The sequence below is a fragment of the Pleurodeles waltl genome, chromosome 11, assembly GCF_031143425.1.
Source record: "Pleurodeles waltl isolate 20211129_DDA chromosome 11, aPleWal1.hap1.20221129, whole genome shotgun sequence".
Taxonomy (NCBI): Eukaryota; Metazoa; Chordata; class Amphibia; order Caudata; family Salamandridae; genus Pleurodeles; species Pleurodeles waltl.
This window is the reverse complement of record NC_090450.1, coordinates 829,475,315-829,547,403: the sequence shown is the minus strand read 5'-3', so window position 1 is coordinate 829,547,403 and position 72,089 is coordinate 829,475,315.

The window sequence follows — 72,089 nt, the reverse complement described above, 5'->3', positions numbered from 1 at the left end:
AGGTGCCTGGGGCGAAGGAGATGCCTACCCTCCTGGGTGAGCGGGCACGGGACACACACTGAGGGGCTGCTGGGAGGGCTGTGCTGGTAGGGGGGTGGCGGAGAAGAAGCACAGAAGGGCCCGCCATCACAAGGGAGCTCCCATCAGAGGAGGAGTCGCTGTCGCTGCTGTCACCTCCTGTCCCCTCAGGGAGAGGGGGGCAACTCAGCCAGATGAACGCACAATGCTACTGCTGCACGAGGGGGCTCCATGCCCACTGCTTTATCCTGGGGAGTGGAAAGCCACAGTCTCTCAAGTCTCTCAAGTGGGTGGTTTGCCCACTGCTTTATCCTGGGGAGTGCAAAGCCACAGTCTCTCAAGTGGTTGGTTTGCCCACTGCTTTATCCTGGGGAGTGCAAAGCCACAGTCTCTCAAGTGGATGGTTTGCCCACTGCTTTATTCTGGGGAGTGCAAAGCCACAGTCTCTCAAGTGGATAACAGTCTCCACTGGTTCTGGAGGGGGCTTGGTGCCCAGAGTGCTTCATCCTGCCAAGGACTGAGGTAGTGGATGTCTTTCTCCACTGGTTCTGGAGGGGGCTTGGTGCCCAGAGTGCTTCATCCTGCCAAGGACTGAGGAAGTGGATGTGATACTCCACTGGTTCTGGAGGGGGCTTGGCACCCAGAGTGCTTCAACCTGCCAAAGACTGAGGTAGTGGATGCCTTTCTCCACTGGTTCTGGAGGGGTCTTGGTGCCCAGAGTGCTTCATCCTGCCAAGGACTGAGGTAGTGGATGTGATACTCCAATGGTTCTGGAGGGGGCTTGGTGCCCAGAGAGCTTCATCTTCCCAAGGATTAAGGTAGTGGATGCCTTTCTCCACTGGTTCTGGAGGGGGCTTGGTGCCCAGAGTGCTTCATCCTGCCAAGGACTGAGGAAGTGGATGTGATACTCCACTGTTTCTGAAGGGGGCTTGGTGCCCAGAGTGCTTCATTCTGCCAAGGACTGAGGTAGTGGATGCCTTTCTCCACTGGTTCTGGAGGGGGCTTGGTGCCCAGAGTGCTCACGTGCAGTGTGGCCGGTACAATTCCCTCACCTGGGTGTGTGTGCCACGAGATTGCCGAGGTACAGGTAGCATGATACGCCATGGAAGCTGCGACATACCCCACACTGCTGCGGCTTCGCATTCCACCTGCAGGTGACAACTGTGATAACAGTAATGCTTCATGGAAGCTGCCCAGGGTCCTGGAACTCAACACCAGCCTCGGACGACTGACCACTGGGGATGGTAGGCATGTCTGCGGTGGTGCCACTGTCCGAGGATGTCGCAGGGCTGCTGGCGGTGCATGCGGCGGTGTCAGTCGTGGAAGTGCTGGCTGTGGGGTCTGTGGCGGCGGTGCTGGCTGCGGGGTCTGTGGCTGCGGTGCTGGTTGCAGGGTCTGTGGCGGCGGGGTCTGTGGCGGCGGTGCTGGCTGCGGGGTCTGTGGTGGCGGTGCTGGCGGTGGGGTCTGTGGTGGCGTTGCTGGCTGCGGAGTCTGTAGCGGAGGTGCTGGCGGCGGGGTCTGTGGCGGCAGTGCATGTGTCAGCACCTGCTGAGGGAGAAAGCTGGATGTCTCCTGCAGCCTTGGATGGCTGCCCACCGGGGAAGAGGCTGGGGACTGTCACAGTGGCTGTAGATGTGCCGGAGGCCATGCAGGTGGTGGTGCAGGTGGTTGTGCAGGTGGCAGCGTTCGCTGGCGTACAGGTTGGCGTGGATGTGGACAGACGGTGTGACACTGGTCCCTCAGTCCGTGCCACCATACCCTCTCCTGACCTGCCCTTCTGTTTTTGGCCCTTCCCTACCTTTGATGGTGGCGCAGTTGTCTTGCCACTATCCCCTTTCGTTTTCGCTGACCCCTTGGTGGCAGGTGTTTTCGGCTTCTCCCTCCGGGATGTGGGCAACTTTGTAACTTTGGCAGGTGGCGGAATGTCCTTGACCTCGCTCCGTGGCACACTGGCAGCCCTGATGGTTGGCGCACTCCATGACCCCCCGGTTGCTGGCACCACTGTGCCTGGGGTTGTGGTGGCTGATGTGCTGGGCTGGGACCTGGAAAGCCTGGCCCTAGGGGAAGGACGGGAGGGTGTAGGAAAGAGGTCAATGTTAGCCAGAACAAGTTTTTTAGACACACTGGGGCGGGTAGATGGAGGAGGTTTGGGAGTGGAGTAAGAGGTAGTGGTTGTAGGAGGTGTACGTCTGCTGAATTTGGGTGAAGGTGCATGGGCTGGAGGCTGTTGTGAGGTGGATGGCTGTTGGGTGGGTGTGTGCCTGCGTTTGTGTACTTTGGGAGGAGGGCTCACTGACTCACTGGGAGAGGACACTGGGGATGTGTGAATGGTAGTGGGGGTGGTGAGTGCACGTGAGCGGTGTGTGGTGCTGGGCATGATGGTGATGGAGGTAGTGGCTGAGGATGTAGTGCATGCAGGTGTGAGTGGAGACGAGACTGGGAGGGAGGATGGAGACGTGGAGGAGGGGGACACAGTGGAGGAAGTGGATGTTGGTATGTGTGCATGGGTACGATGCTTGTGTGAGTGCTTGTGGGTTGTGTGGTGCTTATGTTTGCCTGATCCACTCTTGTGTGATGATGTGTGTGCATGCTGGTCTGATGTGTTTGGGATAGGATGAGGTACAGGGGATTGGGTCCGGGTGGAGGAGGTTGGAGGGGGAGGCTGGAAACAGGGACAATGGCTGCCATCAGTGCTGAGGCCAGAGCCTGAAATGCTCTCTGTTGGGCTGCCTGGCCAGAATGAATGTCCTCCAGGTATGCATTTGTTTGTTGCAAATGCCTCTCAACACCCTGGATGGCATTCAGAATGGTAGACTGCCCAACAGTGAGGGATCTCAGGAGGTCAATAGCCTCCTCACTGAGGGCAGCAGGGCTGACTGGGGCAGGGCCTGAGGTGCCTGGGGCAAAGGAGATGCCCACCCTCCTGGGTGAGTGGGCACGGGACAGACGCTGAGGAGCTGCTGGGAGGGCGGTGCTGGTGGGGGGTGGCGGCTGTACCTGTTGATGCGGTGGGCACAGAGGGGCCTGCCACCGCAAGGGAGCTCCCATCAGAGGAGGAGTCACTGTCGCTGGTCTCTCCTCCTGTCTCCGCCATGGAGCTCCTCTCGTCCTCCGTCCCACTGGTGGCTTCAGACTCCATTGCTTCACCCTCCAGGGCCAAGTGGGATGCAGCTCCCTCCTGCTCTGGTGCCAATGCTTCTCTGCCTGATGATGCTAGTGCACACAAGAACATGGAGACCACAAAGGGGGGGGTGGGGAAGACAAAAGAAAGACATGTTCAGTACATGCAACACCACTACCGTTGGCAGACACAACAGACAGTGAGCAGCCCTCTGCACTACGGCATGCACTTATAGTTCCTAGATTAATCACATGCCCATGGGGTACGAGGCCTAAGCCCAATTGTAGCACACCTGGAAGTCACAGGAGCCTGACTAGGTGTAGATTGCTCTAACCACTAATGGGGTTGGGGTGCCACATAGCCTGCCTCACAAGGGACCTTGCCTAAAAAGATTGCCCTGGCCTATGGGAACCCACTGCCCACCCCCCCAGACACCTTGTAATGCGTGCAAAGTCAGCTGAATGAGAGTGTACTCACCCCCTTGTGGCTGCTGTGATTCCCTCAAGCGCCCATCCAACTCTGGATACGTCACCTCCAGGATCTGGAACATCAGGGGGGTCATGGTGTGACGGGCACCCTCCCATGTTGGGAGGCCATCCCCAGCTGGGCCTCCACCGTCTTCTTGCTCCAGTGGCGCAGGTCCTCCCATCTTTTCTGGCAGTGGGTGCTCCGTCTGTGGTGGACCCCCAGGGTCAGGACATCCTTGGCGATGGCACGCCAAATACCCTTATTCTGGTGGGCGCTGACCTAGAGGTATGGTACAGGGGGAAAGGACATTACTTATCTGTCCGGACCATCATACTCATTGCCCCCTGTTCCCACCCTTGCCCTGATGCACATACACTCCCCATCCGCACATGCAGGCCTCAGCCCCCGCCCCATGTATCTTCCATCCACACCACTCAAAACAGGCATTGCCGATGCAGCATGCTCACAGTGTACTCACCTGTTTGTCTGGAGGACCATACAGTTGTGTGTACTGGGGGAGGACCCCATCCACTAGTCTCTCCAACTCCTCCGAGGTGCAGGCAGGGGCCCTTTTCCCAGACACATGAACCATTTTCGCTTCCAGACTGAGGTCACAGCAGCACTTGCAGTGTAGGTCCTCTCCTGTTGAAGGTCAGGTATCAAGTGAGTGAACAGACAGAAAATGACGGTCACGTCCATGGCGGTGTGTACCGTAACCGCCGGCGTACATCGTCATTGGCTCCTCGGACCCATAGGGCCCAATGTTAACCAATGCAGAATAGCGCAGCGGTCTTCGACCGCCCACCGCGATGGTGTAGAACGCCAGCGCAGTTACCTCATATCCCCTTGTCCCACCTTACAGGTCAGGCAGCCGCCATTTCAGGGGGCCACATGACATTAATAATAACTGCGTCACACCTATGTAGGCCTGGAATACTCACAGTTACAGGCACATTGCGGACTAATAAATCTGTGCAAATGACATTTTTGGATACCTCAGTGTTGGCTGACTCTCTGCTCGCTGTTCTCCTCCATGGGGCATGTCTGCTGGGGCAGGTGATGAGATGGCGGCATCCTCCGGTGTACAGACCCCTGGTGGACCTATCCAAAATGGAAGAGAGACACATAATTATCACATACAGACTTGATCGTGCAACAATCCATGAACTGTGTGTCCAGTTGGAGCCAGACCTGATGTCAGCTATCCGCCATCCCACAGGGATACCCCCTCTAGTGCAGGTCCTGTCAGTACTCCATTTCCTGGCAAGTGGTTCCTTTCAAACAACAGTGGCCATTGCATCAGTGATGTCCCAGCCAATGTTCTCTAACGGGTTGTCCAGAGTGTTGTCTGCCCTGCTGAAACACATGCGCAGCTACATCGTGTTCCCTCAGGTGGAGTATTTGCCTACAGTGAAATGTGACTTCTATTCCCTGGGACATATCCCCAACATCATTGGTGCCATTGATGGGACACATGTGGCATTGGTACCCCCCGCAGGAGTGAACAGGTGTACAGAAACCGGAAGAGCTACCATTCTATGAATGTGCAGATGGTTTGTTAGGCAGACCAGTACATCTCCCATGTGAATGCCAAGTTTCCTGGCTCAGTGCATGACACCTACATTTTGAGGAATAGCAGCATCCCTTATGTGATGAGGCAACTCCAGAGGCACCGGTTGTGGCTAATAGGTGAGGCCAAGGACCCAATACAGTGTGAATAGGTGTCTAGGTATGGGGTTGTCCCTAAGGGTTAGTGTGTGTCTAACAGTTGTCCTTTGATATTTGCAGGTGACTCTGGTTACCCCAACCTGTCATGGCTACTTACCCCAGTGAGGAATCCCAGGACAAGGGCAGAGGAATGCTACAATGAGGCACATGGGCGAACTAGGAGGGTAATCGAACGAACCTTCGGCCTCCTGAAGGCCAGATTCTGGTGCCTCCATATGCCAGGTGGTTCTCTCTACTACTCACCAAAGAAGGTGTGCCGGATCATCGTGGCCTGCTCTATGCTGCACAACCTGGCTTTGCAACGACAGGTGCCTTTTCTGCAGGCGGATGGTCCAGAAGGAGGTCTTGTGGCAGCTGTGGAGCCTGTGGATAGTGAAGAAGAGGAGGCAGAAGAAGAGGATATCGACAACCAAAACAACATAATCATGCAATACTTCCAGTGAGACACAGGTAAGAACATGTCACTGCCTCCCACATCTTATACAATTTCTGGAGCTAGGATAAGTCTGTCATTTTCACTCAGTGTATGGACCCTGACTTGTCACCTTACCTTTCCATTTCACATATGTGGGTCCCACTTTGTGCCCTCTGCTATATTTCTTCCAGGCCTACAGCTGTGTTACATCAGTATGTGCACAAGTAAATTGACATTGCTATATTCCATGGTTATTGCAATTACACGTTTGTGAAAGCACAGACTGACTCCAGATTGTTTTGTGATTGAAGTGTGTTTATTTCTGTGCTAATAAGTGGAGGGGGTTGTAAGATGGGCTGGGGGGATGGTGGAGGAATGTCCATGGCAGAGTCCAGTCTATTTGTTTCACAGGTGCATTGTCCAAAGGGGCATAGGAAGTGGAGCAATGGCAGTTGAAGGATGGACAGGGTGAAAAAGTGGGACATAAGGGTGACATTCAGGGGGGTCTCAATTCCTGGCAGGGGTCTTGGCAATGTTCTCTGTCTTGTTCCCGGATCTCAGGGACCGTTTGCATTGTGCTTCTCCATCTGCAGGGGGTGGGGTGCTGGTGTTGTGTTCCTGTGGTGGTGCCTCCTGTCCACTAGCGCCGGCGGAGGTGGAGGGCTGTTCATCGTCCAGGCTAGTGTCAGGGTTCCCTTGTTGTGCCACTGTGTCCCTCCTGGTGTTGACAAGGTCTTGCAGCACCCCTGCAATGGTGACCAGGGTGTTGTTAATGGACTTCAAGTCCTCCCTGATCCCAAGGTAGTGTTCCTCCTGCAGCCTCTGGGTCTCCTGAAACTTGGCCAGTACCGTTGCCATCGTCTCCTGGGAATGATGGTAAGCTCCCATGATGTTGGAGAGTGCCTCGTGGAGAGTGGGTTTCCTGGGCCTGTCCTCCCCCTGTCGCACAGCAGTCCTCCCAGCTTCCCTGTTTTCCTGTGCCTCTGTCCCCTGAACCGTGTGCCCACTGCCACTGCCCCCAGGTCCCTGATTGTCCTATGATAGTGGGGTTGCCTGGGTTCCCTGTAGTGGTGGATACACTGCTGATTGACGTGTCCTGGGGACAGAGGGATGGGCCCGCTGGGTGGGTGCTGTGCTGGTGTTTCCTGCGGGTGGAGGTTCAGTGGTGGTTTGTGACTGTGTCAGGGGAAACAACTGTCCCGAGGTCCCTAATGGGTTGGGCTGGTCATCTTGATCCAGGTATGCAGAGCTGCTGTCATCACTGTGGGTCTCTTCTGTGGGGGGACTAGCTATGTCTGGCATCTCCTGTCCGGTGACGTTGGGTAGGGGTCCTGTAAGGGTATAAAGGCATGATTATTGCATCTGTGTGTGCCATCGTGTGCAATGGCTGAGTGACCCTGTACTCCAGTGCTTGCATTCTTGGCTTGGTCCTTGTGTGATAGTTGGTTTGGGGTCTGTGTGGGTATCTGTAGTGGACATGCTTTGGTAATGGGTGTCCATGATTTGGTGTTGCATGCAGGGCTTGGTATTGGGATGGCTGGGCTGTGATCGTGGGGCATATGTGAGGTGTTGGAGTGATGGGGGTGAGGGTGAGGGTGGGGGTATGTGATGGCATGCAGGTGGGGTGGGGGATATGGTAATAAAGATATGTCTTACCAGAGTCCAGTCCTCCTGCTACTCCTGCGAGGCCCTCAGGATGCAGTATTGCCAAGACCTGCTCCTCCCATGTTGTTAGTTGTGGGGGAGGAGGTGAGGGTCCACCGCCAGTCCTCTGTAAAGCAATCTGGTGTCTGGAGACCACGGAACGCACCTTCCCCCGTAGGTCGTTCCACCTCTTCCTGCTGTCATCCCGTGTTCTTGGATGCGGTCCCACTGCATTGACCCTGTCGACAATTCTGCACCATAGCTCCATCCGAATTCCTCCCCCATGACCCTGAGCTCCTCCTCAGAGAACCTGGGGTGTCGTTGTGGTGCCATGATGTGGTGTGGGTGATGTGTGAGGTGTTGTGTGTTGTGATGTGTGAGGGGATGTGTTGGTGTGTGTTGTTTGAGGTGCATGGATGTTGTGTAAGTGATGGTGTTGTGTGTCTGTGGATGCTGGTGTTGTTTTAGGTAGTGTCTCTCTCTGGCCTGCTTTCAAATTTCTCGTAATATGGGATTGTGGGTAATGTGGGTGTGTGCTTTATAGTGTTGTGAGTGTGTGAGTGTGGTGTGTGTATGTGAATCAGGTTTGTGTATTTCAAATTGTCCAATATGGTTGTGTTTTGTATATGTGTGTGTATTTTGAGCGCAGCTGTGCGTACCGCCAATGGATTACCGCGGTTGAAAGACCGTCGCGTTGATTCGTGGGTCGTAATAGTGTGGGCGTATTCCTGTTTGCGTGACGGTGTCGGATTTGTAATCGCCAGTTTATCACTGACCTTTGGTGTGGCAGACTTGTGTGGGTGTCTCTATTATGGCGGATTCCGAGCTGTGGGTCGTAATAGCTGTAGCGAAATTCCGTGGCCGCAGCGGTATGTTGGCGGTCTTCTGCATGGCGGTAAGCGGCATTTACCGCCAGAGTTGTAATGAGGGCCTATGTGTTTTTCAAAAGGCTGTCTATCAAAGACAGCACAGGTCTACTTGGTGGTTTGTACTTATATGTAGATACCTTCAGTAAAAACATATCTATTGACTTCTTCTTTATGGTCCTTTCCTGTCTTGTATTACTATATTTTATCTTTGATCAAGGGTGATGAAAACTGTGTTGTTCTCTCTTGAAGTCTGGATAGCCTGCCACTGTTCATTGGTTATATTGTTCTCATATTTGTTAAACTTTTGTCTTCTAATTTTCTTATGTTCTCCTTCTAAAAATTCACTATAGATGTCAATATTGCCATGAGGAATAATCAGTTTTAATTTTGATTTTCTTTCGTACCACTATTGATGATTATGATGGTTGATAGCCAATATTTCCTATTGTTCCAATTTTGCCTATTGCTGTCAGATCTTCTATATTGTAAATATTCAAGTCACCACTCTTTCTTCATTTTTATATGCAAATTCCTATGTTTGAAATATTTCCTTAACTTCAATTTTTTTTTGTTGATATTTGAATTCTTCTTTCAGCATAATCAAAGTTTACAGCCAAACAAAATGCCTCAGAAGTCACAAACCCTTTTTTCAGTCTGCATTTGTGCTCTCATGACAGTTGTAAGTTTTCCTCTTCCCTTAGGTTTCCCTGGTTTGGACTTCTTTCAACCCCTCTCCTGCTAATGCCCTTAGTCCTTTACCTCTTAATGTATTTCTCTTAGCCTAGTTTCTCCTCCTTTTGGAAGATCCCTTTTGAAATATTGTAGTCTTCATTTTGATTCACAAGCCAGAACTCATCTAAAAATGTGCCGCATATTATTGATATGTTTGTCAGAACTCATCTCACTACTCCGATGCACTGTTACTTTCTTTCACATTTTCTCTACTCTTCATCTCTTCATTTTGCCTTCATAACATCTCAACCATCTTCTAGATCCTATAGATTCAACCAGTTTCATAATACTGGTTATCTCTGAAATGTCCTCGTTTTTTTCTTCCCTTTATTTCATTTTCATATTTATTGAGTCTCATCCTCATTCTATTTAAATATTGTTCTGCCATTTCCTGGTTTATTTCACTATTAATTTCATCCACAACTCCTACATTTCTTTCAGTATCTTTTCTCAATCTATTTTGCATACTTTTTCACCCTTTACATTCCCTGTACAAGTGGCCATGGCCCCTGATTCATATAAGGAGCCCAGTCTCTGGATTGATGGTAAAATGCTCCATATCTAGGATGTGGTTGTTCCCTCATACCCCTGGGCCCTAGTGCCAATCTACCTGCTGTTCTATGTAGAGCAATTTATAGCTACTACCCTGCCCTGAACTGCCCCTGTGACTGTCGCGTAGAGTGTGTGTGTGGGGGGGGAGGCTGGTCAGTCAGGTTATGTGGGAAACATCAGTTGTATGAGTTCATTGAGAGCAGTTGACTCTATCCCTCCCATGGTCCTAGGCCGTTCTAGACTTGGACATCTCCCCCTCTGCAGTTGGATATTTTTCATCCATTTCTTTACCAGAGGTGAGGGTCTAGGGGACCTCCCACTACCCTGGACTTCATCTAATGAGGAATGAGGGACATGTTCTCCTGCTGGGCTAGAGAGACTCAACACCTCTTTTCTCCATACAGCTGGAGAAGAATGGAGGCCCTGCAACCTCGAGTAGGCCTGCAATAGATTTGGCTGCCTATCTCCATGTTGCCATAGGTGTTACTCCCAGTCCTTGAATTTCATTTAAAAAGCTATTGCATTTTGGGTATTGCAGGTTTGGTGTGATTCCATTAGACTACTTAAATTAACACATTTGTCGGAAATGTCAAAGATAGGCATTTAAGGGAAAAAGAGGCTCTGTTTAGATTAATTCAGATCTCAAAGCATATATTGTCACTCGCCCTTCCACTGTCAGTTGAACTAATAAGAGAAGGATTTTGAGGTCATATGTTTTATGTAGTCATATGTAATTTTATATTAAATTAAAGATACAGAGTCTGTTGTCTAATTAAACCAAATTATGTATTTATTGTATGTTTCTTCTTGGACAGGGGCAACAGATTTCGGCCAACACATGTTTTGCAGCCATTAACATTGAGTTGTTTTTGTTTCAGGACCTGATCAGAGTATAAACACATTAAAAGTTTCGAAACTAGGATATAGATCAATTGGCCCATAATGTGTACAAGAAGTACTACACCAATCAACATTGAATAGAAGGGAACAGAAAGAATAATAAAAAGGGATGACAAAGGATAAAGGGAACAAAAGCATGTTTTCATTTATACAAATTAAAAATAAAAGATGTAAAACAACTCATGAGACACATAACACCAAAAACTTTCAAAGCTATGGATTTAGGCTTGGTCTGGGTACCATCGATCAATGTTTTATTCAGAAATACACGATGGACAAAAGGGGCACCTTCCTTTTAAAATTCATGGACCTCTCTTCAGCTTTTGATCAGGTGAATCACTCAAAGGTGTGTTCACTGTTGTTGTCCTTGGGTGTTGAGCAAGCCCTGGTCTCTTTCCTAGCAGATATCCATATGGATATGTCCATCTCTGTTAAATTCAGGGAGGATGGCACCTGCACCAAAAGATTCCTCATCACTAGATGAGTTAGACAGGGGTGTATTTTGGCCACCTTCCTAATTACAATCCAAAACAATCGCCTAGAGGCCACATTGTTGGAAGCCAAGGTGATCACTTCGGGTTAGTTATTGGGCATTATTAGTCATCTTATGTGTAGACAATGCTGTCATTATGTCAAGGACTTTACTAGGCCTTCAATGGCTTCTTGATTCTTACATTCAGTTTATGGAGGGACTGGACCTCTCCATGAACACTTCAAAATCCCTTGTGATGGGTACGGGGGCTAAGCCTGCCAAAACTAAAAGACATTTCTGCTTCAGTGCTAAGACCACTCAAGTCCGTTCCTTCACCTATCTGGGTATTTTGTTTGATGACAAGACCTCTTGGGGCCCTTCCATTCTATCAAAAAGGCTTACTTTAGACAAATTGTGCGGTGTGGTTTGGGGATTTAGTCTATGGGTGGGCAGGAAACTCATAAAAACACTGATTCATATTTATAAAGCCAAGTGTGGTTTTGCAACCTGTTATTTTAGTGACATGTACGGGTATTGTGACTGTGGCCCCTCCAGTTAGAGGAAAATACGTTTATTAGATAGGTGCTGGGGTGCCTCAAAGTTCGGCCAACATTTGCTGTGCACGAGGAGCGTGGCTTTAGATACATTTCTGACACTGTTAAACATAGACCCCTGCTACACTGGCTCTCGATTTGGTATAAGAGCAAGCAAACCCTTAATAGGCTGATAATCACGGACTGTCTTTCCCTGGGCAAAGCAATTCAATTCCCTAGGTGAGTTGTATCAAGTCTGAAGTAGCCGTTCTGGGCTGCCCCAACCTTTTTATGCATCCTAAGGAAATTATTAAGGCTGATTATTTGTTGGCAAAACAGAATTCCTTATTATGCCTCTCTGTTCTCAGGGAAGGGTACAAAATGCAGAAATCAGTTGTTTGGGCTTACTGTCTGAAAAAACAGTAAGTTCCGTCAAAACATACCTGACCTGGGTTACAAATTTATACAATTGTCAGCTTTTATGCAATTTCAGCCTGAATTCTTGTCTCCCACTAATCAGTTTTCCCAAAGGTTGGGCTGCTGACAGCACTTTAAGCCCATGCAAGTGTGACTAAACTTCAGCTCAGTCTATTACACGTCGTAATGTTTTGCACTTTATATACTTTTTCTAGAAAAAGGTTTTTGATTCCTATTCTAAACAGCTCAATTTCAGCAAGTAAGGCCAGCAATGTTATTCCTCCTTATGTTGGAGGAGATTTGTACTTGTGTAAACATGGCTCATTTTTAAGTGCCTTAACCTCTGGTATATTACTGTTCACATTAACATTATTTGCCCACTGGGTCTATTTTATAATTATATATGTAGCGATTCAACATGCTTTACTATCTATGACTCATGTATTGTGTATCATATATTTAAATTGTAATGTGAATGCATTTCCATGTTTTATGCATTTGTTTATGTGTTTTAAGCATCTTTTATGGTTATTTATTATAACTGAATAAAGAGATTATCGATCTATTTCAACGCTGACTTGTTTACCCGAAAGACAAGAGATACTAAAGTAATAAAAACTAATTTGCCAAGAATGCATTTCCGTAGGTAGACTAGGTAACTAAAATGTTCAAATTTAAATTAAATGACAGAGTGTCTCCTGATAATAGTTGACATCAGATTCTCTTCAAGCAACCACCAATTACCATTGTGTTAATTTATGTTAAAAACCATGACCTTCCTATTACTATTCATGATGCCTCCATTGCACTAGCTACAAATTTAATGTCACCTGTTCTGGAATCACAGTCTCAATCCTTGATAAGGATTGATATTGGATATTTGTCATTTGAGATTTTAAAAGTTCTTGGGCCAGATGTAGGAAACTGTTTGCGACTCGCAAACGGCAAAATTTGCCGTTTGCGAGTCGCAAAATGCAGTTTCCTATGCAGAAATGCATTTTGCGAGTCGGAACCGACTCGCAAAATCCATTTCCGACTCGCAAATAGGAAGGGGTGTTCCCTTCCTATTTGCGACTCGCAGTGGGATGCAATACCATTTGCGACCGCGTACGCGGTCGCAAATGGCATCGCAGTTACCATCCACTTCAAGTGGATGGTAACCCACTCGCAAATTGGAAGGGGAACTAAAGGTTTCGTTTTTTTTAAGTGCAGCTCGTTTTCCTGTAAGGAAAACGGGCTACACTTAAAAAAAAAAAAATGCTTTATTAGCAAGCAGTCACGAACATGGAGGTCTGCTGACGACAGCAGGCCTCCATGTTTGCGAGTGCCTCTACTCGCTATGGGGCCGCAATTTGCGACCCACCTCATGAATATTAATGAGGTGGGTCATTGCGACCCCATAGCGAGTCGCAGTCGGTGTCTGAGACACCGTACTGCATTGCAAATTGCGACTTGCAATTTGCGAGTCGGATGGACTCGCAAATTGCAAGTCGCAATTTGCAAACTTGCTACATCTTGCCCCTTATGTCTTCTTACTGTTTTTCCTTGAGAGGTCAACTTGTGGAACAAAAGAAACATCCCACTTCCAAAAATGGCTCCATAAAATGTAATCCCTCAAAATTATGTATAAAGAAAGGTGAAGTATAAAACATATTATCAGTAATACTATTATCACAAATTATTATTTTATTTACTTATATTGTTAAATATACTTATTACCATCATACATAATCATTTCATTAAACTATAGGACCTCACTGTCACACTCCGTAGTGAATATAGCCATCCAACATACCATTCAAACCTCTATCACACCAAACTCACTGAATAAAAACTCTAGATTGATACCAATCGGACAGTTGAACTCTGAATGACCCCCCCAAAACAAACTAATGTATTGCTTAATATTGATAACAATAATTCAAATGTTTTTCTTTTATCCAAATCACAACATTATTAAACTTTGGCTGGACACAATACTTCATCCTTTCCTCTCTCTATGGACCCCAGGTATTATGAACTGAGATGCTTTATTCTAAGGCTGATGGACTTTGAGGATGAATAACATAAGGTTGCACTAAGTAAACTGTAACCAATTTTTTGAAGTTGAATATTATTCAATCCTTTCTTTCTCTTTCTAAGTGACGAATATATTGTCAATAAACCATAACCAAAATAAGGTTTGGTGCTCAACTTGATGTAGGTCAGATGGGCACGGGTGGCTCCTTTGCAATGGCGAAGGACCATCGCCCCTCCTGGCTAAGACAGGTGCTGAAAGATAAAACGGAATTTAAACTGCGGGCTCAGCCAGCAGAGTGTCCAGGGTGGGGTGGGGCTGGGCAATGGGTGGTGCGAGGGGGGAGGAGGGGAGAGTACACTAAGTGCACATGTGCTTGACCAGCTGTCCGAGACAGGCCAAACAGACATGCACACTTCAGTTTCTCCAACCCGGCTGTATACAAAACCGGGCTGCAGAAACAGCACAGACCCCACGCTTGTGTCTGAGCAACACTCTAAGCTGCTCAAACCAATCCTGATGCTGCCTACATGTTATGTTTAGCATGTAAGCATCGCCAGGCTTGCTGGGGAGCATGTGCTGGTGTCCCATAGAAGACCAGAGGAGCAACGCGGCAGGAGGCGGTGGCAACGACGACGGGAAAAAGGTACGCTTTTTTTATAATTATATTTTTTTTATTTGTACTCTCCCTGTACCTCCCTCCACCCCTTCCCTTGAGATTTGCGGCGGCTGCTGCTGAGAATGGGTCCCTTTCAAATCAACCCATGTGAAAGGAGGTATTCGAAGGAGCCAATGAAGATCGAATTGCAGTCCCACAGATTTGATGAAATAACTGTCTCGTAATAGAAAAAAATATTTGTAAGTACAAATCCAGACAATTCTAAAAGTATATTACTATGCAACATTAAATTGGGTAATATACGATTAAGGAACTTCTCATGCTAACCAGACCATCATTATGTGATATGCTAGTGTACAAAGATTTTACATCTGTTGTTTCAAGAAACAGATCTTCCTCCCATGGCATGTTGTCTACAAATCTAAAAGGATCAGTTGTGTTTTTTATGTAGGAAGGCACATTTGTACTACAGGAGCTATATTTACCACACTCCAAAGTTCCTTTAGGCAGATTTATTGATAAGAATAGCAACCACCAACGTGTTTCAACTCCACTTGAGTCTTGCTCCGTGAAGTGGAGTTGCTCCGCGAGCAAGACTCAAGTGGAGTTGAAATGCTTTGGTGGTTGCTATTCTTATCAATAAATCTGCCTAAAGGAACTTTGGAGTGCGGTAAATTACTTTTTGGACACAAAATATCTTTCGAGGGTGGTCTCCTTTGTTACCAGCACTGGCAGCCGACTGAGCCTTTAAGAAAATGACTCTGACCATTTGGATAAGATATATATATTTATATTTATATATATATATGATCTCCAATGCTCTTTCCATGAGGGAGTCCTTCAGCGGCAGCTCCTCTGTTAGGGTGGAGGAGTGTTGCCCCCGCTAGCAGCTGCAAAACCTTTAAAAGAAAACAATAATACATTTTGTTTATTATCGATTTCTTTTAAAGGGGGTGGGGCCATGGGGGTGACAAGCAGTGAGGGGGAGTGCACAGCACTCCCCCCTCAGAGCTCATTTGTGTTTGGCCGGCGGTCTCGGGCTGGCCAAACACAGATGCGCAGTAGGTTCTCTCAAGCCCAGCAACACAATTGCCGGGCTGGAGAGAGCAATCACAGGCTCCCAGCTTGCCTGGGAGCGCCCTGGCTGGGCGCTCCCAGCTAATCCTGATACTGCTCTGAGCAGTGTCAGGATTGACCACAGGGCAGGCTGGGAGCCTGTGCTTGCCTCCAGCAGAGGAGCAGCATGGCGGCGAAGAAGGTAAGTGTATTTTTTTTATTCAATAAATTTAATGTTTATTTCCTCCCCTCCCCCCCGCACTGCCTGCCCCTTCTGCGCCCGTGAGCTGCTCTTGGAGTCCTTGCTATCTATATCCTAACTTTAAAAATGTTGAACTTGCATATACAATCCTCAGCTTCTAAAGAAGCGTCAGGCTAATGTTAAAGGTCACAAACCACGTGTCAGCTGATGTTTCTTGCCCATATCCAAAAAGAAACCCACAATCAATAAATAATTATTGTTTAATCAGACAACCGACCCGTAACTTGAATTTCAACTAAAAATACCTATGACCTCAAAATCCTTCTCTAATTTACTTGTTGAAAATAACTTATGGGTTAAAGGTTCAGAGCTGGAGCCCCATCTGGGAAGGCACGGGGAGTGGTGATCACTCTAAGCTTCACTATGGCAGTTCTGTACATCGATGGGCATATTTACAAGAAATTGGTACATCAGCTCTGATGCGCAACTTTTCTTGTTTCGCCCTGCACCCCCCTAACATCACCATGGTAGCACTGTATTTACTCTACAGCGCACCATGGCACACGTTTGCACAATAGCATAATGAATTAAGATGCTATTGTGGCGCTTTTCTGGATTAGCACCATAAAATATGGCACTAGTCCTGCAAAGAACAGCAGGCCTGTAGGTTATTATGGAAGTGTCACTTTAACACCTTCCTTGAGCAGGCGTTACAAATGACTGAAAAAATGGTGCATTTAAATCTTGTCAAGTTCACTGCTCCATTTCTTTTGGGCCTCCCTGCTTGGGAATGCCCCCCTTGCATACATTATACCTGGGTCAGGTATAATGTGGTGCAAGGGGTTACAAAGTGGCGCAATGCATGCATTGTACCACTTTGTAAATATGGCGCATGGTAGGAGCCTCCTTAATGCCTTCTTAGCTTAAAACAAATCACGCTAGGGTGGTGCAAGGAGGCACAAGGAGCTTGTAAATATGCCCCCCTTGTGTGCAGTGCCCAGTCTAATTTCCTTCCTCTGGTGGGCTTGGGATACAGTTGGCCCAGTGCTTTCTCAATGTCATCGAGCCATTTTCACTTTCTTTGATGGTTCAGTGTTATATCGAAATGCCATCCCAGATGCTCTCAGCCTGAAGATTGAGATGTCTCTTTAAAATGACCAGGTCCTGCAATTAATTTACAGACGTTGCTTATTTGGCTCTTTCATGAATTTGCACTGAGAGCTAGATGCCATTACAAGTAGCACAGGGGTTAAAGCCATGCATCAGCCTTACGTCTTGGAATATGGTTTTACAGACGTGGTTAGATCAGGTTTTCCATATTTGCTTGATCAACCGGTGTATATACCTGCAAAATGAATACTTATGCTGCATCTCTTTAGCTCTGCCTTGACTGCTTGTAAGATTGTATACTTGACTACTTAGCGAGGCAAGAACGCATGGGCTAAAAGCTTCTGTCATAGGACCGAAAGGCAACCAGTTCGAGACTCAGCACCCCAGACTACAAAATAATCCTCTAATTGATAGAACTGTGTTATGAAGCACTGCAATAGAAGTGAAGTGATAATAATTGATGATTTACATTTGCAGAAAAGTTTCTAGTACCATTGTAGCCATGCACCTGTCCCTGCATGACTGCTTAAACGATAATAAAGCATCCCAGTCTCAGATGTGTTGATTACAAGTATACATATGAATGACAAGATTTTCATATATTATGTTATCTTCCTATTGTTTTGCATACAAAAAACATATATAGAACTGCTCCAGTTACAGATTTTTGTGTAAATGGTCAGTCGTTCAGTTATACAACGTGTTACTTGTATCTACGTTCCCATTCAGGTAAGAGCATCCCTGCATGACTACTGTTAAGGTCAATGACTTTGTGCCTGCGGGTTGAGGACTGGTTCCCTCTGTGTCTATGGTCAAGTATCTCCTGGAAGATAGAATGAGACTCTACGCTGTGGTTTGCCTGGTTATACAAAGTTTTGCAGTTTGGACAGTGTCTGTCTCTTATACCTATGGTTCATGAGGTCAAGTTTCAGTATAGCCTCTTACAAAATGTGCACGTCCTCCTTTTGTGGCTTTAAATGAACAACAGCATTGCTTCTTATTTTGGCGGGACACAATAGAATTGTGTACTAGGTTTGCCCCGGAGGTCTCTCTGCCCGTTTTTTTGGGAGTCTTATTTTCCGCTTTGGTTTCATACAAGCAGTTCTGAGTTTACTCTCTGATAGAATGCCAATGGCAATGTTGTTTATTCACTTTGCTGCTGATTTTTTATGAATTGGTTTTGGAAATACTGATTTACAATGAGTTTTAATAAGTTTGATTTCTTTGTTCTTTCATTATTTGTGAATGAACCTATATGGATCACTGCGATATTCAATAGAGCCCTAAGATCAAACAACTTAATATAAAGGGACTGAGATTCTCTTATATATATGATACTGATGTAATTCAGCTTCTGAGAAGTGGATTATATGTTATGGAATCCCTGGAATTATGGCAGGGTTCAGTGGTGTACTCGGGACACCAGATGGGGAGTGGCCAGGTGGCACCCCTACGGACAAAGATTGACACCATTCTGGCTTGGGAGCCCCAAGACCCAGACTGAAGTGAGAGCCTTCTTAGGTCTCACAGGATACTACAGGAGGTTTGTCAAGGGGTATGGTACCATTGTTACCCCCTGGACTGAGATGACTTCTAAGAAGCAACCCAGGAAAGTGATCTGGACAGAGGCTTGCCAGAACGCTTTTGATGCCCTGAAGGCTGCCATGTGCACAGCACCTGTGCTGAAGGCACCTGACTACTCCAAGGAGTTTGTTGTGCAAACAGACGCCTCAGAGCATGGTATTGGAGCAGTACTCTCACAGCCTAATGAAGAGGGCCTAGATCAACCCATAGCCTTCATTAGCAGGAGGTTACTTCCCAGGGAACGTAGGTGGAGTGCCATAGAACGCGAAGATTTGCTGTGATCCGGGCACTGAAGACGCTAAGACCCTATATGTTTGGGTCTCACTTCCGAGTTCAGACTGACCACAGATCCCTCAGATGGTTAATGCAGATGAGGGGTGAGAATCGCAAACTGTTGAGGTGGTCCATTCCCTACAGGGGATGAACTTTACGGTGGAACACCGTCCTGGTACAGAACACGCCAATGCTGATGGTCTGTCCAGGTTCTTCTGCCCTAGTGATGAGAACTCCCATGAGGTTGGGTAGTTGCTCCCCACTGTCTTCTGGGGGGGGACACGTGTTTTCATCCTTAGCGTGGTCTCCCTTAACTTTTTGCCTCAGTTTCCCAAGTTGTTGATTTGTGCTGGAATCTGTTTTTGCTGTTTTTGTTACTCTGGACACTTTACCACTGCTAACCAGTGCTAAAGTGCAAGTGCTCCTTTATGGAATGTGTATGTAATTGGTTCATCCATGATTGGCATATTTGCTTTACTAGTAAGTCCCTAGTACAGTGCACTAGAGGTGCCAAGGGTCTGTAAACCAAATGCTGCTAGTAGGCCTGCATCACTGGTTGTGCCACCCACATAAGTAGCTCTGTAATCATGTCTCAGACCTGCCACTGCAGTGCCTATGTGTGTAGTTTTAAATGTAATTTCGACTTGGCAAGTGTACCCACTTGCCAGGCCTAAACCTTCCCTTTTCTTACATGTAAGGCACCCTTAAGTAAGGCCCTATGTAGCCCCAAGGGCAGGGTGCAGTGTATGGTTAAGGTAGGACCTATAGTAATGTGTATTATATGTCCTGACAGTGAAATATTGCTAAATTCGTTTTTCACTGTTGCAAGGCCTGCCCCTCTCATAGGTTACCATGGGGGCTACCTTTAAATCTGATTAAAGTGTGGATTCACTTTGAGAGCGGATGAACATGTGGAGTCTGGGGTCTCTGAGCTCACAATTTAAACATACATCTTTTAGTAAAGTTGATTTTAAGATTGTTTGTTTGAAAATGCCACTTTTAGAAAGTGAGCATTTTTGTGCTTAAACCATTTCTGTGACTCTGCCTGTTTGTGGATTCCCTGTCTGGGTCAGTTTGACAGCTGGGCTGGTAGACAGTGACACAAATGGAGCTGGGGTGTAGTCTGCATTTCCTGATGAGCCATCTGTGTGCTAGGAGGGAGGGAGGGGAGGAGTGGTCACTCACACCTGAAAGGGCTGTGCCTGCCCTCACACAATGCAGTCTCCTACCCCCTGGTGAGTGCTGGGACCTGGCCTGGGCAAGGCAGGATTTCACAATCAGGAGAGACTGCTTTGAAGTAGGCCTACTTCAGAGGAGAAAATGGGTATAAGAAGGGCACCCAAAACCACAGACTTTAGAATACTTCTGGAAACCAAGAGGAACCTCTGCCTGGAGAAGAGCTGAAGAGCTGAGGAAGAAGAGCTGCCCTGCTTGTGATTGTGCTTTGTGGTCCCCTCCTGCAGTTGCTGCTTCTGACTGTGCTAGAGGACAAAGACTGGACTTTGTGTTGCCTTCCTTCTTGTGAAGAACTCTCCAAGGGCTTGATTTAGAGCTTGTCTCCTGTTGTTTGAAGTCTCAAGGACAGCAAAGACTTCTCTCTGCCAGCACCTGGAGTCTCTGGAGAGACTCCTACTCTGCCAAGTGGTGCCCATCCAGTTTCTGGGGCCCTGAAAGGAGAAGCTGGTAGCCTAAGAGGGAGAAATCCAGGCACCGACCGCTGTGCGAGAAAAAGATCGATGTGACTCCGATCTGCGGCTGAAAATCGACACTCCACCAGCTTCGCGGCTGAAAATCGACACACACCTGCAACGCGACCGGAAGATCAACGATCGGAGCTGGGGAAACAATGCACAGCAGTTTGCAGATGTTGTAACAAATCCCCTGTGTCATGTAAATAAGAATTTAGATTATACAAATGGTGTCAGAAAATAATCTATGTAATTTGACATAGGTTCCATCAAAGATCCATTCGCTGATATTGTAGGTCTACCTGGGGGATTGGTTGCATGTTTATGAATTTTGGGCAAGAAATATAGAGTAGGAGTGGTTGGATGCTCCACCATTAGATATTTTGCTTCATCCAAGTCAATCAATCATTGTTCTTACCATTTCATAATGATGATGAATTCCCTCCCCCAATTGTCTTTTGGTTTATATTAAAAAAAAAAATAACAATTTGTATCAGAGAGTTGACGCATTGCTTCTTTCACATAAGCCTGTTTGTTTAATATTATTATATTTCCACCCTTATTGGCGGGTTTAATTTCAATATTCATATCTAACTGAAGTTCACGAAGAGCCTGTTGTTCCGCCAGTGATAGATTACTATTACGCCTGTTCCAACGTTTTTTATATAGATCATGAATTACTAATTCTGCAAACTCGTCTACTTTACTGCCAGAAGGTAATGCCATATAGTAATCAGTGTATGTGTTTAAATATAAAAATCATGAAAATCCACAAGTTATCATCACATAATTGAGAGGTTTTGTGCCCAAGAGAGAGCTACATAAATGTGATAGTTAGTGATAGTTTTCTAACAGAAAATATGTAAAGAAATATATTAATCGGAAGTAATGACCACAAAGACCACAATGCATGGGGAATGGTGTTGAATTATATACAAATGTGGTGAGGGAACTGAGATCGTAAAATCTTCTAAAAAGTATATAAATAATAGTCGTTCCCTTTTCATGTAATGCACATAAGTGAATCGGACAGAGACAATTGATTTTGAAACATCGAATGAGTATTCATATGATTGTTGAGTTTATTAGCACATGTATATTTTGCATTTTGTACATAAACACTGAAGAGGGGCTAAGAGGAAATGCTTGTGAACAAGGTCCGGGTGACTGAAACGCGTCAGGCATTTTCAATTAACTGAAAAACAGAGTTTTACAGTAAAGAATGAGACTGTGCAGCAACCTTTGAGTGTGGTTAATTTCCTTACAAAGACAAAGAAAAACTGAGTCATAGTAAATGCCAGCCCAGCCGAAAACCTGCACCATCAAAAACTCAACAAGTGCACCAAAGTACGCCAGAAAGGGGCAACTACAGTATATATATATATATATATATATATATATATATATACAATAACTTTGCCCATATGTATTGTGTTTTTGTACTTCTGTTTTTAGAATGGAGTGATGATGGGGTTCAATTGTCCTACCCTAAAGGGGATTGTTCTATATGTAAGTATTGAATAATCGAAATATGTATCGCCTCTGTTTGTGAATTGGCTAATATGAGATGCAGAATGAATTAATAGATGTATCTACTGTACTAGGGTCAACGTGAGAGGTTGCCTCCGATCGAGGAGAAACAGATTAGTTTCTCCTCGGTACGGGGGGAGGGGAGGTCAGGAGGCATGAAAAGGGGCGGAAAGGCTTTTCCTTCCCTTTTCATGTCTCTCTGAGCATTCCTGCAGCACGATCGCATAGCAATCGTGCTGCATGAATGCCACTAGACACCAGGGATTTGTTTTTGTTGTTTATTACATATAAGCGGAGCGACCCATTAGGCAAGGGTCGCTCCCCAGGGGGCAATTATGTAATTAGACCTTTTCTGCCCCCCGGGGGCAGAAGCCACTAGACACCAGGGTTTTTTTTTTTTTTTACACTCATAAGGGAAGCGACCCCTTAGTCAATGGTCTCTCCCTGGGTGCAATTATTTTATTAGGCCTTTTCTTCTCCCCTGGGGGCAGATTGGCCTATATTAATTAGGCCGATTTACCCCTGGGGGTCAGAAGCCACTAGACACCAGGGATTTTTTGTTGTTGTTTACATTGATAAGGGGAGCAACCCCTTAGGCAAGGGTCGCTCCCCTGGAGGGGGGATTGTTTTTAGGCCATTTCTGCCCACTTTGGGGGCAGATCTGCCTATTTTTCTTAGGCCAATCTGCCCCCAGGACAGAAACGACTAGACACCAGGTATTTTTTTCTGCGCCAATTTCACGCAAGGAGAGTAACCCCTTACGCAAGGGTCGCTCCCCTGGGTGGCAAATTTATTTTAGGCTATTTCTGCCCCCCTTGGGGGCAGATCAGCCTATTTTTGTTAGGTTCATCTGCCTGTCAGGGGGGCAGAAAGCCCACCAGACACCAGTGAAGAATTTTTTTTTTTTAAAAGAGGGTGGGGTATGGCAATACCCCCACCCCAAATAAATGGGGACAAAGTTGTTCTGCCCTCCGGTGGGAAGATGGGGCAATTAGCCTCAATCCACTCCCCAGGGGGCCAGAAAGCCTACTAGATGACAGGGAATAAAAAAAAAAAATTGTGGGGTGGTGGCTACCAACCAGTATGGGCATGGTTATGCCCCCACCCCAACTGAAGGGGGTAATAGTCTTTCAGCTCTCCCTCCGCACACTAAAACATCTTATCCCACGGCAAGCAAGAGGACATTTGATTATATGGGGTTTTAGTTTCACATTTGGGCCATGAGAGCTTGTCTAACTCTCAAAATCGTCCCACTTGGAATGGTGAGGGCTGCACTTTTTGGACTTTGGGACGCTGCCATGTAGAAACATCTATAATACCTAGACACATCTGAAAACTAAACATCTGGGTGAATCCAGGGTGGTGTGCTTCACATGCATCTCGCACCATTTTCTTATCCACAATGCCCTGCAAACCTCCAACTTTGCTGGAAATCACACATTTTTCCCACATTTTTGTGATGGAACCTTCCGGAATCTGCAGGAATTCCAAAATTCCTACCACCCAGCATTGTCACATCTATACCGATAAAAATTCTGCCCCACTTGTCAGCCTAAAAATGTTTTTTTTCAAACTGCCCTTTTGGACCTGCTTTGGTTCCCCCTCATTTTTGACATGTTTTTGGCTCTTCCCTGTCACAGACACTTGGCCCACCTACACAAGTGAAGTATCCTTTTTGCCGGGAGACTGAGGGGAACATTGGGTGGTAGGAAATGTGAACCGGTGCAGTGATTCCACACAAAAAAGTGGGAAAAATTAGATTTTTTTTTTAGCTAAATTTGAGGTTTGCTGAGGATTCTGGTTAGGAAAACACTGGGGGATCCACGCAAGTCACACCTTCCTGGACTCCCTCAGGTGTCTAGCTTTCAGAAATGTTGGGGTTTGGTAGGTTTCCCTATATGGCTGCTGAGCCGAGGACCAAAAATGCAGGTGCCCCTGCAAAAACAGTTAGTTTTGTATTTGATAATTTTGATGTGTCCACATAGTGTTTTGGAGCATTTCCTTTTGCGGGCACTAGGCCTACCCACACAAGTGAGGTACCATTTTTATTGGAAGCCTTGGGGGAATGCTGGGTGGAAGGACATTTGTGGCTCCTCTCAGATTCCGGAACTTTCTATCACTGAAATGTGAGGAAAAAGTGTTTTGTTGGCCAAAACTTGAGGTTTGCAAAGGATTCTGGGTAATAGAAACTGCTGAAAGCCCCACAAGTCACCCCATCTTGGATTCCCCTGGGTGTCTAGTTTTCACAAATGCACAAGTTTGGTAGTTTTTCCTAGGTGGCCACTGAGCTAGAGGCCAAACTCCACAGCTAGGCAGTTTAAAAAAACACATCAGATTTCAATGTAAAAATGTGATGTGTCCATGTTGTGTTTCCTGTTGTGGGCATTAGGTCTACCCACGCAAGTGAGGTGCCAGTTTTTATCAGGAAACTTGGTGGAACACAGAGTAGCAGAACAAATGTTATTGCCCCTTGTTTTTTCTTCATTTTGTCCTTCCAAATGTAAGACAGTGTGTAAAAAAGATGTCTATTTGAGAAATGCCCTGTAATTCACATGCCAGTATGGGCACCCCGGAATTCAGAGATGTGCAAATAACCAATGCTTCTCAACACTTTATATGCCCATTTTGGAAATACAAAGGTTTCCTTGATACCTATTTTTCACTCTTTATATTTCACCAAATGAATTGCTGTGTACCCGGTATACAATGAAAACCCATTGCAAGGAGCAGCTCCTCTACTGGTTCTGGGTACCTAGCGTTCTTAATGAACCTACAAGCCCAATTTACCACTGCAACCAGAAGAGTCCAGCAGACATAACAGTATATTACTTTTGAAAATCTGACATTGCAGGAAAACGTTACAGAGTAATACATTGAGAAAAACTGTTTTTTTTCACCTCAATTTCAATATGTAATTTCAGCTGTTAGTTTCTATAGGAAAACCTTGTAGGATCTACACAAATGACCCCTTGGTGAATTCAGAATTTTGTCTACTTTTCAGAAATGTTTACCTGACCAGGATCCAGCATTGGTTTTACCCCCATTTCTGTCACTAACTGGAAGGAGGCTGAAAGCACAAAAAATAGTCAAAATGGGGTATGTCCTAGTAAAATGCCAAAATTGTGTTGAAAAATGTGATTTTCTGATTCAGGTCTGCCTGTTCCTGAAAGCTGGAAATATGGTAACCACAGACCCTTTGTTGATACCATTTCAGAGACAAAATCACAAGCCTTCTTCTGCAGCCCTTTTTTCCCATTTTGTTCTTAAAAAACGAGATTTCTGCTGTATTTTGTCTAATTTCTTATCTCCTCCAGGGGAATCCACAAACTCTGGGTACCTCAAGAATCCCAAGGATGTTGGAAAAAAGGACACAAATTTGGCATGGGTAGCATATGTGAACAAAAAAGTTGCCCCAAGTTTCCAAAAAAAGGCCTGCCACCTGAGGGGGAAAAGGCCTGGCAGTGAAGGTGCTAAAAGCCTTAATAAGAGGAACCTCTCCCACATGATTGGGATTATACGTCTATAGGAATCCTGCCCTCATTCTGCTTCTTCTAAACATTAATCTAACTCCAGCACAGCAGAAAATAATCCTATTGCGAGTTTTTAAAGATGTTACACACCTGCATACTAGCTTGAACACTAAGGCCTATGTTTAGTGAAATAGTAAGGCCTGTAATTCTCATTTCACAGGGTCAGCTGCACAAATAAGTTAGCAAGACAAGCGAAGGTTAAGTGCCTCAAAAGTAGAATCATGATATAATTCTGCACAGCATATCCCTCCATTATCTAGCATGAAGCTTTCCTCTCTAACTCTTCTATATTTTTGCTTGCTTTTATGTCATTATTTAACTATTATAGAAATTCAGGCTTGTTGCTTTTCACTTATTTCCATTCTGGGGGACAGTGTTCTCAACCTCCTAGAAATGTGTCAGAAATCAATAATAAATAATGCAAGAGAGAACAGTCATCACTTAGAATAAATAGATTTAAATATGCTTAGATGAAATACTGTGACTATATTCAGGCAATGCTTGAAGAACATAATAAATTAAGCAAAATCTTCTTACTATTATTCATACATATTCACTTTTGATGGATTGACACATGTAACTCAAGCAGGGGAACACCTGGGGTAAGAAACAACATAATATCCGTCATATGCTTACAATGATAATAAAGGTTTATACAATTAATATATTTCTAAATAAATGTGAAGTTATATGTGCTCTCTGGGGCCGTTCTGCTGCTGAAGGTGAAGAGAGAGTCTCAGGAAAGGAGTCAGGCTAATATAATTTAATTTGACTTATAACATTGGTGCAGTAGGCTGGACTGTGGTGCTATGGGGGAGGATCGATTGAGGATGAACAAAGGCCCGAGGGTTTTGGGTCACAAGACCTGAAGGTGGATGAGTAAGGAGAGGACACCTATCGGAGTGGAAGTGAAGCCAGAGGGAATATGTGTAGGGTGTGCAAATTTGCTTAATTGTTTAACAAAATTCCTTAACAATACAGCCAAATTATGCAAAATTATGCAAGGGTGCAAGTTAACCTGTCTGCCCCACACAATTAGCTTGCTGCCCCTACCCACTTCCTATCTACCCTCTGTTGTCCGAGTCCATGCACCTAATCCTCCCTCCTGCCCTACATGGCGTGATGTGTTGCCACTGCCCTAAAGTTAGTTTGATGTCCCTGCTCACTCATCCTGCTTTCCGTTGATTGAGTCTATGCCCCTATCATTGCCCTCCTGCTTAGCCTCTGCGCTTAGCTTGTTGCCCCCTACCCTCCTTTCCCCTGCCCTCCGATGTCTATGTGCAGGTCTCTGTCTTCTCCCTTTTGCCCACCATGACGTATAGATCTTCCACTGCCCCTACTGTCTAATCTGAGTGTTCTGTTGAGCAGCCACTGCACCTCCTGCCTGCCCAGCATGATCACATGGCAGCCACTTTTTCCTTCCCCATTCACCCTGCCTTCCAGTGTCCAACCTTAATGCTTCTATCTCCTCCCTCCTGTGCTCCATGGTTCATTTTGCTGCCACTTCCCTCTACTCTCCATGCTCTGTTGTGCAGCAACTGCTCCTCCTGACCACTCTGCATGGCCTGTTGTGAAAGACCTGTCCTCAATCTATCAATCATAGCATTTGTAAAGTGCACTACTCACCCGTGAGGGTCTCTAGGCGCCGAGGGGTAGGGGGGTGGGGGGTTGCTGCTACTGCTCGAAAGCCAGGCCTTGAGGTGGCTCCTGAAGGTAAACAGGTCCTGTGTCTGTCGCAGGTGGATAGGAAGAGTGTTCCATGGTTGTCTGTGTCCAGCCGTACCTCTCCCTTCCGCTCCATGGACCTTTTGACATTGCCTTGCCCTCTCCATCTTACTCTCCACCGCGGTTGTACTGCCTCTAATCCTAGTAGGTAAAAAGATGAAAGCAATGTAATCATAAAGGAAAGGAAAGAGAGAGAAGAGGTAACTAGAGAAGGAACAGTAGAAACAGATAAGGTTGTAGGAAGCGGTAGAGAGGTGGATCAAGATAGAGACAGGGACTGTTACAAATGGGGTCTTTGGTTGGCAGTCAGGTTACCCCCTGTCCAAGCAAGGACCCTCACTCTAGTCAGGGTAAAAGAGAATCACCCTCTGCTAATCCCTGCTTACCCCCTTGGTAGCACGGCACGAGCAGTAGGCTTAACTTCAGAGTGCTAGGTGTAAAGTATTTGTACCAACACACACAGTAACCTAATGAAAACACTGCAAAATGACACAACACAGGTTTAGAAGAATAGGAAATATGAATCTAAACAAAACAAGACCAAAACAACAAAAATCCACAATACACAAGCCAAGAGTCTTCATGTAATTTTAAACACAACGCTAATGCTGTTAATGTGAAAATGCACCTTGGGTGCATCAAAAATAACCCAGCATGGGGAAGTGTGCGTCAAAAAGGGCTTGCGATGCACCAATTTCACTCATGAGCGAGACCTTGCGTTGTTTCTGCTTTCGTCGGGTCGGCGTCTGTTGTTTCTTCTCTGCGCAGGAGAGTGATGCATCGATCCGGTCAGCACTCTTGGGTCCGGGCAGGGCTTGCATAGTTTTTACACGCCCAGTGGTGTTTGGGTTGGAAATCCAGCCGCACGATGATCCGATCACCACGCAGCGCGGGTTGCGATCTCACCAGGCTCCCTCAGCAATGCTGCGTGTTGTTTCTCCAGCTGCGTGCATCAATCTTCCAGTCGCGCTGCAGGCGAGTGTTGATATTCAGCTGCAAAGCCGGTGGCGCGTCGCAAAAAACCTTTGGCAAGGGTCAATCCCCTGGGGGGCAATTTTTAATTAGGCCTTTTCTGGCCCCCTTGTGGCAGATCAGCCTATTTTAGTTGGGCTGATCAGCCCCCGGGGGGCAGAAGCCACTAGACATCATGGGTATTGTTTTTTTTTTGTTTTAGACGTGGTGAGCGACCTCTTTGGCAAGGGTCGCACCCCTGGTGGGCAAATTTATTTTAGGCCATTTCTGCCCCCCTTGGAGGCAGATTGGCTAATTTAATTGGGCCGATCTGACCCCCAAGGGTGGCAGAAATCACTAGGCATCATGGATTTTTATTATTTTTATTTTCTTACAGATGGGGAGTTCGCCTTTAGGAAAGGGGTCACTCGTCTGGGGCAATTTTATTCTAGGTCCTTTCACCCTACCTTGGGAGCAGATCGGCCTATTTTTCTTAGACCAGTCAGCCCCCAAGGGGGGTGGAAACCACTAGACACCAGGGATTTTTTTTGCGTCAATTTCATGCAAGGGGAGTGACCCCTTAGGCAAGGGTTGCTACCCTGGGAGGGCAAATTTATTTTAGGGGCAGATCAACCTATTTTTATTCAGCCGATTTTCTCCCAACGGGGGCAGAAACCACTAGGCACTGGGGATTTTGAATTTTTTCATTTTTTACAGATGGGGAGCGACCCCTTTGGCAATTTATTTTAGGCCATTTCTGGCCCCTTTGGGGGCAGAATGGCCTATTTCTATTAGACCGATCTTCCCGGGGGGGGGGGGGCAGAAACCACTTAAGCACCAGGTATTGGTGTATGTGTGTGTTTTGTTTGGGGGTGGGCACCCCTTGGGCAAGGGTCACTCCCCGTGGGGGCACATTACTGTTGGCCATTTCTGCTCCCCTTGGGGGAAGATCACTCTATTTTTGTAGGGCTCATCATTTTATTTTTGTAGGGACCATCTGCCCCCAAGGGGGTGGGGGGAACAGAAAGCCCACCAGACACCAGGATTTTTTTTTTTTCAAAAAAAGAGGGTGGGGGTATGACCATACCTCCACCCCAAATAAATAGGGACAAAGTTGTTCTTCCCACTGGTGGGCAGATGGGACAATTAGCCCAAATCCACTCCCGGCAGGGGTGGGGGGGGTGCAGAAAGCCTACTAGATAGGGGGGAATTAAAAAAAAAATAGTGGGGTGGTGCCTACCAACCAGTATGGGCATGGTTATGCCCCCACCCCAACTGAAGGGTGTAACTGCCTTTCAGCTCTCCCCCAACACTAAAACCAAGCCAACGGCAAGCAAGGGGATATTTGATTATTGTGGGTTTTCGTTTTACGTTTGGGCCATGAGAGCCTGGCTAACTCTCAAAATCATCCCACTTGGAATGGTGAGGCATGTAGAAAAATCTACGAGACCTAGACACATCTGAAAACCAAATATCTGGTGAGTCCAGGGTGGTGTGCTTCACATGCACCTGCACCATTTTCGTATACACAATGCCCTGCAAACCTCCAACTTATCTTGAAATCACATACTTTTCCCACATTTGCGTGATGGAATCTGCAGGAATCCACAAAATTCCTATCAATCAGCATTGTCCCATCTATACCGATAAAAATTCTGCCCCACTTGTCAGCCTAAAAATGTTTATTTTCAAACTGCCATTTTGGGCCTGCTTTGGTTACTCCCTCAATTTCGACATGTTTTCGGCTCTTTCTGTCACAGGCACTTGGCCCACCTACACAATTGAGGTATTATTATTATCGGGAGACTGCGGGGAACGTTGGGTGGTAGGAAATTTGTGCCGGTGCACTGAGTCCACACAGAAATGTGGGAAAATGTGATTTGTTTTTAGCTAAATTTGAGGTTTGCTGAGGATTCTGGGTAAGAAAACACTGGTGGATCCACACTAGTCACACCTCCCTGAACTCCCTTGGGTATCTAGTTTTTAGAAATGTCTGGGTTTGGTAGGTTTCCCTAGATGGCTGCTGAGCCCAGGAGCAGAAAAGCAAGTGCCCCCCGCAAAAACTGGTAGTTTTTTTATTTGATAATTTTGATGTGTGCACGTAGTGTTTTGGGGCATTTCCTGTCGCAGGCACTAGGCCTACCCACACAAGTGAGGTACCATTTTTATCGGGAGACCTCGGGAATGCTGGGTGGAAGGAAGTTTGTGGCTCTCCTCAGATTCCAGAACTTTGCAGCACCGAAATGTGAGGAAAAAGGTTTTTTTGCCAAAGTTTGAGGTTTGCTAAGGATTCTGGGTAAGAGAACCTGGTGAGAGCACCACAAATTACCCCATCCTGGTTTCCCCTAGGTGTCTAGTTTTCAGAAATGTCCAGGTTTGCTAGGTTTTCCTAGGTGCCGGATGAGCTAGAGGCCAGAATCCACAGCTAGGCACTTTGCAAAACACAGGACAGTTTTCTTTGGGGAAAATGTGATGTGTCCATGTTGTGTTTTGGGGCATTTCCTGTTGCGGGCACTAGGTGTACCCACACAAGTGAGGTGCCATTTTTATTGGGAGACTTGGGAAAATGCTGGGTGGAAGGAAATTTGTGGCTCCTCTCAGATTCCAGAACTTTCTGTCACCGAAATGTGAGGAAAAGGTGTTTTGTTTTTCCAAATTTTGAGGTTTGCAAGGATTCTGGGTAACAGAACCTGATGAGAGCCCCACAAGTCACCCCATCCTAGTTTTAAAAAATGCACAGGTTTGGTAGGTTTCCCTAGGTGCCGGCTGAGCTATTGGCCAAAATCGACAGCTAGGCACTGATAACGCGTCCAGCCCTTATGAAATACCTGTACCTGGACACGTTGGAGGTCGGTGAACCTTTTAGCCGAGTTGGGCTCTCCTCATCCTAGAATAGTCGGATCACTTAAATCAATAACCAATAGCTATTGTGATCGATACCCAATACTCAATTAATAGATCAAAATAACACATTTGGAATCAATAACAGTTGGTATTTTGACGCACCATGACCTTTCAGTCATGAATAACCAAACCGGTTTACTAAAAGTTAATGAGTTAATTTCCCTATATTAACAAAGCTAACACAATATTTATGAGTCTCAAAATCAAATGATATGGTATACTGTAAGGAAATGCCTCCTTGGCATGGTTACCCCCTGACTTTTTGCCTTTGCTGATGATATGTTTTAATTTGAAAGTGTGCTGAGGCTTGCTAACCAGGCCCCAGCACCAGTGTTCTTTTCCTAACCTGTACTTTTGTTTACACAATTGGCACACCCTGGCATCCAGATAAATCCCTTGTAACTGGTACCCCTGGTACCAAGGGCCCTGATGCCAGGGAAGGTCTCTAAGGGCTGCAGCATATCTTATGCCACCCTGGGGACCCCTCACTCAGCACAGACACACTGCTTGCCAGCTTGTGTGTGCTGGTGAGGACAAAACGAGTAAGTCGATATGGCACTCCCCTCAGGGCCCCATGCCAACCTCACACTGCCTATGCAGTATAGATAAGTCACCCCTCTAGCAGGCCTTACAGCCCTAAGGCAGGGTGCACTATACCATAGGTGAGGGCACCAGTGCATGAGCACTGTGCCCCTACAGTGTCTAAGCCAAACCTTAGACATTGTAAGTGCAGGGTAGCCATAAGAGTATATGGTCTGGGAGTCTGTCAAACACGAACTCCACAGCACCATAATGGCTACACTGAAAACTGGGAAGTTTGGTATCAAACTTCTCAGCACAATAAATGCACACTGATGCCAGTGTACATTTTATTGTCACATACACCCCAGAGGGCACCTTAGAGGTGCCCCCTGAAACCTTAACCAACTACCCATGTAGGCTGACTGGTTTTAGCAGCCTGCCACACTCGAGACATGTTGCTGGCCACATGGGGAGAGTGCCTTTGTCACTCTGTGGTTAGTAACAAAGCCTGCACTGGGTGGAGATGCTTATCACCTCCCCCTTGCAGGAGCTGTAACACCTGGCGGTGAGCCTCAAAGGCTCACCCCCTTTGTTACAGCACCACAGGGCATTCCAGCTAGTGGAGTTGCCCGCCCCCTCCGGCCACGGCCCCACTTTTGGCGGCAAGGCCGGAGGAGATAATGAGAAAAACAAGGAGGAGTCACTGGCCAGTCAGGACAGCCCCTAAGGCAACCTGAGCTGAAGTGACTCTGACTTTTAGGAATCCTCCATCTTGCAGATGGAGGATCCCCCCAATAGGGATAGGAATGTGACCCCCTCCCCTTGGGAGGAGGCACAAAGAGGGTGTAGCCACCCTCAGGGCTAGTAGCCATTGGCTACTGCCCTCCCTGACCTAAACACACCCCTAAATTCTGTATTTAGGGGCTCCCCTGAACCTAGGAACTCGGATTCCTGCAACCTAAGAAGAAGAGGACTGCTGAGCTGAAAAACCCTGCAGAGAAGACGGAGACACCAACTGCTTTGGCCCCAGCTCTACCGGCCTGTCTCCCCACTTCTAAAAGACACTGCTCCAACGACGCTTTCCCCAGGACCAGCGACCTCTGAATCCTCAGAGGACTGCCCTGCTCTAGAAGGACCAAGAAACTCCAGAGGACAGCGGCTCTGTTCATCCAAGACTGCAACTTTGTTTCCAAAGAAGCAACTTCAAGACAACTGCGTTTCCCGCCAGAAGCGTGAGACTTGCTACTCTGCACCCGACGCCCCCCGGCTCGACTTGTGGAGAACAAACACTTCAGGGAGGACTCCCCGGCGACTACGAGACCGTGAGTAGCCAGAGTCACCCCCCTCAGAGCCCCCACAGCGATGCCTGCAGAGGGAATCCCGAGGCTCCCCCTGACCGCGACTGCCTTACTCCCAGATCCCGACGCCTGGAAAAGACTCTGCACCCGCAGCCCCCAGGACCTGAAAGATCGGAACTCCAGTGCAGGAGTGATCCCCAGGAGGCCCTCTCCCTTGCCCAGGTGGTGGCTACCCCAAGGAGCCCCCCCCCACTTGCCTGCCTGCATCGCTGAAGAGACCCCTTGGTCTCCCATTGATTTACATTGGAAACCCGACGTGTGTTTGCACACTGCACCCGGCCGCCCCCGTGCTGCTGAGGGTGTACTTTCTGTGCTAACTTGTGTGTCCCCCGGTGCCCTACAAAACCCCCCTGGTCTGCCCTCCGAAGACGCGGGTACTTACCTGCTGGCAGACTGGAACCGGGGCACCCCCTTCTCCTTTGAAGCCTATGCATTTTGGGCACCACTTTGACCTCTGCACCTGACTGGCCCTGAGCTTCTGGTGTGGTAACCTTGGGGTTGCTCTGAACCCCCAACGGTGGGCTACCTTGGACCCAAACTTGAACCCCGTAGGTGGTTTACTTACCTACAAAAACTAACAAATACTTACCTCCCCCAGGAACTGTTGAAAATTGCACTGTCTAGTTTTAAAATAGCTATATGTGATTTATTTGAAAAGTATATATGCTATTGTGATTATTCAAAGTTCCTAAAGTACTTACCTACAATACCTTTCATTTGAAGTATTACATGTAAAATTTGAACCTGTGGTTCTTAAAATAAACTAAGAAAAGATATTTTTCTATACAAAAACCTATTGGCCTGGAATTGTCTCTGAGTGTGTGTTCCTCATTTATTGCCTGTGTGTGTACAGCAAAGGCTTAACACTACTCCTTTGATAAGCCTACTGCTCGACCACACTACCACAAAATAGAGCATTAGTATTATCTCTTTTTGACACTATCTTACCTCTAAGGGGAACCCTTGGACTCTGTGCATACTATTCCTTACTTTGAAATAGTGCATACAGAGCCAACTTCCTACGTATACGAACATTACTAGCTGTCCATAACGGCGGAAGAAACGCAATCTACGCAAAATCTGAATTATAATGCACTCGGTTATAGCAATGCAAATCACTAATATAAGCAATTGAACTTGACTAATTTCATACATCGGTCAGCATAACAAGATTTCAATTTAGCATGGTGCATCAAATGAATACCTCAACTAACCTCTAATTAGCATTGGCATGTGGGGCTTCATGCAAAATGAATTTAGTCAACACAAATTTAGAAAACTTCTAGCTTGGGCCCTATCAAAATAGCAGTTGGTACCTAAAAGGAAAAACGCAATGCATAATACAATTATCCTTTCATAATTACCAAATACAATCAGCATTCAAGAAAGTCTTCGTCCTTCAGGTACCGGTTCGATCAGCATGGGGCGGATTTAAAGGGGTAAAGTTAGGGCAAGTTTCCTTGCGGCAGCAAGGAGAATGGGGCAAAGTTAATGCATGGGCAATGCGGGGCAATATGAAAGTTAAAGTCTCTAGGGTGAGAATTCTTAAAGTCTCTTTCTCTGGAATAGAGAAAAGGGCATCAAGATGTCGTCCAAGATAGCGTCTGGCATTTGGCTTCAAAGATGGCATCAAGGAAAATGGCCGACTTCTCTTTGTCTGGTGGGTTTAAGTAAGAAACATTCCAAATTGTTCAGGGTCTTCCGTTGGAGGGTTTATAGGGTGGCTTCAATTTGACCAATGAAAAGTGTCTTTCTCCTAGTACTCATTTATGCATACATTGTCCTTGGAGCCTTGGAACACAAGTTGCAACAAAGTTTGCCAATTATTTCAGTATCAGTACTTTTATTGTCTGCACCTGCAGAAACTGACCTTGCTAAAAAGGGATGAAACCGGCCTAGTACGAAACCTTGAGATAAAAGTATTAGTCATCTCTACTGGAAAAATACAACCTTTAAAATGAAATGCTGTCTTTGTTCATGCAAGTGAAAACCACGCAGTTAAGTTTGAGACCATGCGACTAGGCCAAAGCCTCTACTAAATTTAAGCTAAGTATATAACAGTTTTGACAAGAAAATCACAGAAAACATTTGTAATTATGACGGATTACTACATTTTCTATTCTCCATGATTAATATAAGCTTGTTTATAATATTGGCGAACTACTCAGTGGGCACAATTTCCCACGTACATTATTTTTCTTTGCTAAAATCACACTGCCTTATACGATTTTGATTATATGATATATGAATATTTGTTAGACCTTCTTTTCTGCGTCATCAGCACTTTCCAAAAAACACGTCAGATTTCAATGTAAAAATGTGATGTGTCTATGTTGGGTTTCCTGTCGCAAAAGTGAGGTACCATTTTTATTGGGAGACTTGGTTGAACACAGAAGAGAAGAACAAGTGTTATTGCCCCTTGTCTTTCTCTACATTTTTTCCTTGGAAATTTAAGACAGTGTGTTAAAAAGATCTATTTGAGAAATTGCCTGTAATTCACATGCTAGTATGGGGACCCCGAATTCAGAGATGTGCAAATAACCAATGCTTCTCAAAACCTTATCTTGTGGCCATTTTGGAAATATAAAGGTTTCCTTGATACTTATTTTTCACTCTTTATGTTTCACCAAATGAATTGTTGTATACCTGGTATAAAATGGAAACCCATTGCAAGATGCAGCTCATTTATTGGCTCTGGGTGCCTAGGGTTCTTGATGAACCTACAAGCCCTATTTATCCACGCAACCAGAAGAGTCCAGCAGATGTAATGGTACATTACTTTAAAAAATCTGACATAGCTGGAAAAGTTATAGAAGAAAGTGTGGGCAAAAATGGCTCCCTTTTCCACCTCAGTTTCAATATGTTTCTATTTTAGCTGTTACTTTCTGTAAGAAAACATTGAAGTATCTACACAAATGACCCCTTGCTGAATTCAGAATTTTATCTACTTTTCAGGAATGTTTAGCTGTCCGGGATCCAGCATTCGTTTTACACGTATTTCTGGCACTAACTGGAAGGAGGCTGAAAGCACAAACAATAGTAAAAATGGGGTGTGTTCCAGTATAATGCCAAAATTGTGTTGTAAAATGTGACCTTCTGATTCAAGTCTGTCTGTTTCAGAATGCTGGGTGATTTTAATACTGCAAACCATTTGTTGATGCCATTTTCAGGGGAAAAAACACTAAGCTTTCTTCTACAGCCCTTTTTTCCCATTTAAAAAAAAAACAAAAAACTAAGTTTTACCTGTATTTTGCCCACAAACTCTGGGCACCTCTACAATCCCTTGGATGTTGGAAAAAAGGATACAAATATGGTGTGAGTAGCTTATGTGGGCAAAAAGTTATGAGGACCTAAGCACTAACTGCTCCAAATAGCCAAAAAACAGGCCTGCCACCTGAGAGGAAAAGCCTGGCAGTGAAGGGGTTAAAATACAGCCTTTTTGTGATCAATTAAGTAATTTAAAACAGATGTACTGTCACATATGTTCTTGTTGCAAATTTCTTTGCAGCAGACTCTACTTTTCAAGCTCTGCCCCTCGTGATTCCACCCCCTTTCTTCTTCCATACTTTGCCCCCCCCCCCCAAGTTATGGGTTCCCAGAGCAATCTTTTTCCAATTCCAATACTGACTTCACATGATATTATGACCTTGGATTCGGAAATATAAATCCCTCTTTTCAAGTTTGATCTTAACGATGTACAGAGCCATTAATGGCACACATTATTTTACAGTTCCATGATGCACCTGTTAGACTAAACTGCTGATTTGAGGTGCTAGCAGGGGCAATTAAGTACCAATAAAAAAGTTCTTCCAAAATTGCATACGAACCTAACCCTTCAACAGTATTTGCATTCCCCCCAGGCGTTGGCAGAAATCCATTGACCTACATTTTGTAGGTCCAGGGCAAACCAGGACCTTAGTAAAACTATATATGTAGCAGGAAATCTACAAAAATTTGAGGCAACACAGCTAAGCCACCAAAATTGCTGTGCTGCATTGTGTCAAAGGGAGAGTGAAAAATAGTTCCATATGTAGCTAAATATGGTACTGCCTTTCTCTTCTCCAGTGTGACGCCCTTTACACTGCCATGCACCAATGAACACACCCTTACATCATATTGAAGTGGTGTGTGCGTTCTGTCCAGAATAGGCTTAGTAATGAATTGGAAGCCTTCTAGTACAAAAATTAGCTTTCATACTTTTACCACTTTGTATGTGTGCTCTACAATGTGGCATGCATGCAAAATTTGAAAAGTATGGAGGAGTGAAGACATTTCATCTCCGTTACGCCTGTCTTGAGGAGGCATAAGAGTTTAGTTAAATCCCTGTCTACCAATGTTAGTATTTGCTTCAAAACCCATGGGTGATTGTATGGGAAAGTCAATGTGTCACCCATTAACTGCCCCCTTGGAGCAAGGTAACACAAAGTAGGAAACTCTCCAACATAAATCAGGATTTGCATTGAAAAGTAAATCCCAACACAATATTTTGCACTGGGTCTGCTTCACTTTTCTGGAATGGGTGGACTTGTGCACCTTATAACACAGTAATTGGGCAGTCTGGTCAGACTTTTTAGCTCACCTTGATTTGCATTCTAGAAATAGAACTGTGAGTTCTAGAATCAAGACTGCTGTGGGCAGAAGAGACTATGCTGACTGAATAGCTTACCTTGAATATGACGCTGCTTGAGTTTTCAGTCTGATGACAAATTGAATGCCAGATTTTCCAGCAACTCTTAGATTTACACAAAACAATTATAAAGAAAGTGTTTACGCTAACAACGATTTTAGAGCACTGTAGCAGCTCTGATCTCAAGGGTGTAATATAGTCACTCAATCTTCCCTTAAAATAGAGGGTTTTTACATTTAACAAAATGTTTGTATATCTCTAACACCATAATGAATTGGCTATTAGTGCTTGGATCATATGGGTTATTATGAAATGCATTTTTGCACAGGGAAGGGATGAAACTCATTCTGAGCTGCAAACTCTGTGAAAAGTAGGTGGTGCAAAACACCTCCTCTTAAGGCACCCTTATAGAGAGGATGTTACTCTTTCCAGAATCATCTTTCCGAAACACTCCTCTACCCTCACAAGGTAAATAGCTCGGGAGACTTAATTGGCATAAATCACTTGACAAATATGCCTTGTCCTCCCAAAAATGATTAAGCTCAGAGACTTTCCACAATTGTTCCCCTCCACTAATTTCATTGCCAGAACTCTCCCAATAATGGTCCACCCAGGATGACTCCAGTGACATTAGCATTCAAATGGCCAGCATAGCCATTTCCTTTTCAGGACTTCGGTGGGATCAAATAGCTGTCTAAGGCTTTGAAGGGTGGTTAGGCTACACTAACATCCATGAAGAAAACAAAAAGTGATTATTTAAATCACTGAATTAATAATTCTGGACTGCATTTTAATCCACGATGTTTTGCTCAAAGTGCCATTACAGTAAGAATGACCCTCAGAAAATCAGACTTGGTCCTGCCCCAATAGAAACAGTGCCTCCCAAACTGCCAAGCCTTGTCCTCTCTGAATGGGAAAGCAATCAACCCTTGAGTGATTTCGGACTATTTATGTGCTCATCAGTGTGGTTCAGTTTAATTCTCATGGTACAGCGAGCACAAGACCTATGCGAGTTCAAGTTGCATGTAGAGTGTCAGACTGAAGACGAGGTTACAATATGGGGACTATAAAGTTGGTTACTAAGTGGGGCCGTTAATGTTAGTTACTATGAGGGTCATTACGGCACATTTACTACCTGGGGCCATTGACACATATAATGTTGGGGGCTTGAGGCAGCTAATTCTTGGGCAGTTGATGCGAATACATACTAGGACAGACAGGACCAAAGTGAGTGCACGAGACCTAGCACCATGCCAAAGTTATCCAAACAGAATAGTTATGAATGCAGTGGAACTCAATACAACTAATTTATATGATTAAAGGTTACCCTAAAACCCACAAGCTAAGTTGGACATTTATGCTCATCGGATTCTTTTTTCTTTAAGATCACCTGAGAGGACACTCGACAGACACGGAGAAGTTAGTGACTGGTGCAAGTCTTTAGACATAACTTGTGAACAATAGTGCATACTTATCCAATCCTTTCTTGGAAACCTATGGCAGATTGTTTTTTGCCCAGGACTGGGATTTTGAGTGATGAGCAAGGTCAAATCTATTGCATTTGTAAATGTTTATTGCATTTTTGCTATGGTAATTCATACGCTAAGGAAAGCAAATCAACGAGCCTGTAGGCATCTAAACTTTAAATGACTCCATTTGTTATTCCATAAAGAAATGCCCCTGTTATTCGATTAAAAACATATCCGACATTCAAATGGAGAATGTGTTAGAATATGTTAGAATCTTGAGCATGCTCATGCAGTGGCATGGGGTGACTCATTGGGGAACCTGAGGGTGCTGGGTGTATGGATGTTGGTATGAGGTTCTGTGACTGCAGGAGAATGCAAACAGTGACAGTAGGCGTCAGTAGCACCATCAAGGATGCACAGGTGGCTGCTTTCCTTGCACTGTTGTGCTCCAACAGTATTGTGGGTCACTCAGAATCAGAGACACCTCAGGTCCATTCAGTAATCGGGACAAGTGTAGATTGTGCCATGGAGGCCCACTGTGTGTTCCTGTTGGCAACTGCACTAACACCGGGAACATGAGCGAAACTGCACCGGGCTGACCGTAGGAATCACAAACCTGCAATATACAGAGTTGCACTTAACCCCAGGTAGATGCAAATATACAGTAGTGACAAATGTACCTTCCTTTTAAAAAGTTGCAGGGTTCTTATTTATGACCACTGGTTTAAAAGTTAGCATAGTTGGCATAATTTCACTCATTTGGCAGAATCCCTGTCTTAAAAAATGTCACATTATCTTTGTACGTGGTACCGTATGGATTTCTGCACCTACTGTTATCAGGGTCTCTTTGTTTTTGACTTCAGAACAAGCGGCCCAGACACAATGTGACAATCCGTCCTTGTTTTGTTTAATAATTTTATTTAACAATACTCAGACAGGGGTGACATTGAGGGTTTCATTACGAGGTGAACAGAGCAATTACCCCAGTACTGTCTGGCCCCGTTACAAGTTTTACTGAGTGCAGGGTCACACCCACTAAAATTTAGAGTTTCTGGACACTTTTTCCTCCTGCTCAAAGAAGGATATGGGTGGAACGGGCTTGAAATCGGGGTACCTTGAGGAATTTACCCCAATAAGTCCACAACCTTAATGATTTCTGCCACTCCGATGTTGAAAAGTCATAATAGTCAGTAAGTTCCGAATTTCTATCTCTGACCCCGGGATCTCCACCTCCTGTTAGAAGCTGGTTCATAATGGGACCCTGAGTCAGCGCAACAGGGTAAGCATGGGTGCCCACCTGGTCATATGGTTATGCTGCAAAAAAATGCTTTCTAAAGTGCTCCACTTTTCTTTGGTGGTATGCCCTCGCTATGTTAAAGGTTTTGAAAAGGATGAGTGAGTCAAAACTCTAATAAAAAAGGTACATTTGATTTTCTGTACTGTATTGTGTTGTAATTGGATTTAAAGAGTGTTTCTTACCACCTGATGAGGCGTTTGGTTGCTGTTGAGCACAGAATATTCCCAAGGGACCCCACATTTCCGAAATTGTGGGTTCTGCAGCTTCCACGGTAAAGCAAATTTTGAGATCTGAATATAATCCGCTTTATCACAAGCGAAATCATTTATTTTTATTAGAACATTAAAAGCACATCAAAAATGTGTTCTGCCATTTTCGAGGAGTGAGACAATGTAATTTCCTTTTATGGCTTTGAATTTCGAAATCAGATCTGTTAAAAGTCAGCATTCTGAAAGTGTTACCTAGGGCTGTCATTTGATAGCATCTTCTGACATATGTGCCTTTTAATGAAAATTAGAAAAGGTTTTTCAATTGTTTTAAGCTTCATTAGCAATGCTCTTAATTGGTGAGAATGTTAGATCAAATCTTTGGAGGCAATTTGACAGTAAGTGAAAATTGGCAACAAAACCTTGTTCAAATGAACCAGTCACGTTTCTGAAGGGACAGAGAGAACAGGTCAAATGTGTGCAATGGGCACGAAAAGCATTGGTAGAGAATAAAGCGAGGTTAATCTGTTGGAAAATGGCAACCAAGTAAATATGTAGATATTAAGAAAAGAGAATGTCTGTTAGAGGTAAGAGTTATAAATGTTTAAGTTGAATTGTTTATAAATAATTACCATATGGTTAAATTCATAGTTACCACAAAGAAATTGATATGTTGAGCAATGTATTCATTGTTGGACATAGATTCAGGAAATCTGGATTCCAATACTGGCTCCTACAATTGCTCAACTGTGTGGTCACTCTGAGGCACTTTCTCTCCCCTGTGAATCATTTCATCCTGTGTGCCTCAAATAAAAGATTTTAAAATAGAATGGGCACAATTATAAATAGTGTATACAAAAGCTGGTATTTTTTTCTATCCAGTTCTTAGACTGAAGGCAGTATTTGAGCTAAATGGATATAAATATATTTATTTGGTGCTGTTAGAGTTCGTGCATCACTTTATGGCTACTGCCGGGTGCCAGCGTAGTCGTCTCTTGGAGTGAACTGCTAGCCAAGTTGATGGGTGCCTAGACACCAAACGGACACAATGTACCAAATATCTGGCTGGGGTTCATTAATAACTCCATTATGTCTTAAACAGATCGTAAGCTTGAAGTCCAGCTTGTTGTGTGCCTCTCTCAAGGTGGGATCCTGGCATTCCAGAGTCTGGGAGCCTGGACTCATCCGCCTCAGAGTGCTTCTTATCTGAACACTTGGTGAATCAATGCAAGCTGAAGGTTCCTCGATGAAGTGGTTTGAGAAGATCTTGTATCCAAATAACCCATACCTTTTGTCCTAGAGGGCTGTACAGAAGGTGCAAACAGTTGTAAATTTGATCCTTGACTTCATAGAGGGACCACAGCATCGTCTTTAAGTCTGATTTCATGTAATCCCATATTCAAAAGTGTGGGGGAAACTTTGGCTGCTTATTACTGTGACCTTTGCAGTCTATCAGATGACTTCCTTGAGACTCTGGTATAGAATGCATTGTAGTAGTCTCACTGCTCCATCGCAATTGCTTTGTTAAAACAACAGTGCCTAATTGCAGATTCAAGTGGGGCAATCTAACTAAACACAGTGGAATTTGGCATCCTTGTTTAAAGCACTCCTTTCAGATATGAATGAGAGATTATGTCAAATATGTCCGTACAGGCCAGATGTACAAAGGGACAGGTCGCAAATTGAGTTTGTAAAACGAACACTGACTATTTGCCACCTGTCTCCGATCTTGAGATGCAATCTAAGTACTATTAGTTCGTGTAGCAAAATATCTAGTCATAGAGCGACCTGACAAATAAATATTGAAGAGGTTATATTTGCCACCAGCTGGCATAGGGGTGATGGTCTGCAAGGAACAGCAGACCGCCTGCTCTATATGCACATTTCCAAAGTGTAATTTGTTTTTAAAGGTGCCCATGTTACTTGAAAGAATCGATGCTGCTTCCCATTTGGGACACCATCGGAGGGAGCAGGCAACGGGACCAGCATTGTAAAGGTCTCACAACATCCTTCGTTTCTAGGTCACAGGGCACCCACACATTGATAAGGGGGAGGAGCCTGTGCATTAAGGCTCTAATTACGAGTTGCACAGAACTGGGGTGATTTTACTTCATGGTAAAGTCACATGCACATGTATTGTTAACCGGCGGTAAAATCACCCCAGTACTGTGCAAATACGAGTTTAACCCTATGGGAGGGTGTTACTGTGTGAAGCTGATTTTTACAGCTGTAAAACCACAGGGAATTCGGCACTGAATGCCTCTCCTATTTAAAACAAAACAAAAAAACAAACAAAACGAGTCTGCGCTGCTGTTTCATCTAATAGTTTCATTCAATTTTTCCTGATAAAAAAAAAAGCAGTTCAGGTTCTTCCACACACAGTAAATTTGGGTGTGGTAAAACTTAACTAACAGTAATCAGACGGAGTGGAGTTATCATATAAAAGCATACGGGAACTTAATTTAGTTTCGTCTGAATTGTAAGCAGTTCCTAAGGGTAGGACAGACAAGATAAGGGTATATTTCTTTTGATAGATAGATCTTTCACAATTTTCAGGAACCAAACTTTCGTTTTTAGTGAGAGTGACTTCCTGCACTTTCGGGACATGATTTCAAGTTTCAAGCTTATTACTATTGTACAGTTAAAAAAAAACAATACAAAGCAATAAAAACAATAAAAAGTGCCAAGTGAAATTTAACATTAAAATGTATCAAATTACATAACGGTGTCAGAATCACCATCGACACAGTTTGCCCTTTATGCCCGTGCACGTGCTGCAAGTCATAGTTCTTCGAAGGCAACCCCTGCTTAGAATTTATGACCCAGCTTTGTAAATGAGGTTTCTGATGACCATAGTTACTTCGTGTTGGAACTCTGCAGTTTAAAAATAGTTGTGCAAAGTAATGCAGACCAAAAATTGTTGTCAAATAACAAATCAAGCGCATACTGAAGCTAGTCCCGCAATGCTTAAAAAGTTCCCTGCAGCATAAGTTCATCCCCAAAGTTCCATCGGCTAGTCTGTTTAGGTGCTTAGTTGTCTCCTTTTTGGCAGCAGGTTGTGGTCTAGGCAGTTCATTCATTGGATGCCGGTCCCCTCCCTTTGTAAACCTTTGGCACTGCTGTGCAAATTCACAAGATCCAGCAAGGAATAGTTAGTTGGATGTGCATTTGCCTCTGTCAAAGACGATGTACAGAGCAGTGAAGAGAAAGCAGGCCACAGGGCAGGTGCAGATCAGGAGCAGATTTCAGTCCTTTTTTACAGCGAGGTGCAGCCTGGGCAATATGTTCCATGAGTAGCCCGTTGTCTGTGAAGGCTGCTGGACTCAATTGTGCCACTTCCAGAGAGTGGCAGCTAGTAGTGAGCTGGATGTGCATGTATTACCTGTCGGACAAAGTGTACAAAGTGGCCGCTAACTCCACCTGCAGGATCCCCTTAGTCCAAACTTAGATGCTGAGAGCAGCAGTTATTTAAATTAGTGAAGTGCTGGTCAGAAGGAATCGACTGGGGGCAAAGGGGTTTAGAAGTAATGGGGTACCCCAGTTGTGCTGGTAGCGCCACTGTTTTCCTTTCCACAATTCTGAGAAACTTCACTAAGCTGCAATTTAGTTGAGGGGAATCTGAGGCAAAAACAGGTCAGAATGGCTTGCCTATGTGCTCGCATTTCTCTTTGATTAAAAAACACTTTTGAAAGAAATCTCTGGCCCTGTGTCAGATTTTTGCACGTTCATATTAGGTGGGGCAAGTCCTCTTCTTCTTCGCTGCATAAACAATACCTACACAGACCTGTTATTCTCTGCATGGGGATAGGTACAGCTGTGATGGAAGCAGTCCAAAATGGTATTTAAGGCGAAAGTGTGGGAAAATCTAGTGCAGGCATGTAAAACAAAAGATACTATGAGATTTTGTAACATTTAAATAAACAACTTGATCACAGAGGAGCTAGGGTCCAATATTCCTCCTGAATCTTGGCATGATCACTTCAGTCAGATTTACTCCTATGGAAATTCACTGGAAGATTGGAGATCTGGGGAGTGGATTCCATTTGGAGGAAGTTGTAGCAGCTATTGAGGATAGGCTGTCTAAAAAGGCACCTGGCCCGGAAGGGGCCACAATGGATCTCTATAGCGAGAATATCCCCATGTGGGCATCTTTTATTACTAATGTTTTAAATGCAGCTGCAGTACAAAATATACCTGCCTCATGGCAAACATCATGCTTAGTTCCCGTCTTCAAGAGAGGTAACTGAAAGGATCCCAGGTGTTATAGTCCAATTTCATTACTGGATTCAATGGTCAAGATTCCGGGGCACAATAGTTTACACAGAATTAAGGACTGGGCCCAAGAAAATGACATTATGAATTGTGTGCAGTATGGGTTTTGTGAAGGCTTTGGGACTCAAGAACATCACGTAACCCTCCATTTGATGATAGAGAAATACACGATTGCCAAAAAAGGAACCTTATACCTTGCATTTATGGACCTCAGTAGCACCTGTGATTGGGTAAATCGCTCAAAACTCTGGGAAATTTGACATAAGCTGGACTTGCCTCACCCGATAGTTGAGTTTCTAGTGGCATTGTATGATGGAGTTACTGCGTCAATTAGGTATGGCATGGAGGGTGAGAGCATCAAATCTTTTATTCTTTTTAGGGGAGGCCTGAGGGACGCCTATGTCTAGTGCACTTTGCGCACTGCTTACCTCCAAGCCCCTTCTTGTCCTGCTTCATCTTCTCCAGTCGCCAGGCTGCTCCCCTATGTCCGCTCTCTACTTGCCACCTGCCACCACCTGCCTCCTCCTCCAATTTGAACTCCTGTGTCGCCTTCTCCCCGAGTACCCCTGCAGCGTGCTCGATACGGTACATGGAATTCTGGCTGAATTAATAGAAGTTCTTTTTTATTGTTCCTTAGTTTATTGGTTTGTAAGATCAGTTTTTCCCATAGAAGTGCATGCATCTGTTGAGATCAAGATTTAAGTCCAGATGCACCAAAGGATTTTACCCATTCTGTGTCTATGGGAAAAAGCTTTCGTACATATGGCCCTTAATTTCTCGCTATCACTCCATATCTGGGTAAATTACCACTGTGATCCACAAGTCCATAGCTGGTTTGGGACATTTTGACATTGACTTAGGAGGGATTTCCATGTTACTCTTGGAAGAAGTTAACCTGAAATTGCCTATTCTATATTTAATATATTGCCTGCCTTAAACAGTAAATTCAGAAACATTTGCCTTGAACATTCTTTCTCAAAACATAACAATACAGTCTTCAGATAGCAGAGTGATTTCTCAACTACTCTGATTTTCATTTTGTTGGCTTTAGCACTCTGAGTACTTTACCAATGCTGACCAGAGCTAAAATCCATGTGTTCTCTCCCCTAAACACATCCACAATTGGCATACTTAATTTACTTATAAGTTCTTAGTAAAGTGCACCACATGTGCCCAGGGCCTGTAAATTAAGTGCCACTTGTGGGACTGCAGCACTGATTGTGCCGCCTACCCAAGGAGCCCTTTAACACATGTCCCAGGCCTGCCATTGCAGAAGCATATATGTGCAGTTGCACTGCCATGTTGATGTAGCATTTAAAATGTCTTGTTAAATCTTAAAGTCTCCTTTTATTACATATACGTCACCCCCAAGTTAGGCCCTAGGTACCTCAAAGGGCAGGGTGCTATGTAAATAAAAGGCAAGACATATACTTCTAGGTTTTACATGTGTTGAAAAACACAGAACCAACACATTGCCTACATCCAAAGGATCGGCAACAATGCATTGCCTCCTGTGCTCCCTGCATCTCAACTTTGCTATTGATGCATCCAAGAACCAAGGTACCTTTTAAGCGGACCAAGGCTGGTCTCTGTATCTGACCTGCATTCCATGATGGTCAGCCTGAACTTTTGGATTTATCCCGGTGTAGCGCAACCAGATATTGGCGCTTTCAGCTTTTTAAGCACTACAGTTTCATTCAATCTTTAAAAACTCATAACTTTGGTTGGACTTATTGGATGTTTGTTGTTTTAGTCTTATTTTGTTCATTACATTAAGCTCTATTCTAATCAGGTGTGGTATATTTTCTGTGTGGTGTTGTCACTGTTTTACTGTTGGAAGAGGTGCACATATACTTAACACATTGCCTTTTAAGCCTAATTTCTCTATGCCAAGCTACCAGGGGGTGAGCACAAGTTAATTTAGGGCAGGTTTGTCACTTACCCTGACTAGGCTTGTGGTGCCTGTTTGGACGGTAACCATACCTCTGCCAATTAGAAACCCATTTTCTAACAGGAGGTCACAAAATAACCTGCCTAATGTGTCTTAGTTATTCAGGTCATGGTGTTAGAGCTGACAGCCTTAGGTGGTCACTCCTTGTGCACTTCTAAGCCACTCTTTGAAGTGTCCCTTACTTCAAAGCACATTTGGGTATTTAAACAGGGCCTCTGCCCCTACCAACTCAGACACTTCCTGGAGAAGAGAACCTTAACCAGAAACTGCATCTTGTCAAGAAGAACTGCCTGGCTGCCAAAGGACTCACCTATCTGCTTTCTGTGAAGGACTGCTGCATTGCCGTTGCCCTGCTACCTTGCTACTCTCTGGCTGTGGTGAAGAAGTGCTCTCCAATGGCATAGAACTTGCCTCCTCCTCCCTGAAGTCTCAGGACCAAAAAGACTTCACCTCTACAAGAAGGACTCCTTATGCGGCGAAAATCAGCTCACAGCCTGCCAGAAACAACGCACAGCCTGCACCGTGGTGAAAAATTCACTGCATGCCGAACTGGAACGATGCAGCCTGACTTCGCAATGAGAAGATCGACGTAGCGCCAGCGTAGCAACCGGAAATTTGACGCACAGCCCACTGGATCGACACACAGGTGAGCCGGAATGACCAGCCCAACTTCCAGAGAGGAATCGACGCAGAGCCTGCCGTGCAGTAGAAATTTCCACCCAATGCCCACCAGTTTGACACAGCCCCTGTGACTTCATCCTGTCAGTGCCGGAAATCCAGAGAACGTCCCCAGGGTGTCCAAAAACCCCGCAACCTGCAGAGAATCCATGACCGAGTGCTGGAAATCGACGCTCAGCCGTCCCTGCGTGAAAACTAAATGACGCATCACTGTGTGCGGCCCGAGAAATCAACGCATACCTCCTTTGTTTCCACGCATCTCCTCCTCTGCGGTTCTTTGTGCAGATTTTGCACGCAAACCGGGTACTTTGTGCTTGAAAGAGACATTTATTGCTTTTTAAAGACTAAAGACACTTTATATCACTTTTACATCAACATATTTATCTCAACATATACTTATTTGCATTTTAATAGTTTTGACCTGCATCTTATCAGATAAATATTATATATTTTTCTAAACACTGTGTGGTGTATTTTTGTGGTGCTATACTGTGTTATTGCATGATTTATTGCACAAATACTTTACACATTGCCTTCTAAGTTAAGCCTGACTTCTCAGTGCCAAGCTACCCGAGGGCGGGCACAGGATAACTTGGATTGTGTGTGACTTACCCTGACTAGAGTAAGGGCCCTTGCTTAAACAGGGGGTAACCTGCCTGCCAACCAAAGACCCCATTTCTAACACATAGTATATGACCCCCTGCTATTGGCTTTGAATATAGGGATTGTAGGTCCCATAAAATGGTCATGGGATAGCAAAAGGGTTGCACAACACATACGAAAAACATGTATAAAGCCAATAGGTCTGGCCTATGTAAGCTGGTGAATTAAAAAAAAGCATTTTAAAACATTCTTTACTTTGGCAATGTTTTCTAATTTGACCTGTTTGCGACACCTGACAGCCGACTTGCTATGTGGGTGGGGCTGGTTGTCAGTATGTACTCCCCTCACCTCGCTCATCCTGAAATGCAACTTTCATGTTCCTGGGCTCTTTAAAATGATGCCCACAGCATGGACGAGCAGCAGACATGCGCAGTGAGGGTACTGATGATGTGCCAAAGGCGGTTCAAAGGCAAGTCTGTCTAAACCTGTCTGCACCCATGCTCTGCCAACCATCCATACCCCTGGCTCACTAGACCCTCACACAGACAGACAGGCACCTCACGCTGATGCAAACTCTAAAGTTTATACTTTCTAAGCTCACTTTTAATTCTAATATAAAAGTCTCTGCACTGATGCCCACTGTGAGAAATTGGGTTGTTGGTTAAGTGGGGCGTTGACCCTGCTGAAGCAACAGGCACAATCCCTGTAAATTTACCTGTGCTCAACCCTCTAATCAGTGCTTAATTTGTAAATAGAAACGTGCCGTTGCTCAGAGCTCTTCTCTGAAACACGCAGCTGTTGCAATTAAATGTGTGAGAACGGAATACTGAGGCAGAGTAATCCAGAAGCCATCTCAGGCCTCTTCAATCTATTTAAGGCCACTCCCTGCCCCTTCATCTCACTCCTGCAGCTTTCTGCTTTCTCCCTTTGTGACGCTTTTTTCGTTTTTCTCTTTCTCCGTCTTTTCCAAATGTGTCTTTTGCTCACAGCAAATGCTTAAGGCAGAGGAATAAGCACCGACCCTCAAAAATAAGTGCTGGTGCTCAGCACCGGAAACAACAAGTACAAATTAAGCACTGCCTCTGATAGTTTGGCACACAAGCAGTTAGGCTTAACTTAGAAGCAATGTGTAAAGCATTTATGCAGTACACAATCAGTAATAAAGTAAAGACACAACACAAGAAAAATCCCACATAACTTTAGAAAAATGGGTAAATCTTAATAAACTATTTGACACCAAAACAACAAAAATGCAATCAGAAGTACCAGAGTTAAAGTTTAAGATAAAAAATAGTGATATGAGCCAATGTGGGACCTGGCTTGGCTGTTCTTGCTACTTGTTGTAAAACGAATTTTTTTTTAAATGGAAAGAAAAAAGGGTAAAAGCTAGCAACTAAACGATCAAAGAGCCAACCACTGGGGGGATTTCGCCAGGTCCAAAGGGCAGTTTAAAACTGCATTTAGGCTGTAATGGCAGACCTGGGACATGTTTTAAGGGTTACATAGGTTGTTGGAATAATAGGTGATGCAGGCACACAAGTAGTACTTAATTTACAGACCCTGGGTTTGTTGTGTATCACTTTACTGGGGACTAATAAGTAAATTAAATATGCCAATTCGGCGTAAGATAATTTTACCATGTTTTAAGGAGTGTGCACAAGCACTTTAACACTGGTTAGCAGTGGAAAATGTGTGCAAAGTCCTAAGGCCAGGAAAAACAATTTGAGAAAAAGAGGAGGGTTGAAGGCAAAAAGTTTGGGGGTGATCCTGCAAAGAAAGCCAAGTTCAACATGCTCTCTATGGATAAAGATTCCTTTGGAATCTGGAACCTTATTAACACACTACCCCTGATATACTCTTTCTATCTGAAACCTGGCTTAACCTCACCCGTGCCTTGGACGAGGTCACCTCGTCCAAGGAACCGGTTCCTGGGTGCCTTGGACGAGGTCACCTCGTCCTACACCCGGGAACTGGGGGGAGCGCTAGCCCTTCCCCTTCCACCCCCTACCCCCCTGTGACGTCAGCGAGCGAGCGCCCGCTGACAATCACAGAGCCTCCCCCATCGCGCTGGAAGCTCAGCTTCCAGCGCGATCGAAAGAGAAATGCTTTGCATTTCTCTTTCGATCACATGGGGGAGGCCCGGAGAGGCTTCAAAGGGAAGGAAATGTATTTCCTTCCCTTTGAAGTCTCTCCGAGCATTTCAAAAGCCGGATTGCTTGCAATCCGGAATTTGAAACGCCCACTAGAAAACAGGGATTTTTTTTTTTAATTGTCATAAGGGAGCGACCCCTTGGGCAAGGGTCGCTCCCAGGGGGGGCATTTTTTGGGAAGGCCATTTCTGCCCCCCTGGGGGGTAGATCAGCCTTTTTGATTAGGCCAATCTGCCCCCCAGGGGGCAGAAACCACTAGGCACCGGGGATTTTTTGTTTTTTTTTGTTATACAGATGGGGAGCGACCCCGTGGACAAGGGTCGCTCCCCTGGAGGGGAAAATTCTATTTAGGCCATATCTGTGGCAGATCGGCTGATTTTTGCTACACCAATCTGCCCCCAAGGGGGGCAGAAACCACTAGGCACCGGGGATTTTTTTTTTGGCGCCAATGTCAAACAGGGGGAGCGACCCCGTAGGCAAGGGTCGCTCCGGGGCTGGGGGGCGGGGGAACGTGGGGGTGGGGGGCCAAATTTATTTTAGGCCATTTCTGCCCCCCCGGTGGCAGATCTGCCTATTGGTATTAGGCAGATCTGCCCCCGGGGGGGGGGGGCAGAAACCTCTAGGCGCCAGGGCAAAAAAAAGTTTGTGTTTTTTTTTGTTTTTTTGTTTTTTTAGAGATGGGGAGCGACCCATTAGGCAAGGTTCGCTCCCCTGGGGGGAAAATTGTATTTAGACCATTTCTGCCCCGATTTTAGGTCAATCTGCCCCCTTGGGGGCAGAAACCACTAGGTACCGGGGATTTTTTTTTTGGCACCAAAGTCACGCAAGGGGAGCGACCCCGTAGGCAAGGGTCGCTCCCGGGGGGGTTGGGTGGGTGGGGGAAAAATTTATTTTAGGCCATTTCTGCCTCCCCTGGGGCCGGCTGAGCTAGAGGCCAAAATCCAAAGGTAGGCACTTTGCAAAAAACACCTCTGTTTTCTGTGAAAAAATGTGATATGTCCACGTTGTGTTTTGGGCCATTTCCTTTCGTGGGCGCTAGGCCTAACCACACAAGTGAGGTATCATTTTTATCTGGAGACTTGGGGGAATGCCGAGTGGAAGGAAATTTGTGGCTCTTCTCAGATTCCAGAACTTTCTGTCACCGAAATGTGAGGAAAACGTGTTTTTTTAGCCAAATTTTGAGGTTTGCAAAGGATTCTGGGTAACAGAACCTGGTCAGAGCCCCACAAGTCACCCCATCTTGGATTCCCCTAGGTCTCTAGTTTTCAGAAATGTACAGGTTTGGTAGATTTCCCTAGGTGCCGGCTGAGCTAAAGGCCAAAATCTACAGGTAGGCACTTTGCAAAAAACACCTCTGTTTTCTTTAAAAAAATGTGATGTGTCCACGTTGTGTTTTGGGGCATTTCCTGTTACGGGCGCTAGGCCTAACCACACAAGTGAGGTATCATTTTTATCTGGAGACTTGGGGGAATGCCGAGTGGCAGGAAATTTGTGGCTCCTCTCAGATTCCAGAACTTTCTGTCACCGAAATGTGAGGAAAACGTGTTTTTTTTAGCCAAATGTTGATGTTTGCAAAGGATTCTGGGTAATAGAACCTGGTCAGAGCCCCACAAGTCACCGCATCTTGGATTCCCCTAGGTCTCTAGTTTTCATAAATGCACAGGTTTGGTAGGTTTCCCTAGGTGCCGGCTGAGCTAAAGGCCAAAATCTACAGGTAGGCACTTTGCAAAAAACACCTCTGTTTTCTGTGAAAAAATGTGATGTGTCCATGTTGTGTTTTGGGCCATTTCCTTTCGTGGTCGCTAGGCCTACCCACACAAGTGAAGCACCATTTTTATCAAGAGACTTGGGGGAACGCTGTGTGGAAAGAAATTTGTGGCTCCTCTCAGATTCCAGAACTTTCTGTCACCGAAATGAGAGGAAAAAGTGTTTTTTGGCCAAATTTTGATGTTTGCAAAGGATTCTGGGTAACAGAACCTGGTCAGAGCCCCACAAGTCACCCCATCTTGGAATCCCCTGGGTTTCTAGTTTTCAAAAATGCGCTGGTTTGCTAGGTTTCCCCAGGTGCCGGCTGAGCAAGAGGCCAAAATCCACAGGTAGGCACTGTTTTCTATGAAAAAATGTGGTGTGTCCATGTTGTGTTTTAGGCCATTTCCTTTCGTGGGCGCTAGGCCTACCCACACAAGTGAGGTACCACTTTTATCGAGAGACTTGGGGGAACGGTGGGTGGAAAGAAATTTATGGCTCCTCTCAGATTCCAGAACTTTCTGTCACCGAAATGTGAGGAAAATGTGTTTTTTTAGCTAAATTTTGAGGTTTGCAAAGGATTCTGGGTAACAGAACCTGGTCAGGGCCCCACAAGTCACCCCATCTTGGATTCCCCTAGGTCTCTAGTTTTAAAAAATGCACAGGATTGGTAGGTTTCCCTAGGTGCCGGCTGAGCTAGAGGCCAAAATCTACAGGTAGGCACTTTGCAAAAAACACCTCTGTTTTTTTTTTTTTAAATGTGATGTGTCCACGTTGGGTTTGGTGGCATTTCCTGTCACGGGCGCTAGGCCTACCCACACAAGTGAGGTATCATTTTTATCGGGAGACTTGGGGGAACGCTGGGTGGAAGGAAATTTGTGGCTCCTCTCTGATTCCAGAACTTTCTGTCAACAAAATGTGAGGAAAACATGTTTTTTTAGCCAAATTTTGAGGTTTGCAAAGGATTCTGGGTAACAGAACCTGGTCAGAGCCCCACAAGTCACCCCATCTTGGATTCCCCTAGGTCTCTAGTTTTCAGAAATGCACAGGTTTGGTAGGTTTCCCTAGGTGCCGGCTGAGCTAAAGGCCAAAATCTACAGGTAGGCACTTTGCAAAAAACACCTCTGTTTTCTTTAAAAAAATGTGATGTGTCCACGTTGTGTTTTGGGGCATTTCCTGTTACGGGCGCTAGGCCTAACCACACAAGTGAGGTATCATTTTTATCTGGAGACTTGGGGGAATGCCGAGTGGAAGGAAATTTGTGGCTCCTCTCAGATTCCAGAACTTTCTGTCACCGAAATGTGAGGAAAACGTGTTTTTTTAGCCAAATTTTGAGGTTTGCAAAGGATTCTGGGTAATAGAACCTGGTCAGAGCCCCACAAGTCACCCCATCTTGGATTCCCCTAGGTCTCTAGTTTCCATAAATGCACAGGTTTGGTAGGTTTCCCTAGGTGACGGCTGAGCTAAAGGCCAAAATCTACAGGTAGGCACTTTGCAAAAAACACCTCTGTTTTCTGTGAAAAAATGTGATGTGTCCACGTTGTGTTTTGGGCCATTTCCATTCGTGGGCGCTAGGCCTACCCACACAAGTGAGGTACCATTTTTATCGAGAGACGTGGGGGAACGCTGGGTGGAAAGAAATTTGTGGCTCCTCTCAGATTCCAGAACTTTCTGTCACCGAAATGAGAGGAAAAAGTGTTTTTTTTGCCAAATTTTGATGTTTGCAAAGGATTCTGGGTAACAGAACCTGGTCAGAGCCCCACAAGTCACCCCATCTTGGAATCCCCTGGGTTTCTAGTTTTCAAAAATGCGCTGGTTTGCTAGGTTTCCCCAGGTGCCGGCTGAGCTAGAGGCCAAAATCCACAGGTAGGCACTGTTTTCTATGAAAAAATGTGGTGTGTCCATGTTGTGTTTTGGGCCATTTCCTTTCGTGGGCGCTAGGCCTACCCACACAAGTGAGGTACCATTTTTATCGAGAGACTTGGGGGAACGGTGGGTGGAAAGAAATTTATGGCTCCTCTCAGATTCCAGAACTTTCTGTCACCGAAATGTGAGGAAAATGTGTTTTTTTAGCCACATTTTGAGGTTTACAAAGGATTCTGGGTAACAGAACCTGGTCAGGGCCCCACAAGTCACCCCATCTTGGATTCCCCTATGTCTCTAGTTTTAAAAAATGCACAGGTTTGGTAGGTTTCCCGAGGTGCCGGCTGAGCTAGAGGCCAAAATCTACAGGTAGGCACTTTGCAAAAAACACCTCTGTTTTTTTTTTTTTAAATGTGATGTGTCCACGTTGTGTTTGGTGGCATTTCCTGTCACGGGCGCTAGGCCTACCCACACAAGTGAGGTATCATTTTTATCGGGAGACTTGGGGGAACGCTGGTTGGAAGGAAATTTGTGGCTCCTCTCTGATTCCAGAACTTTCTGTCAACAAAATGTGAGGAAAACATGTTTTTTTAGCCAAATTTTGAGGTTTGCAAAGGATTCTGGGTAACAGAACCTGGTCAGAGCCCCACAAGTCACCCCATCTTGGATTCCCCTAGGTCTCTAGTTTTCATAAATGCACAGGTTTGATAGGTTTCCCTAGGTGCCGGCTGAGCTAAAGGCCAAAATCTACAGGTAGGCACTTTGCAAAAAACACCTCTGTTTTCTTTAAAAAAATGTGATGTGTCCACGTTGTGTTTTGGGGCATTTCCTGTTACGGGCGCTAGGCCTAACCACACAAGTGAGGTATCATTTTTATCTGGAGACTTGGGGGAACGCTGGGTGGAAGGAAATTTGTGGCTCCTCTCTGATTCCAGAACTTTCTGTCAACAAAATGTGAGGAAAATGTGTTTTTTTGCCAAGTTTTGAGGTTTGCAAAGGATTCTGGGTAACAGAACCTGGTCAGAGCCCCACAAGTCACCCCATCTTGGATTCCCCTAGGTCTCTAGTTTTCATAAATGCACAGGTTTGGTAGGTTTCCCTAGGTGCCGGCTGAGCTAAAGGCCAAAATCTACAGGTAGGCACTTTGCAAAAAACACCTCTGTTTTCTGTGAAAAAATGTGATGTGTCCACGTTGTGTTTTGGGCCATTTCCTTTAGTGGGCGCTAGGCCTACCCACACAAGTGAGGTACCATTTTTATCGAGAGACTTGGGGGAACGGTGGGTGGAAAGAAATGTATGGCTCCTCTCAGATTCCAGAACTTTCTGTCACCGAAATGTGAGGAAAATGTGTTTTTTTAGCCAAATTTTGAGGTTTGCAAAGGATTCTGGGTAACAGAACCTGGTCAGGGCCCCACAAGTCACCCCATCTTGGATTCCCCTATGTCTCTAATTTAAAAAAATGCACAGGTTTGGTAGGTTTCCCGAGGTGCCGGCTGAGCTAGACTCCAAAATCTACAGGTAGGCACTTTGCAAAAAACACCTCTGTTTTTTTTTTTTTAAATGTGATGTGTCCACGTTGTGTTTGGTGGCATTTCCTGTCAGGGGCGCTAGGCCTACCCACACAAGTGAGGTATCATTTTTATCGGGAGACTTGGGGGAACGCTGGTTGGAAGGAAATTTGTGGCTCCTCTCTGATTCCAGAACTTTCTGTCAACAAAATGTGAGGAAAACATGTTTTTTTAGCCAAATTTTGAGGTTTGCAAAGGATTCTGGGTAACAGAACCTGGTCAGAGCCCCACAAGTCACCCCATCTTGGATTCCCCTAGGTCTCTAGTTCTCATAAATGCACAGGTTTGATAGGTTTCCCTAGGTGCCAGCTGAGCTAAAGGCCAAAATCTACAGGTAGGCACTTTGCAAAAAACACCTCTGTTTTCTTTAAAAAAATGTGATGTGCCCACGTTGTGTTTTGGGGCATTTCCTGTTACGGGCGCTAGGCCTAACCACACAAGTGAGGTATTATTTTTATCGGGAGACTTGGGGGAACGCTGGGTGGAAGGAAATTTGTGGCTCCTCTCTGATTCCAGAACTTTCTGTCAACAAAATGTGAGGAAAACATGTTTTTTTAGCCAAATTTTGAGGTTTGCAAAGGATTCTGGGTAACAGAACCTGCTCAGAGCCCCACAAGTCACCCCATCTTGGATTCCCCTAGGTCTCTAGTTTTCAGAAATGCACAGGTTTGGTAGGTTTCCCTAGGTGCCGGCTGAGCTAAAGGCCAAAATCTACAGGTAGGCACTTTGCAAAAAACACCTCTGTTTTCTTTAAAAAAATGTGATGTGTCCACGTTGTGTTTTGGGGCAGTTCCTGTTACGGGCGCTAGGCCTAACCACACAAGTGAGGTATCATTTTTATCTGGAGACTTGGGGGAATGCCGAGTGGAAGGAAATTTGTGGCTCCTCTCAGATTCCAGAACTTTCTGTCACCGAAATGTGAGGAAAACGTGTTTTTTTAGCCAAATTTTGAGGTTTGCAAAGGATTCTGGGTAATAGAACCTGGTCAGAGCCCCACAAGTCACCCCATCTTGGATTCCCCTAGGTCTCTAGTTTCCATAAATGCACAGGTTTGGTAGGTTTTCCTAGGTGACGGCTGAGCTAAAGGCCAAAATCTACAGGTAGGCACTTTGCAAAAAACACCTCTGTTTTCTGTGAAAAAATGTGATGTGTCCACGTTGTGTTTTGGGCCATTTCCATTCGTGGGCGCTAGGCCTACCCACACAAGTGAGGTACCATTTTTATCGAGAGACTTGGGGGAACGCTGGGTGGAAAGAAATTTGTGGCTCCTCTCAGATTCCAGAACTTTCTGTCACCGAAATGAGAGGAAAAAGTGTTTTTTTTGCCAAATTTTGATGTTTGCAAAGGATTCTGGGTAACAGAACCTGGTCAGAGCCCCACAAGTCACCCCATCTTGGAATCCCCTGGGTTTCTAGTTTTCAAAAATGCGCTGGTTTGCTACTTTTCCCCAGGTGCCGGCTGAGCTAGAGGCCAAAATCCACATGTAGGCACTGTTTTCTATGAAAAAATGTGGTGTGTCCATGTTGTGTTTTGGGCCATTTCCTTTCGTGGGCGCTAGGCCTACCCACACAAGTGAGGTACCATTTTTATCGAGAGACTTGGGGGAACGGTGGGTGGAAAGAAATTTATGGCTCCTCTCAGATTCCAGAACTTTCTGTCACCGAAATGTGAGGAAAATGTGTTTTTTTAGCCAAATTTTGAGGTTTGCAAAGGATTCTGGGTAACAGAACCTGGTCAGGGCCCCACAAGTCACCCCATCTTGGATTCCCCTATGTCTCTAGTTTTAAAAAATGCACAGGTTTGGTAGGTTTCCCGAGGTGCCGGCTGAGCTAGAGGCCAAAATCTACAGGTAGGCACTTTGCAAAAAACACCTCTGTTTTTTTTTTTTTAAATGTGATGTGTCCACGTTGTGTTTGGTGGCATTTCCTGTCACGGGCGCTAGGCCTACCCACACAAGTGAGGTATCATTTTTATCGGGAGACTTGGGGGAACGCTGGTTGGAAGGAAATTTGTGGCTCCTCTCTGATTCCAGAACGTTCTGTCAACAAAATGTGAGGAAAACATGTTTTTTTAGCCTAATTTTGAGGTTTGCAAAGGATTCTGGGTAACAGAACCTGGTCAGAGCCCCACAAGTCACCCCATCTTGGATTCCCCTAGGTCTCTAGTTTTCATAAATGCACAGGTTTGATAGGTTTCCCTAGGTGCCGGCTGAGCTAAAGGCCAAAATCTACAGGTAGGCACTTTGCAAAAAACACCTCTGTTTTCTTTAAAAAAATGTGATGTGTCCACGTTGTGTTTTGGGGCATTTCCTGTTACGGGCGCTAGGCCTAACCACACAAGTGAGGTATCATTTTTATCTGGAGACTTGGGGGAACGCTGGGTGGAAGGAAATTTGTGGCTCCTCTCTGATTCCAGAACTTTCTGTCAACAAAATGTGAGGAAAATGTGTTTTTTTTGCCAAATTTTGAGGTTTGCAAAGGATTCTGGGTAACAGAACCTGGTCAGAGCCCCACAAGTCACCTCATCTTGGATTCCCCTAGGTCTCTAGTTTTCAGAAATGCACAGGTTTGGTAGGTTTCCCTAGGTGCCGGCTGAGCTAGAGGCCAAAATCTACAGGTAGGCACTTTGCAAAAAACACCTCTGTTTTCTGTGAAAAAATGTGATGTGTCCACGTTGTGTTTTGGGCCATTTCCTTTAGTGGGCGCTAGGCCTACCCACACAAGTGAGGTACCATTTTTATCGAGAGACTTGGGGGAACGGTGGGTGGAAAGAAATTTATGGCTCCACTCAGATTCCAGAACTTTCTGTCACCGAAATGTGAGGAAAATGTGTTTTTTTAGCCAAATTTTGAGGTTTGCAAAGGATTCTGGGTAACAGAACCTGGTCAGGGCCCCACAAGTCACCCCATCTTGGATTCCCCTATGTCTCTAATTTTAAAAAATGCACAGGTTTGGTAGGTTTCCCGAGGTGCCGGCTGAGCTAGACTCCAAAATCTACAGGTAGGCACTTTGCAAAAAACACCTCTGTTTTTTTTTTTTTAAATGTGATGTGTCCACGTTGTGTTTGGTGGCATTTCCTGTCAGGGGCGCTAGGCCTACCCACACAAGTGAGATATCATTTTTATCGGGAGACTTGGGGGAACGCTGGTTGGAAGGAAATTTGTGGCTCCTCTCTGATTCCAGAACTTTCTGTCAACAAAATGTGAGGAAAACATGTTTTTTTAGCCAAATTTTGAGGTTTGCAAAGGATTCTGGGTAACAGAACCTGGTCAGAGCCCCACAAGTCACCCCATCTTGGATTCCCCTAGGTCTCTAGTTCTCATAAATGCACAGGTTTGATAGGTTTCCCTAGGTGCCAGCTGAGCTAAAGGCCAAAATCTACAGGTAGGCACTTTGCAAAAAACACCTCTGTTTTCTTTAAAAAAATGTGATGTGCCCACGTTGTGTTTTGGGGCATTTCCTGTTACGGGCGCTAGGCCTAACCACACAAGTGAGGTATCATTTTTATCTGGAGACTTGGGGGAACGCTGGGTGGAAGGAAATTTGTGGCTCCCCTCTGATTCCAGAACTTTCTGTCAACAAAATGTGAGGAAAATGTGTTTTTTTTGCCAAGTTTTGAGGTTTGCAAAGGATTCTGGGTAACAGAACCTGGTCAGAGACCCACAAGTCACCCCATCTTGGATTCCCCTAGGTCTCTAGTTTTCATAAATGCACAGGTTTGGTAGGTTTCCCTAGGTGCCGGCTGAGCTAAAGGCCAAAATCTACAGGTAGGCACTTTGCAAAAAACACCTCTGTTTTCTTTAAAAAAATGTGATGTGTCCACGTTGTGTTTTGGGGCATTTCCTGCTACGGGCGCTAGGCCTAACCACACAAGTGAGGTATCATTTTTATCTGGAGACTTGGGGGAACGCTGGGTGGAAGGAAATTTGTGGCTCCTCTCTGATTCCAGAACTTTCTGTCAACAAAATGTGAGGAAAATGTGTTTTTTTTGCCAAATTTTGAGGTTTGCAAAGGATTCTGGGTAACAGAACCTGGTCAGAGCCCCACAAGTCACCCCATCTTGGATTCCTCTAGGTCTCTAGTTTGCATAAATGCACAGGTTTGGTAGGTTTCTCTAGGTGCCGGCTGAGCTAAAGGCCAAAATCTACAGGTAGGCACTTTGCAAAAAACACCTCTGTTTTCTGTGAAAAAATGTGATGTGTCCACGTTGTGTTTTGGGCCATTTCCTTTCGTGGGCGCTAGGCCTACCCACACAAGTGAGGTACCATTTTTATCGAGAGACTTGGGGGAACGCTGGGTGGAAAGAAATTTGTGGCTCCTCTCAGATTCCAGAACTTTCTGTCACCGAAATGAGAGGAAAAAGTGTTTTTTTTGCCACATTTTGATGTTTGCAAAGGATTCTGGGTAACAGAACCTGGTCAGAGCCCCACAAGTCACCCCATCTTGTATTCCCCTGGGTTTCTAGCTTTCAAAAATGCGCTGGTTTGCTAGGTTTCCCCAGATGCCGGCTGAGCTAGAGGCCAAAATCCACAGGTAGGCACTGTTTTCTATGAAAAAACTGTGGTGTGTCCGTGTTGTGTTTTGGACCATTTCCTTTCGTGGGCGCTAGGCCTACCCACACAAGTGAGGTACCATTTTTATCGAGAGACTTGGGGGAACGCTGGGTGGAAAGAAATTTGTGGCTCCTCTCAGATTCCAGAACTTTCTGTCACCGAAATGTGAGGAAAATTTGTTTTTTTAGCCAAATTTTGAGGTTTGCAAAGGATTCTGGGTAACAGAACCTGGTCAGGGCCCCACAAGTCACCCCATCTTGGATTCCCCTATGTCTCTAGTTTTACAAAATGCACAGGTTTGGTAGGTTTCCCTAGGTGCCGGCTGAGCTAGAGGCCAAAATCTACAGGTAGGCACTTTGCAAAAAACACCTCTGTTTTTAAAAAAAAAATGTGATGTGTCCACGTTGTGTTTTGGGGCATTTCCTGTTACGGGCGCTAGGCCTAACCACATAAGTGAGGTATCATTTTTATCTGGAGACTTGGGGGAACGCTGGGTGGAAGGAAATTTGTGGCTCCTCTCTGATTCCAGAACTTTCTGTCAACAAAATGTGAGGAAAATGTGTTTTTTTTGCCAAGTTTTGAGGTTTGCAAAGGATTCTGGGTAACAGAACCTGGTCAGAGCCCCACAAGTCACCCCATCTTGGATTCCCCTAGGTCTCTAGTTTTCATAAATGCGCAGGTTTGGTAGGTTTCCCTAGGTGCCGGCTGAGCTAAAGGCCAAAATCTACAGGTAGGCACTTTGCAAAAAACACCTCTGTTTTCTGTGAAAAAATGTGATGTGTCCACGTTGTGTTTTGGGCCATTTCCTTTAGTGGGCGCTAGGCCTACCCACACAAGTGAGGTACCATTTTTATCGAGAGACTTGGGGAACGCTGGGTGGAAAGAAATTTGTGGCTCCTCTCAGATTCCAGAACTTTCTGTCACCGAAATGAGAGGAAAAAGTGTTTTTTTGGCCAAATTTTTATGTTTGCAAAGGATTCTGGGTAACAGAACCTGGTCAGAGCCCCACAAGTCACCCCATCTTGGATTCCCCTGGGTTTCTAGTTTTCAAAAATGCGCTGATTTGCTAGGTTTCCCCAGGTGCCGGCTGAGCTAGAGGCCAAAATCCACAGGTAGGCACTGTTTTCTATGAAAAAATGTGGTGTGTCCATGTTGTGTTTTGGGCCATTTCCTTTCGTGGGCGCTAGGCCTACCCACACAAGTGAGGTACCATTTTTATCGAGAGACTTGGGGGAACGGTGGGTGGAAAGAAATTTATGGCTCCTCTCAGATTCCAGAACTTTCTGTCACCGAAATGTGAGGAAAATGTGTTTTTTTAGCCAAATTTTGAGGTTTGCAAAGGATTCTGGGTAACAGAACCTGGTCAGGGCCCCACAAGTCACCCCATCTTGGATTCCCCTATGTCTCTAGTTTTAAAAAATGCACAGGTTTGGTAGGTTTCCCGAGGTGCCGGCTGAGCTAGAGGCCAAAATCTACAGGTAGGCACTTTGCAAAAAACACCTCTGTTTTTTTTTTTTTAAATGTGATGTGTCCACGTTGTGTTTGGTGGCATTTCCTGTCACGGGCGCTAGGCCTACCCACACAAGTGAGGTATCATTTGTATCGGGAGACTTGGGGGAACGCTGGTTGGAAGGAAATTTGTGGCTCCTCTCTGATTCCAGAACTTTCTGTCAACAAAATGTGAGGAAAACATGTTTTTTTAGCCAAATTTTGAGGTTTGCAAAGGATTCTGGGTAACAGAACCTGGTCAGAGCCCCACAAGTCACCCCATCTTGGATTCCCCTAGGTCTCTAGTTTTCATAAATGCACAGGTTTGATAGGTTTCCCTAGGTGCCGGCTGAGCTAAAGGCCAAAATCTACAGGTAGGCACTTTGCAAAAAACACCTCTGTTTTCTTTAAAAAAATGTGATGTGTCCACGTTGTGTTTTGGGGCATTTCCTGTTACGGGCGCTAGGCCTAACCACACAAGTGAGGTATCATTTTTATCTGGAGACTTGGGGGAACGCTGGGTGGAAGGAAATTTGTGGCTCCTCTCTGATTCCAGAACTTTCTGTCAACAAAATGTGAGGAAAATGTGTTTTTTTTGCCAAGTTTTGAGGTTTGCAAAGGGTTCTGGGTAACAGAACCTGGTCAGAGCCCCACACGTCACCCCATCTTGGATTCCCCTAGGTCTCTAGTTTTCATAAATGCACAGGTTTGGTAGGTTTCCCTAGGTGCCGGCTGAGCTAAAGGCCAAAATCTACAGGTAGGCACTTTGCAAAAAACACCTCTGTTTTCTGTGCAAAAATGTGATGTGTCCACGTTGTGTTTTGGGCCATTTCCTTTAGTGGGCGCTAGGCCTACCCACACAAGTGAGGTACCATTTTTATCGAGAGACTTGGGGGAACGGTGGGTGGAAAGAAATGTATGGCTCCTCTCAGATTCCACAACTTTCTGTCACCGAAATGTGAGGAAAATGTGTTTTTTTAGCCAAATTTTGAGGTTTGCAAAGGATTCTGGGTAACAGAACCTGGTCAGGGCCCCACAAGTCACCCCATCTTGGATTCCCCTATGTCTCTAATTTTAAAAAATGCACAGGTTTGGTAGGTTTCCCGAGGTGCCGGCTGAGCTAGACTCCAAAATCTACAGGTAGGCACTTTGCAAAAAACACCTCTGTTTTTTTTTTTTTAAATGTGATGTGTCCACGTTGTGTTTGGTGGCATTTCCTGTCAGGGGCGCTAGGCCTACCCACACAAGTGAGGTATCATTTTTATCGGGAGACTTGGGGGAACGCTGGTTGGAAGGAAATTTGTGGCTCCTCTCTGATTCCAGAACTTTCTGTCAACAAAATGTGAGGAAAACATGTTTTTTTAGCCATATTTTGAGGTTTGCAAAGGATTCTGGGTAGCAGAACCTGGTCAGAGCCCCACAAGTCACCCCATCTTGGATTCCCCTAGGTCTCTAGTTCTCATAAATGCACAGGTTTGATAGGTTTCCCTAGGTGCCAGCTGAGCTAAAGGCCAAAATCTACAGGTAGGCACTTTGCAAAAAATACCTCTGTTTTCTTTAAAAAAATGTGATGTGCCCACGTTGTGTTTTGGGGCATTTCCTGTTACGGGCGCTAGGCCTAACCACACAAGTGAGGTATCATTTTTATCTGGAGACTTGGGGGAACGCTGGGTGGAAGGAAATTTGTGGCTCCTCTCTGATTCCAGAACTTTCTGTCAACAAAATGTGAGGAAAATGTGTTTTTTTTGCCAAGTTTTGAGGTTTGCAAAGGATTCTGGGTAACAGAACCTGGTCAGAGCCCCACAAGTCACCCCATTTTGGATTCCCCTAGGTCTCTAGTTTTCATAAATGCACAGGTTTGGTAGGTTTCCCTAGGTGCCGGCTGAGCTAAAGGCCAAAATCTACAGGTAGGCACTTTGCAAAAAACACCTCTGTTTTCTTTAAAAAAATGTGATGTGTCCACGTTGTGTTTTGGGGCATTTCCTGTTACGGGCGCTAGGCCTAACCACACAAGTGAGGTATCATTTTTATCTGGAGACTTGGGGGAACGCTGGGTGGAAGGAAATTTGTGGCTCCTCTCTGATTCCAGAACTTTCTGTCAACAAAATGTGAGGAAAATGTGTTTTTTTTGCCAAATTTTGAGGTTTGCAAAGGATTCTGGGTAACAGAACCTGGTCAGAGCCCCACAAGTCACCCCATCTTGGATTCCCCTAGGTCTCTAGTTTTCAGAAATGCACAGGTTTGGTAGCTTTCCCTAGGTGCCGGCTGAGCTAGAGGCCAAAATCTACAGGTAGGCACTTTGCAAAAAACACCTCTGTTTTCTGTGAAAAAATGTGATGTGTCCACGTTGTGTTTTGGGCCATTTCCTTTAGTGGGCGCTAGGCCTACCCACACAAGTGAGGTACCATTTTTATCCAGAGACTTGGGGGAACGGTGGGTGGAAAGAAATGTATGGCTCCTCTCAGATTCCAGAACTTTCTGTCACCGAAATGTGAGGAAAATGTGTTTTTTTAGCCAAATTTTGAGGTTTGCAAAGGATTCTGGGTAACAGAACCTGGTCAGGGCCCCACAAGTCACCCCATCTTGGATTCCCCTATGTCTCTAATTTTAAAAAATGCACAGGTTTGGTAGGTTTCCTGAGGTGCTGGCTGAGCTAGACTCCAAAATCTACAGGTAGGCACTTTGCAAAAAACACCTCTGTTTTTTTTTTTTTTAAATGTGATGGGTCCACGTTGTGTTTGGTGGCATTTCCTGTCAGGGGCGCTAGGCCTACCCACACAAGTGAGGTATCATTTTTATCGGGAGACTTGGGGGAACGCTGGTTGGAAGGAAATTTGTGGCTCCTCTCTGATTCCAGAACTTTCTGTCAACAAAATGTGAGGAAAACATGTTTTTTTAGCCAAATTTTGAGGTTTGCAAAGGATTCTGGGTAACAGAACCTGGTCAGAGCCCCACAAGTCACCCCATCTTGGATTCCCCTAGGTCTCTAGTTTTCATAAATGCACAGGTTTGATAGGTTTCCCTAGGTGCCAGCTGAGCTAAAGGCCAAAATCTACAGGTAGGCACTTTGCAAAAAACACCTCTGTTTTCTTTAAAAAAATGTGATGTGCCCACGTTGTGTTTTGGGGCATTTCGTGTTACGGGCGCTAGGCCTAACCACACAAGTGAGGTATCATTTTTATCTGGAGACTTGGGGGAACGCTGGGTGGAAGGAAATTTGTGGCTCCTCTCTGATTCCAGAACTTTCTGTCAACAAAATGTGAGGAAAATGTGTTTTTTTTGCCAAGTTTTGAGGTTTGCAAAGGATTCTGGGTAACAGAACCTGGTCAGAGCCCCACAAGTCACCCCATCTTGGATTCCCCTAGGTCTCTAGTTTTCATAAATGCACAGGTTTGGTAGGTTTCCCTAGGTGCCGGCTGAGCTAAAGGCCAAAATCTACAGGTAGGCACTTTGCAAAAAACACCTCTGTTTTCTGTGAAAAAATGTGATGTGTCCACGTTGTGTTTTGGGCCATTTCCTTTCGTGGGCGCTAGGCCTACCCACACAAGTGAGGTACCATTTTTATCGAGAGACTTGGGGGAACGCTGGGTGGAAAGAAATTTGTGGCTCCTCTCAGATTCCAGAACTTTCTGTCACCGAAATGAGAGGAAAAAGTGTTTTTTTTGCCAAATTTTGATGTTTGCAAAGGATTCTGGGTAACAGAACCTGGTCAGAGCCCCACAAGTCACCCCATCTTGTATTCCCCTGGGTTTCTAGTTTTCAAAAATGCGCTGGTTTGCTAGGTTTCCCCAGATGCCGGCTGAGCTAGAGGCCAAAATCCACAGGTAGGCACTGTTTTCTATGAAAAAACTGGGGTGTGTCCGTGTTGTGTTTTGGACCATTTCCTTTCGTGGGCGCTAGGCCTACCCACACAAGTGAGGTACCATTTTTATCGAGAGACTTGGGGGAACGCTGGGTGGAAAGAAATTTGTGGCTCCTCTCAGATTCCAGAACTTTCTGTCACCGAAATGTGAGGAAAATTTGTTTTTTTAGCCAAATTTTGAGGTTTGCAAAGGATTCTGGGTAACAGAACCTGGTCAGGGCCCCACAAGTCACCCCATCTTGGATTCCCCTATGTCTCTAGTTTTACAAAATGCACAGGTTTGGTAGGTTTCCGTAGGTGCCGGCTGAGCTAGAGGCCAAAATCTACAGGTAGGCACTTTGCAAAAAACACCTCTGTTTTAAAAAAAAAATGTGATGTGTCCACGTTGTGTTTTGGGGCATTTCCTGTTACGGGCGCTAGGCCTAACCACACAAGTGAGGTATCATTTTTATCTGGAGACTTGGGGGAACGCTGGGTGGAAGGAAATTTGTGGCTCCTCTCTGATTCCAGAACTTTCTGTCAACAAAATGTGAGGAAAATGTGTTTTTTTTGCCAAGTTTTGAGGTTTGCAAAGGATTCTGGGTAACAGAACCTGGTCAGAGCCCCACAAGTCACCCCATCTTGGATTCCCCTAGGTCTCTAGTTTTCATAAATGCACAGGTTTGAGAGGTTTCCCTAGGTGCCAGCTGAGCTAAAGGCCAAAATCTACAGGTAGGCACTTTGCAAAAAACACCTCTGTTTTCTTTTAAAAAATGTGATGTGCCCACGTTGTGTTTTGGGGCATTTCGTGTTACGGGCGCTAGGCCTAACCACCCAAGTGAGGTATCATTTTTATCTGGAGACTTGGGGGAACGCTGGGTGGAAGGAAATTTGTGGCTCCTCTCTGATTCCAGAACTTTCTGTCAACAAAATGTGAGGAAAATGTGTTTTTTTTGCCAAGTTTTGAGGTTTGCAAAGGATTCTGGGTAACAGAACCTGGTCAGAGCCCCACAAGTCACCCCATCTTGGATTCCCCTAGGTCTCTAGTTTTCATAAATGCACAGGTTTGGTAGGTTTCCCTAGGTGCCGGCTGAGCTAAAGGCCAAAATCTACAGGTAGGCACTTTGCAAAAAACACCTCTGTTTTCTGTGAAAAAATGTGATGTGTCCACGTTGTGTTTTGGGCCATTTCCTTTAGTGGGCGCTAGGCCTACCCACACAAGTGAGGTACCATTTTTATCGAGAGACTTGGGGGAACGGTGGGTGGAAAGAAATTTATGGCTCCTCTCAGATTCCAGAACTTTCTGTCACCGAAATGTGAGGAAAATGTGTTTTTTTAGCCAAATTTTGAGGTTTGCAAAGGATTCTGGGTAACAGAACCTGGTCAGGGCCCCACAAGTCACCCCATCTTGGATTCCCCTATGTCTCTAATTTAAAAAAATGCACAGGTTTGGTAGGTTTCCCGAGGTGCCGGCTGAGCTAGACTCCAAAATCTACAGGTAGGCACTTTGCAAAAAACACCTCTGTTTTTTTTTTTTTAAATGTGATGTGTCCACGTTGTGTTTGGTGGCATTTCCTGTCACGGGCGCTAGGCCTACCCACACAAGTGAGGTATAATTTTTATCGGGAGACTTGGGGGAACGCTGGTTGGAAGGAAATTTGTGGCTCCTCTCTGATTCCAGAACTTTCTGTCAACAAAATGTGAGGAAAACATATTTTTTTAGCCAAATTTTGAGGTTTGCAAAGGATTCTGGGTAACAGAACCTGGTCAGAGCCCCACAAGTCACCCCATCTTGGATTCCCCTAGGTCTCTAGTTTTCATAAATGCACAGGTTTGATAGGTTTCCCTAGGTGCCAGCTGAGCTAAAGGCCAAAATCTACAGGTAGGCACTTTGCAAAAAACACCTGTTTCCTTTAAAAAAATGTGATGTGCCCACGTTGTGTTTTGGGGCATTTCCTGTTACGGGCGCTAGGCCTAACCACACAAGTGAGGTATCATTTTTATCTGGAGACTTGGGGGAACGCTGGGTGGAGGGAAATTTGTGGCTCCTCTCTGATTCCAGAACTTTCTGTCAACAAAATGTGAGGAAAATGTGTTTTTTTTTGCCAAGTTTTGAGGTTTGCAAAGGATTCTGGGTAACAGAACCTGGTCAGAGCCCCACAAGTCACCCCATCTTGGATTCCCCTAGGTCTCTAGTTTTCATAAATGCACAGGTTTGGTAGGTTTCCCTAGGTGCCGGCTGAGCTAAAGGCCAAAATCTACAGGTAGGCACTTTGCAAAAAACACCTCTGTTTTCTTTAAAAAAATGTGATGTGTCCACGTTGTGTTTTGGGGCATTTCCTGTTACGGGCGCTAGGCCTAACCACACAAGTGAGGTATCATTTTTATCTGGAGACTTGGGGGAACGCTGGGTGGAAGGAAATTTGTGGCTCCTCTATGATTCCAGAACTTACTGTCAACAAAATGTGAGGAAAATTTTTTTTTTTTGCCAAATTTTGAGGTTTGCAAAGGATTCTGGGTAACAGAAGCTGGTCAGAGCCCCAGAAGTCACCCCATCTTGGATTCCTCTAGGTCTCTAGTTTGCATAAATGCACAGGTTTGGTAGGTTTCCCTAGGTGCCGGCTGAGCTAAAGGCCAAAATCTACAGGTAGGCACTTTGCAAAAAACACCTCTGTTTTCTGTGAAAAAATGTGATGTGTCCACGTTGTGTTTTGGGCCATTTCCTTTCGTGGGCAATAGGCCTACCCACACAAGTGAGGTACCATTTTTATCGAGAGACTTAGGGGAACGCTGGGTGGAAAGAAATTTGTGGCTCCTCTCAGATTCCAGAACTTTCTGTCACTGAAATGAGAGGAAAAAGTGTTTTTTTTGCCAAATTTTGATGTTTGCAAAGGATTCTGGGTAACAGAACCTGGTCAGAGTCCCACAAGTCACCCCATCTTGTATTCCCCTGGGTTTCTAGTTTTCAAAAATGCGCTGATTTGCTAGGTTTCCCCCGGTCCCGGCTGAGCTAGAGGCCAAAATCCACAGGTAGGCACTGTTTTCTATGAAAAAATGTGGTGTGTCCGTGTTGTGTTTTGGGCCATTTCCTTTCGTGGGCGCTAGGCCTACCCACACAAGTGAGGTACCATTTTTATCGAGAGACTTGGGGGAACGCTGGGTGGAAAGAAATTTGTGGCTCCTCTCAGATTCCAGAACTTTCTGTCACCGAAATGTGAGGAAAATGTGTTTTTTTAGCCAAATTTTGAAGTTTGCAAAGGATTCTGGGTAACAGAACCTGGTCAGGGCCCCACAAGTCACCCCATCTTGGATTCCCCTATGTCTCTAGTTTTAAAAAATGCAAAGGTTTGGTAGGTTTCCCTAGGTGCCGGCTGAGCTAAAGGCCAAAATCTACAGGTAGGCACTTTGCAAAAAACACCTCTGTTTTCTTTTAAAAACTGTGATCTGTCCACGTTGTGTTTTGGAGCATTTCCTGTTACGGGCGCTAGGCCTAACCACACAAGTGAGGTATCATTTTTATCTGGAGACTTGGGGGAACGCTGGGTGGAAGGACATTTGTGGCTCCTCTCTGATTCCAGAACTTTCTGTCAACAAAATGTGAGGAAAATGTGTTTTTTTTGCCAAATTTTGAGGTTTGCAAAGGATTCTGGGTAACAGAACCTGGTCAGAGCCCCACAAGTCACCCCATCTTGTATTCCTCTAGGTTTCTAGTTTGCATAAATGCACAGGTTTGGTAGGTTTCCCTAGGTGCCGGCTGAGCTAAAGGCCAAAATCTACAGGTAGGCACTTTGCAAAAAACACCTCTGTTTTCTGTGAAAAAATGTGATGTGTCCACGTTGTGTTTTGGGCCATTCCCTTTCGTGGGCGCTAGGCCTACCCACACAAGTGAGGTACCATTTTTATCGAGAGACTTGGGGGAACGCTGGGTGGAAAGAAATTTGTGGCTCCTCTCAGATTCCAGAACTTTCTATCACCGAAATGAGAGGAAAAAGGGGTTTTTTTTGCCAAATTTTGATGTTTGCAAAGGATTCTGGGTAACAGAACCTGGTCAGAGCCCCACAAGTCACCCCATCTTGTATTCCCCTGGGTTTCTAGTTTTCAGAAATGCGCTGGTTTGCTAGGTTTCCCCAGATGCCGGCTGAGCTAGAGGCCAAAATCCACAGGTAGGCACTGTTTTCTATGAAAAAACTGTGGTGTGTCCGTGTTGTGATTTGGACCATTTCCTTTCGTGGGCGCTAGGCCTACCCACACAAGTGAGGTACCATTTTTATCAAGAGACTTGGGGGAACGCTGGGTGGAAAGAAATTTGTGGCTCCTCTCAGATTCCAGAACTTTCTGTCACCGAAACGTGAGGAAAATGTGTTTTTTTAGCCAAATTTTAAGGTTTGCAAAGGATTCTGGGTAACAGAACCTGGTCAGGGCCCCACAAGTCACCCCATCTTGGATTCCCCTATGTCTCTAGTTTTAAAAAATGCAAAGGTTTGGTAGGTTTCCCTAGGTGCCGGGTGAGCTAAAGGCCAAAATCTACAGGTAGGCACTTTGCAAAAAACACCTCTGTTTTCTTTAAAAAAATGTGATGTGTCCACGTTGTGTTTTGGGGCATTTCCTGTTACGGGCGCTAGGCCTAACCACACAAGTGAGGTATCATTTTTATCTGGAGACTTGGGGGAACGCTGGGTGGAAGGAAATTCGTGGCTCCTCTCTGATTCCAGAACTTTCTCTCAACAAAATGTGAGGAAAATGTGTTTTTTTTGCCAAGTTTTGAGGTTTGCAAAGGATTCTGGGTAACAGAACCTGGTCAGAGCCCCACAAGTCACCCCATCTTGGATTCCCCTAGGTCTCTAGTTTTCATAAATGCACAGGTTTGGTAGGTTTCCCTAGGTGCCGGCTGAGCTAAAGGCCAAAATCTACAGGTAGGCACTTTGCAAAAAACACCTCTGTTTTCTTTAAAAAAATGTGATGTGTCCACGTTGTGTTTTGGGCCATTTCCTTTCGTGGGCGCTAGGCCTACCCACACAAGTGAGGTACCATTTTTATCGAGAGACTTGGGGGAACGCTGGGTGGAAAGAAATTTGTGGCTCCTCTCAGATTCCAGAACTTTCTGTCACCGAAATGAGAGGAAAAAGTGTTTTTTTTGCCAAATTTTGATGTTTGCAAAGGATTCTGGGTAACAGAACCTGGTCAGAGCCCCACAAGTCACCCCATCTTGTATTCCCCTGGGTTTCTAGTTTTCAAAAATGCGCTGGTTTGCTAGGTTTCCCCAGATGCCGGCTGAGCTAGAGGCCAAAATCCACAGGTAGGCACTGTTTTCTATGAAAAAACTGGGGTGTGTCCGTGTTGTGTTTTGGACCATTTCCTTTCGTGGGCGCTAGGCCTACCCACACAAGTGAGGTACCATTTTTATCGAGAGACTTGGGGGAACGCTGGGTGGAAAGAAATTTGTGGCTCCTCTCAGATTCCAGAACTTTCTGTCACCGAAATGTGAGGAAAATTTGTTTTTTTAGCCAAATTTTGAGGTTTGCAAAGGATTCTGGGTAACAGAACCTGGTCAGGGCCCCACAAGTCACCCCATCTTGGATTCCCCTATGTCTCTAGTTTTACAAAATGCACAGGTTTGGTAGGTTTCCGTAGGTGCCGGCTGAGCTAGAGGCCAAAATCTACAGGTAGGCACTTTGCAAAAAACACCTCTGTTTTAAAAAAAAAATGTGATGTGTCCACGTTGTGTTTTGGGGCATTTCCTGTTACGGGCGCTAGGCCTAACCACACAAGTGAGGTATCATTTTTATCTGGAGACTTGGGGGAACGCTGGGTGGAAGGAAATTTGTGGCTCCTCTCTGATTCCAGAACTTTCTGTCAACAAAATGTGAGGAAAATGTGTTTTTTTTGCCAAGTTTTGAGGTTTGCAAAGGATTCTGGGTAACAGAACCTGGTCAGAGCCCCACAAGTCACCCCATCTTGGATTCCCCTAGGTCTCTAGTTTTCATAAATGCACAGGTTTGAGAGGTTTCCCTAGGTGCCAGCTGAGCTAAAGGCCAAAATCTACAGGTAGGCACTTTGCAAAAAACACCTCTGTTTTCTTTTAAAAAATGTGATGTGCCCACGTTGTGTTTTGGGGCATTTCGTGTTACGGGCGCTAGGCCTAACCACCCAAGTGAGGTATCATTTTTATCTGGAGACTTGGGGGAACGCTGGGTGGAAGGAAATTTGTGGCTCCTCTCTGATTCCAGAACTTTCTGTCAACAAAATGTGAGGAAAATGTGTTTTTTTTGCCAAGTTTTGAGGTTTGCAAAGGATTCTGGGTAACAGAACCTGGTCAGAGCCCCACAAGTCACCCCATCTTGGATTCCCCTAGGTCTCTAGTTTTCATAAATGCACAGGTTTGGTAGGTTTCCCTAGGTGCCGGCTGAGCTAAAGGCCAAAATCTACAGGTAGGCACTTTGCAAAAAACACCTCTGTTTTCTGTGAAAAAATGTGATGTGTCCACGTTGTGTTTTGGGCCATTTCCTTTAGTGTGCGCTAGGCCTACCCACACAAGTGAGGTACCATTTTTATCGAGAGACTTGGGGGAACGGTGGGTGGAAAGAAATTTATGGCTCCTCTCAGATTCCAGAACTTTCTGTCACCGAAATGTGAGGAAAATGTGTTTTTTTAGCCAAATTTTGAGGTTTGCAAAGGATTCTGGGTAACAGAACCTGGTCAGGGCCCCACAAGTCACCCCATCTTGGATTCCCCTATGTCTCTAATTTAAAAAAATGCACAGGTTTGGTAGGTTTCCCGAGGTGCCGGCTGAGCTAGACTCCAAAATCTACAGGTAGGCACTTTGCAAAAAACACCTCTGTT